Below are 72,089 nucleotides of genomic sequence, written 5' to 3'. Positions count from 1 at the left end.
AAAGAGTAGGGTCCAGGTAGGTTTCCCAGACCCAACTTGGGTTCCCCACAGCCAGGGCCGGCACGCCCATGGAGGCCAGGTAGGTGGTGGCCTCAGGCGCACGGGCTTTGGAGGGGTGCCGGAGGGGGTGTTGGGGGCGGAGGTGCGTGCAGCGAAGCTGGCATGACTGGGATGCAGCTATTGCTGCAGCCAGCCAGCCAGTTCTGTGCTGCTGCCGCCGCTGCCACCACCACACCCCAGCTGGGCGCAGCCTCCGGGCGCCACCCCAGCAGCAGCTCGCAGCTTATGCGCCCAGCTGGGGTGTGTGTCGGTGGCGGCACGGAGCTGGCTGGCTGGCTGCTGCTGCTGCAGCCAGCCACGCCAGCTCCGCTGCACGCTCCTCCGCCCCAGCCGGGCGCAGAAGCCATGAGCTGTTGCCGGGGCGGCGCACAGAGCAGCCTCCGCGTGCCACCCCAGCAGCAGCTTGAAGCTTCTGTGCTCAGGGCTCCGCGAGTTGCCCAGCCCCCCTGCGGCGCATGATGACATCTGCGATGATGTCATCACGCAGTCTGTGGTGTGCGCATGCTCACAGAGCACGCGCACACGCCGTCTCGGGCGCTACAACCTCTGGCACCAGCCCTGCCTACAGCCACATAGCGGCTGTGGAGAATGGCTGTTAAAAAAATAAAGGCCACAGTGGGAAGATAGAGGGACCTGGCAAACCTACTCCCCCCATGCTATTTTGACACAGAGAAATGGCTTGAAGAGGAAAGCAGGAGCCCTTCCTCCCCTGTGGTGGCATTCTGAGGCTTTTGGGGCTCTCTTTTATTTTTAAAAACCTGCATGTCTAGTTTGAGCCTAAGTCGGGCAAGCTGTGTGGAAGACCTGAATGAATCTGTCTGTGGATGTGAAAAAAAGTTTATTCTGTTAGTGAAGGCCTGTGTGGAAAATTACTTGGTGACTGAATCTGTGAAAATTCCTTTAAGAAGATATAACTCTATTAGAAACTGCTAAGCTTAAGAACTATTTTGAAACTGATATGCTTATCAAAACTCTGTAATCATCACACTTATGTACTCACAAATAAATTCTACTTTCGTTTAAGGGGGAAAAAACTTTTTTTTACCTCACAACCACCCTCACATGCTGACTGTTCTGTTAAACAGTTCTGTTAAACTACCATCTACAGCAAGCCTCTTTATATTACAAGTTAAACCAAGGAGGTCTGAGGCAAAAGCCTTCAGTGGCAGCAAAAACCTTTTGAGGGAGTCAGGGAGGCAGCAGCATACAGGTTATACAAACACAAAAGGCTTAGCTTAATGCTTTTACTGTTGATATTAATTATGGACAAGCGGGACATGCACTGAACTGGCAAGTGCTGAAGCCTGGGTAAGCCTGATCTTGTCAGATTTCAGAAGCTAAGCAGGGTTGGCCTTGGTTAATAATTGGATGGGAGAGCTCCAATGAAGACCAAGGTTGCAGAGGCAGGCAATGGCAAACCACCTCTGATAGTCACTTGCTATGAAAACCCCACTAGAGGTCGCCATAAGTCAGCCATGATGACTTGAGAGCAACACACACACACACACACACCAGCTTCAGTAAAGTAGAGAAATCTAAGCTCTATTAGGGTGAAATTAAAAGGGATGTTGGCTGTGACCAGAGCCTTCCTGAGGCATAACTTTAAGGTAATGTAAGTAGGAGCTGTATTTAAGGTCCAAAACCAAAGGTTTTTAAAGGTTAACAACTAATCAAACCATTAAAGGGTGGTAAGAAAACTAAGCAAAACATTACAATATCCTTAGTGATTAGCCAAAATATTGGAAAGAGTTCCTGATCTAAGCTATATAAAAAGAGGAATCAGAGGCCAAGGAGAAAGGTGAACGAACTGAATTGAGGATGAGAGAATATTATAAAATAGAACTGAGGAAGAAGTCATCAGTTCGTGCAAGAAGCACACGTAGCTGACCTGAGAAGAGAACCAAGTTGAGCTAAATGAAATTGTTTTGTCTTAGCATCTACCAGTATAGTGAACAGTATAGTTATGCATGCTGCTTATTTGCTTCAGTTTCCATTGTTGATGCTTTTAATGTTGATATTAATTATGGACCAGTGGGACATGCACTGAACTGGCAGGTGCTGAAGCATCTCTAATCATTAAAATTAATATAATCTTAATCATGATCATCCTAAACTGACCACTTCTCTCAGATTCTTGGCTTCTTTAATTGATTTACTTATTTTATACCATGCCTTTGTCCTCAGTGGGGACCCAAAGTGGCTTACATTGTTCTTGTCTTCTCTATTTTTTCCTCACTACAACCCTGTGAGGAAGTTTAGGATGACAGTGTGTCCAAGGTAGATATGGGCACGAACAGAAAAAAAACCTGAACACCCTGTTCGTCGTTCAGTGCCATCCACGAACAACAAACATGGATGAACATGAACTGTTCCCGGACATGTCCATTGTTCATTGTTCAGGGGTGGCAGAACCCCACCCCACCCTCAACCCCCCCACTTAGCCCCCCTCCCCTCAAACCCACTTACCTGGCCCTTTAAAGATCTCTTTAAACTACCAGCTGGCAGGCAGAGATTCCCCCCTGCCGCCTGCCAGCTGATAGTTTAAAGGGCCCTTTCCTGCCCTTTCCTGCAAGGGACAGGGCCCTTAAAACACCCCACAAACTGACCTTCCCAATGTCCAATAACCACTAAATTTGCAGGGGACAGAGTCCTCACTGTCCTCTGAAGACCCCCCAAGTTTCAGAGAGATTGCACCCTGAGAAAGGCATGATCCACGGGTCTCCCCGTTGGCTGTCATTTTCTCTTCACAGTGGCAAAAACGGGACTCTCTGCTGGAAGTACTTTGAAGGATTAAAGCCAGAAGGAAAGCCAGAAGGAGTTCAGACAGAGTTCAGTCCCTCCTTGCCTCCGGTTGCCAAGGGGATTGATTGCAGCAGGTGCCAGACTGTCTGGCTTGCCAAATGGCTGCCGAAGGCAACAAACGAGGCTTTTAACGACCACCTGTTCGTTTAGGATGGGGCTTCACAAACAGCTTGTTTGAGAACAGCAGATGAGGCTGTTTGTTGGTTTTTTCTGTTCGTAATGCTGTTCGTGCCCATGTCTAGTCCAAGGTGTCTGATTGGTCCAAGGATGACATGTGTGATTGCTTCCATGGCAGTGGAGATTCAGATCTGGGTCTGCCAGATCCTAGACCAATACTTAATACCAAACAATTGCTGAAATCTTCCAACTGTATATTTTCCTTTTGCAAGTGCATGTTTTCCTTGCCAAAGGATTGCACAAAGTTTCCTGTTTTTAATTTGAAGCTGAATGTTCCTTTGTAGTGTCAGTCACAAACTTTTTCCACTACAAAGGAAAGAAGCAGCAGTGAGAAAGGAAAATGCAAACGAATGAAGAGGAGAGCAGCAAGGTGGTCAACAGGCTGCCTTCTCTGAGAAGGAACGCCTGAAGACTTTTTCTGCTGTTTGTGCTAGAAGTCATCTACACCAATCTCTCTTTTCCCTGCTATTCAAGCAGAGAAAGCGAAGAAATAAAATGTGCGGAGGGCAACACAGAGGTAGCTGTCTGGGCCTTTGATTGCCCAACAAAGGGTTTTATCTTAAAAACAGCTGAGCAACTTCTGCTAGTGTTAAATTCAAATGTATTTGTGCAGTCGCTCCTTACCTTTTCAGATGAAATCAAAGAGAAAATGGCCCGAAATACCTGGGTTTTGTTTATGAAAAATCCAGATGACAGAGATTGGTTCCCCTGGAGACAATAACTACTTTGGAGAGTAGATTCTGCAACTTTATACCCTGCTGAGCTCCCTTCTCTGCCCTCAGATCTCCAGGAATTTTTATCAGAGGTGAAAACCCTAAACTTGACTCAGCACCACTTTAGCTATTCGGATTGACCTGACATTCAAGATGGAGACAATAGTAGGGCCTGAACACCCCCTCCCCCTGCCCTTTTTTGGAATATCTAGCCTAATGAAGAGTTTTGGAGAACACAAAATCTTGCATATTGTTTTGTATTATTTTGATTAATCTTAATAAAAGATATTACACAGCTTTTGTTTTAGGATTTTGCTTTGCACCATGGTGGCTATTTGAAACTTCTGTACTCAGAGGACTTGGCTAGTTAAGAACATAAGAACATAAGCAAAGCCATGTTGGATCAGGCCAGTGGCCCATCCAGTCCAACATTCTGTCACACACAGTGGCTAGAAATCCAGTGCCATCTAAGGGACTGTCAGTGAGGCCAGGACACCAGAAGCCCTCCCACTGCCTTCCTTCCAGCACCAAGACAACAGAGCACCACCTCCCCACAAAGAGAATACCATCTATCTCCTGTGGCTAATAGCCACTGATGGACCTCTGCTCCATATATTTGTCCAGTCCCCTCTTGAAGCTGGCAATGCTTGTAGCTGCCACCACCTCCTGTGGCAACGAATTCCATGTGTTTATCACCCTTTGTGTAAAGTAGTATTTTCTTCTATCTGTTCTAACCCGACTGCTCAATAATTTCATAGAGTGCCCACGAGTTCTTGTATTGTGAGAAAGGGAGAAAAACACATCTTTCTCTACCTTCTCTAACCCGTGCATTATCTTGTAAACCTCTATCATGTCTCCCCTCAGTCGTCTTTTCTCCAGGCTAAAGAGCCCCAAGCGCCTCAATCTTTCCTCATAGGGAAAGTGTTCCAACCCTTTAATCATTTTAGTTGCCCTTCTCTGTACTTTTTCCAGTGCTATGATATCTTTTTTAAGGTGTGGCGACCAGAACTGTACACAGTACTCCAAATGAGGCCTCACCATCGATTTATACAGAGGCATTATGATACCGGCTGATTTGTTTTCAATCCCTTTCCTAATAACCCCTAGCATAGCATTAGCTTTTTTTATGGCAGTCGCACACTGTGCTGACGTTTTTAGTGAGTTATCTATCATGACTCCAAGATCTCTCTCTTGGTCAGTCTCCGCCAGTTCAGACCCCATCAACTTGTATTTATATTTTGGATTTTTGGTTCCAATGTGCATTACTTTGCACTTGGCTACATTGAACCTCATTTGCCACATGGATGCCCACTCTTCTAGCCTCGACAGATCCCTTTGGAGTGCCTCACAATCCTCTCTGGCTTTCACCACCCTGAACAATTTCGTGTCATCTGCAAATTTAGCCACTTCACTGCTTAATCCCAATTCCAAATCATTAATAAACAAGTTAAAAAGCATTGGACCCAATACCGACCCCTGTGGCACCCCACTGCTCACCACCCTCCACTGTGAGAAGTGCCCGTTTATACTCACTCTCTGTTTCCTATTAATTAGCCAGTTTTCGATCCACAAGAGGACTTGGCCCTTTATCCCATAGCTACTGAGCTTACTTAGGAGCCTTTGATGAGGAACTTTGTCAAAAGCTTTCTGGAAGTCAAGATAAACAATATCTATCGGGTCTCCCTTGTCCACTTGTTTGTTCACTCCCTCAAAGAACTCTAACAGATTGGTGAGACAAGATCTTCCCTTACAGAACCCATGCTGAGTTTTCCTCATCAGCTTTTGGTCATCAATGTGCCCACTAATTTTATTTTTGATAATAGTTTCCACCAACTTACCTGGTATTGACGTTAGGCTGACTGGCCTGTAATTTCCCGGATCTCCCCTGGAACCTTTTTTAAAGATGGGGACAACATTAGCTACCTTCCAGTCCTCAGGAACAGAGTTTAATGACAGATTACATATTTTTGTGAGGAGATCTACAAGTTCACGCTTGAGTTCTTTCAGAACTCTTGGATGTATGCCATCTGGGCCCGGTGATTTATCAGTTTTTAAATTATCTAGCAGTCGCATAACCTCCTCTCTCGTCACCTCAATGTGACTCAGGTCTTTCAAAACCCCTCCCAAAGTCAGTGCTTCCGGAGTGGGCATGCACTTCTTATCTTCCACAGTGAAGACCGAAGCAAAGAACGCATTCAGCTTCTCGGCCATTTCCCTATCACCCTTTAGTAATCCTTTTACGCCTTGGTCATCCAAGGGCCCCACTGCCTCCCTAGCTGGTTTCCTACTTCTAATATATTTAAAGAATTGTTTATTGTTTTTCTTTATGTTCTTTGCAATATGCTCCTCATATTCCCTTTTTGCCTGTCTGATCACAGACTTGCACTTTTTTTGCCACAGCTTATGCTCCTTTTTATCAACCTCACTCCGACTAGTTTTCCACTGCCTAAAAGAATCCTTTTTACCTTTTACAGCTTCTATTACATTGCTTGTTAACCATGCTGGCCTTTTCCTAAACCTATTTGTGCCTTTCCTAACCAGCGGTATATATTTAATTTGAGCTTCCAGGATTGTAGTTTTAAATAGTCTCCAAGATTCCCCAAGTGTTTTGACCTTTTTTACTTTCCCTTTCAGTTTCTTCTTCACGTACCCCCTCATCTCAGAAAAGTTACCCCTTTTGAAGTTAAACATGGCTGTGTTGGTCTTATTTGGCAATTTCCTATTTATACATATGTTGTACTCAATAACATTATGGTCACTGTTCCCAAGTGGTGCAATCACAGTGGGAGATCTGTGTATCATTATTTTCAAAATGGGGCAAACAGCACTCCCCCAGGGCCATTTTTATAAGTAAATTGATTTTTTTTAAAAAAAACCTTCCCTTGTGCTTGAGTTGGTCCTTCATACACCTGTTGAGTTTTTTAAAAACACTGGGAGCTCCATATATGGAACTCCTAATGTAGGGTGCTATGCAATCCTAAACATAGTTGTATCCTTCTAAGCCCATAGTACTCAATGGACTTAGAAAGGCATAACTTTGTTTAGAACTGCACTGTCAGTTTATTAGCTGGCTATGAATTAGGATGGTATAATATGTAGGGAAACAACTACATCTTAGTGGGAATATATGTTATGAATGATTTTGCCATGGACCATGTTTTTATGCTTTTTTAATGTCTTTTATTTGGTTAGTCTTTTCATACATGTATTACCTACATTGGGTTTTAATAAGTCCATATAACTTATTTCATTTAGACTATAGAACCTATGTTTTTTTACTGGTTAAGCGGTACCCGCTAGGATGATAAAGCACCCTGATCTTCACAGCTGACTCCTGAGGATATTAACTTCATTGTGAATTATTGGGTGATTTCTTGTTTGCAGTCCTTTTGAATGTGTTGCTGTATCCATGCGATAAGGAAGACAAGGTGATGCTGATTTGAGAACAAATTTCATTTGACCAACTGAGAGCAGAGCACACAGTGAGCTTGTGATCTTCAGTTTTCTGCAGGGGCAGGGGGAGCTAAAGAACTAGAGATTCAAAACTCAGCAACAGAAGCCAATAAATGCAACCATCTCATCAGAGAGGTCTCTTTTTCATTTCTTGGAACGGCAAATAAAATGGTAAACTTGAAATGGTGCAAAAGGTCACAAGATTCAAGATTTAAGTCATTGTTTTGTGAAGCTGGTGCAATGAATCTTTTTCATCCTATGGATTCTTCCCTATTAGATAATGAGAAAACAGAATGGAAATGAGGGAATTCTAGAGCTGTTGCTGAGGAAATCCTTGTAACTCCTGCTAAAATTATACATGGCCCCCACTTCAAGTGGTAAGAAGTTCCATTTGCCGCACTTTCTGAGTTGGTCCCTTCTGGAGGAGAGAGCATAACAGCATTTTGCCCAGTGATTTACAAAATAAGGATATGGGGGTGGGGTTTAAATTGGGATCAGTTTAGAGTTAAAGCTTGTCTAATTTGGGTAAAGCGATCCTGTGTATGACCTCTAGCAGAAATGTTTTGCTGGATCAGGCCATTGTCCACATAGTCCAACATTCTTTGCAAGAATGCCAACAAGCAGAATGTTGGTAGATGGCTTATTAAAAATTCTCCACAAATCTACTAGTCAGCCATGATTCAACATCTGGCTACCCCTTTTCTGGGTATGCAATCAGTTTTCCTGTGGCACTGTGAACCAAGAGCATGTTCCAGAACACATTCAACTCTCCCTGTGACTGTATGTTGCAAGGGAATATCAACAGTAGCAGGGAATTTGCTTTTTCAGAGAAGTTTGACTGCCATTGATCTTCTCATTGAGGAATGCAAAGTTCACCAGAATACAGTTTGAAGTTGATTGAGGTAGTTGACTACGAATTCCATAAAACCATACTGATGCATATTTACTTTTAACTGAAGGCTAATTCACAAGCTGGACAACACAGTTCCTTGACCTGACTCATTCTGCTAGGATTAAATCTAGAGGAGTTAGCTGTGTTAGTCTACAGTAGCAAAATAGCAGAGTCCAGTAGCACCTTTAAGACTAACCAACTTTATTGTAGCATAAGCTTTCGAGAACCACAGCTCTCTTCATCAGATCTGACGAAGAGAATTGTGATTTTCGAAAGCTTATGCTACAATAAAGTTGGTTAGTCTTAAAGGTGCTTCTGGACTCTTTGCTATTATGCTAGGATTCTAGCACATAGCATTTCCCCCCATAGCCTTGAGAGTATTCTTGAAAAAGAAATCAAACTGAGTTTTTTAAAAGTCTTATGTTATTGTACATACTGCTGCTAGAAAAAGACAGACACTACAGAGAATCTATGCCAGAGATTGGAAAGGAGATGAGGGCAACAAATCCAACCCTTAACTCAATAGGAGAGTATATATTTTGGTGCATAAATTCCCAGGTTCAATCCTTGATATTTCTGGTTAAAGATTTCTGGAAGTATGGCTGAGATTGTCTAAAGATACAATCCTATGCACAGCTACATGAAGCCAAGCTCCACTGAACTCTAGAATTTTGGAATTAATGGCAATAACTAAAGAAATGAAACGAACTCCCATACACAAGTCTACTGAAAACAGTGAGACTTCTATCCAAGTAAACCCACATAGGACCGAAATCTCGAGAGCTGCTGCCAGAAGACAATACTAGAAGATATGCTTCAATGGATTAACTCTGTCTTTGCAGAGACAATCCTAGACCAAATGGCATCCCACCTGAGGGAGCATCTTTGACAACCCTCCCCTGCTTCTGTTTCTTCTTTATTGCACCTATAACCTGTTTCACCTCCTTGATGCACAATATGAATGCTTGCTTTATCTTTGTTCTATATAAGATGACAAATGAACATTGTGTTAATGTGAATTCAATGCTAATCTCGTGATGTTTCATAATTTTCCCCAGGATCATTTTTTAAAAAAATGAACACAACACTTGTCACAACAGATGTGTTACCAGCTTTACAAGTGAAGACGAACCATTGGCACAATTTCTGTCCACTGTGGAATAGATAGTTGAGTAATCTAGCCTGTTGCAAGTCCCAAGTCAGTGTTCCCAAAGCCTGGCACCACCGGGGAGTCACCAGCTCATAAATCAGTGTAAAGTGACTCCATTTGCTCATCCCTCGAGTTCTGTCTAGTATTTTCAGTACCACTGAATACAAATCCTCCAGAAAATTGTCAGCTTTCCCAGCAAGTGGAGATACTTACATCTGAAATCTCAAACATTTGCAACCATCTACAGCAGGGAGGCAAAATTAGTGGTAAGTAAATGAAACTCTGACAGTTGATCTCGGCAGTGCAGCATTATGCATAAGAATACCCTAGAACTGTTTGTTGTGATTCGTTCAGCGAACTGTTCTGCACTGTCTTATGTTGTTTAAAACAGTGGAATGGTCCATAAAATCAGCAACAGTAGGCACAGCTCAGAACCACTCAAAAAACCTCCAGAGTTTTGATATTTCATGCAGTGCCATGTGGAAATCTGTACCAGGCTGAAGAGTGAGTACAGATATGCAAAACTTTAGACCTTTCCATGTCTGAAATTGCATGTTTGATCAATCATAAAAATCCATAGGGAAGATTGGGGCAATATTATCTTCAGCAATGAAGGAAAATGCAATCAGCAGCATGTGGCCCAAAGCATTTAGATGACAACTCTCTGCCTGCTTAAGTTCTATGGGAGTAAGTTCTATGGAATTTTCTTCTGAGTAGAGCTGCTTAGGACTGCCCCTTTAAAGAGCTGGTGTGGTGCCATGGTTACAGTGCTACACTAGGCCAGAGAGACGTGGGTTCAAATCCTTGATGGTGGAAACTGCTATCAAGTCATAGCTGATTTACGGCCACCCCTTGTAGAGTTTTCCAGGCAAGAGACTAACAGAGATAATTTGCCATTGCCTGCCTCTGCAACCCTGGTCTTTGTTGGAGGTCTCCCATCCAATTACTAACCAACGCCGACCCTGCTTAGCTTCTGAGATCTGAAGAGATTGGACTTCCCTGGGCTATTACCACACCACATAAACTCACTTGTTGACCTTGGACTAGTCAGTACATTTAGCCTAATATATCTCACAAGATTGTTGCAATAATAAAATGTGAGAGGAGAAACTATGTACTGAACTTCCTTTATGTAATGTAATTTATGTTTTAATGTAATTTTTATATAATGGATTTTAATGTGTCTGATTGTCATCTGCTGCTCTGAGCCTGCATGCGGGAAGAGCGGGGTACAAATGCTAAAATAAAATAAAATAAAAGTGGGATTTTAAACAAAATCCTTTTAAGTAGCTGACTTCTGACAAAGCCAGAGCAGAAGTTGAAATCCAGTAAACGCACAGTGCAATTCTATGTAGAGTTACTCAAAAGCTCATACCCTGGAAATCTTGTTGGTCTTCAAGGTGCTGGCCTTGAATCTTGCTGTTCTAGAGAAAATATGAAACATTAAAGGGCATATGGAATGAAAATGACCCCATACATGCATGATTCTGGTCATTAAGCACCACCCTCCTCCTTAAAAAGGAGCTGGGGCTCAAACTTGTTCATAAACCGTCTGTTCTCTATGACTTCTCATGTAGGTGGGTAACTTGAAGCTTATTTGATGGTGAGAGGAAGCACATTCCGTATGTTCAGAGGCACTTGGTAGTCCAGTACTGGGCTTAGCACTCAGCAGTGGCTTACAGACTTAGCAGTTGTGCAACTAGGAAAAATCCAACAGGCATACAACGTGTGCCCTGCTGAGTCACTGTTCTGTTTGCTGCTGGCCAGATACCTGCGGGGAGCTCTGGGGCTTTCTTCCCCATTGTTTGCACCCAGTCTTTAAGGAAACACTGCGCTGCCACCAAACATGTCTCTGTCCGTAGCCATCCGGGCTAACAAACCTCTCTATAAAATTGTCTTATCCTTTGCAAGCCCCCTAGGCTAGGGGTCCTCATCTAATCTTGTGGCAGTGAATTGCGCCAGTGGATCAATCCGCTTGGCTGTGTACTTCCTTTTCACAGTCCCGAACCTCTTGCCAGACAGACAGACGCATGGGGCGAGCAGGAGTCCCAGGAGGGGAGGGGGGGGGGGGAGAAACGCCTGCTTTCCCTGGCTTGCGCGCCTCTAGCTGTGAGAAACGGAAGAAAGGACCTGTTGAGTTTTCCCCCGTCGGCTTCTCCAGTCTTAAAGCGACACAAGCGAGCGCTCCCCCTCCCCTTCTCAGGAGGACGCGCAGCCCGTGCTCTGTCTGCACCCGCCGCAAGTTGCAAGCCGGGCTCCTGCGTCCTTTGCCACCCGCGCCTGCTCTTCGCACGGAAGCAGCAGAACTTCCCTGCAGCCTGCAGCCCTCTCCCCTGGCTCCCGCAGCTCCTCCCTCCGCTGCCTAAAGCGAGAGCTGAGCCCGGGCGACTCACTCGCAGCTCTCCACGCGCCTCTCCACCTGTATCCCTCCCAAGCACCCGCACTCCGCAGCCATTTGACAAAGAGCCTACCGATGCCTACTAGGCACAAAAGGCGTTGCTAAGTGCAATTGGGGGGGGGGGGACTTTCCCCAACCCCCTCCCTCCCGAGTATCCATCCTTGTTCTTCTGATGTGCATCTGGGCTCACTTGCAACGTGTCAGTTGGACTGTTCTTTCCTCTCCGGCTTTGCAAGCAACATTTCTCCCCTCCTTCCTTTCGCTGCCAATGACTTGAAAGCTGGTGCCTTTTAAATATATATATATATATTAATTATTGTCTCTTTTTGGATGCTTCTCCATCATGCCTATGATGACAATCCAGGAGGAAGACGGTGGGGATTAAGCCATCCTTTCCCCCAGGAAAGCAATGACTTAGGGGGGTGGAAAGAAGGATAAAGGAAAACAAAGGCAAAGAGGCAGAGGAAAGATGAGTTTCCACAAGGAGAACGGGATGGGCAGCTTGTGCCACAAGGCTCTGCAGATCATCTCCGAGCTGTGCCTGGGAGGCCAAGTGGAGTTGGAGAAATGTTCAGGCATCTTCCCGGTGGAGACGACCAACCAAGGTATAGCCAGCTCAGGTAGAGTAGCCCCGGCGCGTCCTCCGCTGCCTTTCCGCCTCTCCTCCGTCTCCTTCTCGTGTTTTCTCCCTGAAGTCCGTCTCCTGTCGATCCTTGCCTCTCTGCCTGGCTTCCCGAGAGGGGAGGGAGAGAAGCGTGGGGGGAGATGCTTCCTTCTGCTAACCGCAGCCGCGGCAGCAGCCCTGAGTGGGCGGCTGGAAAGTTGAACTTTTCTCTCTATCTTTCTGCGCTTTCCGAGCCGCGGAGGGAAGCAAAAGAGAAGCGCTTCCAGTTCCAGCAGACTCCAAAGCAGCCGCTCCTAGGCGAAATTTCTCAGATCGGACAATAGGTTTCGCGGTGGCTGTTCGGCTTACGGAGGGGAAACCGACAGGGAGTCCCCGGCGTGGCAAGGGAGATCTCTGTGGGAGAGGGGCGAGAAGTGGCGGGGGGCAACTTCAGGACACGCAGTGGGGTCCCAAGCAGACCTGCTGAGCGCGAGGGAATTTTGCTCCCCTTACTTTCTCCGGTCTCGGGAAAACATTGGGATGGGGGAAAGGGGGCAGGGGGGAGAATCCGTTCAAGCACCGAGCGGTTGGATTTAAAGCTACTAGTAAAAACTCTAGACACTAGAAGAGCAGCATTGGGGTCTGTTAGCAATGTAAAGACGGACTAGATTTCCAGGGTGTGAGTTTTGCAGAATCAAAGCTCCCTTAGGGAATCAAAGCTCATGCCTTGGAGATCTAGCTGGTCTTTAAAGTGCTGCTGGACCCCAGTCTTGCTCTTCTACTGCAGGGCTACCCACCCACAACTATCTAGAGACTAGTACTTTTTTAAAAAAAGCCTTTCGTCTCCACATTTGTTTTTGTAGGACCTTTCCATTGGTTATTTCTCTGGAAGATCCATTTCTATTAAAGAATCGAATCAAAGGGCCTGATATTCCAGTAATGTGGCTAATTTCTTTCCAAAGAAACACCCAGGGCTGGAACCTGTTTAAAATTCCCCTGCTCCATAATGTTTGAGCTAGGCTACTATCATTTTCGTAGTGGCTCTGTCCCTGATGTTAACAGCAGTGCAGCAGGAAGGAATGCAACAGGTGAAGCTTGGAGCTGGAGGATAGTTAAATTTCCGATTGCTGCCTTCCTCTATTGAAGGGTGAGGAGAAGATGCTAAAAGTTAGGTGCTATGATGAGGGAAGCGCATTCTGCATATCCTCAGAAGGCCACTTTAGTACTGCTTTCCTTGTTTTGCAGAACTCAGCCTTGGAAACAAGGCCCACTCTGGGACTGTGTTCTGTCTTAAATGAAGGTTTTCTTCCCCCCCTCCTCCTTAAATGCATATTTTCCAAGATGTTTAAGAATTAAAGACATCCACTATTTACCCTAGTTTCCACCTTTCCAGCAATCCCACATTAATGACCTATAAAAAAAGAATCACTTTAGATTTTGAAAGAGCATCTCTTTGTATTTTCTTCATTGATATTTTTGTTCTTACAGAAGCTAGCAAAAAGTGGAAGTGTGGCAAACTGTTCTTCAGTTGCCTAGAGAAAGGAGGGTTTTTATTATTCTAAAAAAACCTGCATATGTTATCTCAAGCATTGTAAAGTCCAGAATGTATGTAATAATATTATATTTATCTTTTTTTTAAAAGAAAGCATTTGAAAGGTCTTATGTCTCTCTCTGTCTCTGCCCATTGGTTCCAACATCCTTATGAATAGCTGGAACTGACACACAGTTTCCATGCAAGCTTGCAAGAGAGGCAACAGGTGGAAAGAGAACAGCTTCAACTACTTGTTGCTGCAGAAAGGAAAGAAATGTTTCTGTAAAAAGACAAATGGATATGGAAAAGAGGTTCTTTATCCTGTGCATGGGAAAGAGATGGAGGTTGGATAGCTTTTCATAAGGTTTTCTTTGATGGATCATGCATCCAGTAAAGCAGCCTGTAGACCATAGAAGCTTCTGCTAGAATAATATTTTGTTAGTCTTTGGTGTAGCTCTAACTGGGATCCATCTACTGCAGTATTTTGTTTCCCAGAATGTCAATCTGGATGCTTCTGGCATCTCACAAGTAGAGCATGAAGGAGATGGCCTACCCCAATGCTTAGCCTCCAGCAGCTGACATTTCAAGATAGATTGCCTCTGAACATAGAGGTTCCATTTCATGGGGTGGGGGGTGCAAACCAGTTCTATTTAAGGAAGAATTGCGGCAACAGACAAATTAATAAGGGTGTGTAAACAACACTGCAATCCTAAGAACACTTTTCCCGGGAACAAGTTTCAATTAATAATGTATGAATTACTTCTAAGTAGACCCACTTAGGCTCAGTCCCATTGCAACCCATCATCATCTGCTAAGATACTTTTACTATTGATCCATTTGCTGCTCCATTATTAGAAACTTATTGAGACCAGAAATCTTAACCATGAAAAATATTTCTGTATCATATATAAGCTGAGGACTATAGTAGAAGTTGGACTATTGAGCTTGGTTGTGAAGACCATTCCAGCTGTTCATTCTCCATCTCAGACTGCTATTTACTGCTATTATGAAGATATGTAAAAAGTACAATTGCTATAAACTCAAAAGTACTGTATACTAGTATAGATGTGTGGCAGGAGAACTGTTCCCTCTTATGCAAGCCAGTTGCACATATCTTGCCTGTTATATACAGTCTGTCAACCATATACCTGTATATCTGCTTTTGCATCCGTTTTTTTTACAGCTGGAGGCAGGCAAGAGCAACTGAGACTTATAATAATAAAATACCCTAGCCCTTCTAGCACTTTGGGGTATTCAAAGCTCTTTACATACATTATTTAGTTGTGATCCTTACATTAACCCTCTAAGATGTAAGCATTATTGTTCTTGTATTGCGAAGGAGGTGGGGGGTTCAGAAGCTGAGAAAAGTGGCTTGGGGCACCTGGAAAGTTTTAAGGCAAAGTAGGTTTTTTCATGGGGATTTCTGATACATTTATTTGTCTCTCAGTCACCAGACTTCATCACGTTGAGATTATATCATTCCTCACCAATAATTCTTACAAGGCAAAGATGTAGGTCTTACACATGTTAAAGTCCAAATGGGTTCAATTCCTGGCATCCTACAACCCCAAGAGTATAGGGGCAGGGCAGGGCAGCCCTTGTGGGAAGAGATTTACAGTGCAATCCTATGAAGAGTTACTCCAGTCTAAGCCCATTGACTTCAATGGGCTTAGACTGGAGTAACTCTTCATAGGATTGCATTGTTCCTCTATGAATGTTCATCATGACCATACCCACTCCCTTTACTTCTATATATATTTCTCCCATGTACCTAAATCTACTGTCTTAAATAGAAGGGAGAGCAGAGTGGCTGAGGGTCTTGCAGACTGAGTACCCCTGCGTACACAGAAAGTAATGGGGAGCCATAACATGCCCCCATTCTAAACCCCAGTACTCTGTGCCAAGTCAGAAAAATGTATGTTATGCAGGCGAAAAGAAGCCTAAATGGGGGAATGACCCAGTACTCCCATCCCAAATGATCCTTCATGTATCCAGGAAGATTTCCCCTTCACCTGCTCAGGAGTGAATTGACCTGGAAGGATGTGCTTTTTCTGAGCCTAAATACTCTCCTTTACTCATGGATTTTTATAGGTCTAACAAGTTCTACTTTTAAAATTAAAGGAACCTAAATCCTAAGCACTGCTTGGGTGGGAGGTCACTTGGGCCATTTGGAGGTCTTTAGAATAACAGCAGGTGCAAATGTAACTGTTAAATAAAGGTTACCACACTATATAAGGCAAAGGTACTTGTTGCATCTACACCAGGCTTTCTTGCAGGAGACGTTTAAAAGATGCACAATATACAAATGTCTATATGCCTGTTGCATTTTAAAAACATATGTGACCACCACATCTGGGGACTCTGGCCCAGTGCCTCATCTCAGAGGTTGTATGTGTGTTTAAAGATGGATTTCTGTGCTTGTATATCGTCCACGTTTTTGTATTTGTTTCAAGAAGCATTGAAGTAAATACTAGAGTTGATACATTTACTCCATAAAGTACAAAGTTACTATGGTATAGTGATTAGTGTCAAATTAAGATCTTTGAGACCCAGGTTCAGATTGTCACTCTGCCATGAAGCTTGCTGGCTGACTTAAGGCAAGTCACCCTCTCTCCAGTGAACCTCTTTGACAGGACCGTTTTGAGGATAAAATGCAAGGAGAGCTACATATGGCTCTCAAAACTTAGAGGAAGGGCAGCATTAAAAGGTATTAAAGAAATAAATAATTCACCCTGTACTGTCTAACCAAGAGCAGGTCTTCAAATTCTCAGGTTTCTCAATTCCTTTGTTCAGGGCTTTTTTTCACCTGGAAAGTGGTGGAACGGAGTTCCAGAACCTCTTGAAAATGGTCACATGGCTGGTGGCCCCGCCCCCTGATCTCCAGACAGAGGGGAGTTGAGATTGCCCTCCACGCTGTAGCGTGGAGGGCAATCTCAACTCCCCTCTGTCTGGAGATCAGGGGGCGGGGCCACCAGCCATGTGACCATTTTCTCTGAGGGCAACCCACTGAGTTCCACCACTTCTTTTCCCAGAAAAAAAGCCCTGCCTTTGTTTGATATTCTTTTAGCGAGTACACTCAAAGTTTGTGCTCTACCACTAAAGTTGTCTCTCTAGATGGTACATTTCTGCAGGGGCATACACTGGTTTTAATGTGCTCCCTGCAGTCACAAGTCAGCTGAACTGCTTCTTTTAAAAAAGAGAGCGCTCAAACAAGCTCAAAACGGCACCCCAGGGGGAGTGAGTGCTCCTGTCTTCCCTCAAGCCATTTTCCTGAGTGGAAACAGCACGTGGGGGGTTATTTTGCCAACTTTGCAGTTCCATGTGGAGCTGCAAAATCAGTGAAATAACTCCCTTCAAACACGGTTGCCATGCAAGGAAATCACATTTGGGGGAGGACAGGAGCCTTTCCTCCCATAGCGGCACCATTCTGAGCTTGTTTGAGTTTTTCTTTTCAAAAAAGGAGCAATTCCCCTCAGCATGTGTGTGACTGCAGGGCCCACACATGTGTGTGACACACAGGGCCCATATCATCTGGAGAGACCCTAAGACTCTTGTATATAGCCTCCCTGCTTCCTGCATTCTTCAGGCACAGATTCCAGACTTTTTAAAAACAGTGAACACAACCACTGAGAAGACAAACAGCTCCATTTGGTAGAACTACTGATGGACCAAGACACAACGTGGCAGGGGTGGGCGTGGGGCATCTGTGCTGCTGAATGTTCGCTATTATTATTTTTTAAATCCACTACATATACAATTACCAAGAAGGGTTGATGTCTGCCTTTTTCCCTGACTTACTAATTCTTGGTATTTGAGGTAGAACATTCAAACACATACAGTTCACAGTGACACAAACCAAAAATGTGCTTTCTATAGCTACCTAGTCTTTTACATACAAACAGCATGTGTGGTTCTTTCCTCCCAACAACTCTAAGAGAGACTTAGGCTAAGACAAAAATGACTTGCCCAAGCTTCATGGCTGCATGGGATGTTGCATTCGGGTCTTCCAAACCCTAGTTCCAGTCTGTTTAATCTACAGGTCATAAATGGATTCCAGTCTGTTTAATCTACAGGTCATAAACAGGAGATTTTTGCTTGGGTCAACAAATTAGATAACAATTGCATCACAAAAATATGGGCCTGAGAAGCATAACTTCCCTGTTGTTATACTAAGACATTCCACACTTGCTTCTCCTTTCTCAGACCTAGTCCTGGGTTGTCAAGAAGTTGGGATGTCAGCAGCCTTGACAAAGCACAGCTAGGTGTATCTGAAATATCTGACTTTTTTTTTTTTGAATGAGGATACCAAAAGAACCAGACAAAAAGTGGCAGGCAAGGTCATAATCGAGGTCTTGGCAATGGCTGATTCTAAAGTGACAGTTTCTTGGGAAGAGATAGCAGATGGGTAGGAGGGGAAAGAAAACTGTCTTTATGATGACTAGGGAAGAGATATTAGGGAAGAGCAGATGTGGATGAAGAGACAAAAGCTCTTTTGGATGTTACCCTTTTGAATGTTCTGGCATGCCTAATACTGAAAGAGTGTGGTACGTACAATACTCTCAGTACTTATGATTGTCATTTTGTGTGAAACATGTAATGCACATATTTTCTAGCCACAATACATGCAACCCAAAACTTGGATTCTCAAAGGTATGTGATTGTGCCTGATGAAACTGCAGGTATGAATGTTGCCTGTTTCACATAAAATGGTAATTGTCGAAGGCTTTCACGGCTGGAGAACAATGGTTGTTGTGGATTTTCCGGGCTGTATAGCCGTGGTCTTGGCATCGTAGTTCCTGATGTTTCACCAGCAGCTGTGGCTGGCATCTTCAGAGGTGTAGCACCAAAAGACAGAGATCTCTCATCTCTATCTTTTGGTGCTACATCTGAAGATGCCAGTCACAGCTGCTGGCAAAACGTCAGGAACTACAATGCCAAGACCACAGTTATACCGCCCAGAAAATCCACAACAACCAAAATGGTAATTGGTTGTACCGAGTACTGTGGTCCCACAAGGGGACAGTGGGATCTTGTAAGTATTTTCTATGTAGGGTTGCCTACATGGAAAATTTCAAGATGGAGGGGACATGGGGGGCATAATTGGTGTAACATTACCTGGGGAAAACTGGAAATGATGGCAGTCCTCTCTAGAAATCACTGGAAACTCTCTGGTAAAACCATAAAGTTTCTGGTAATTTCTAGAGAGGACTCATGTCATGTTGAGGTTTTTGCTCGAAGTGACATCATGCTGTTACCAATGTCTTTTTTTTTTATTTTTCTCCCACTGACCTGTGAAGTGCTGGCAAACAATGGCCTCTGAGGTCAGGAGATCTCCCACTATCAGCAGGCATATTGCAACCATATTTCCATGGTAGGCAGAAACTCTCCTGAACAGAATGGTGTTCATTAAGGTTCCCTTTATTATCATGAACCAAGTCTAAACAGATGAAAGGGGATTCCTTAACCCACCCTCTTTGCCTCTTTAAAATCTTAGGGGGGTGAACTGTCCCTCTGGCATGTGTCAATTCCCCCAGGCCTGACCAGGTCTGTTTGTCTTAGAGCTCTTCCTCTAGATTCCCCATCCTCCCTTCTCTGCACTGTCTCAACCTTTCTGAGCCAGCTTGCCTTCCTCTCTCTTTTTGTCTCTGTCCCTTTCTCCCTTGACATCTCTCTTTTTATCCCTGGGCATAGCCCAAGCCAGCCAAGCCCAGCACTGCTCCTCCCTTCTCTGAGCCCTGTTCATCTTTTTATCCCTTTCCTGCCTTGCCCCACTCTGGCTGGGTTTGCATAGGGCTAGCCAGAGACCCTTGCTGCCAGCCTTGGGCTGGCAAAACTCCTACCCCTGTTGCTGTGCTAAGAACAGCTGACTGATTGGAGAAGGCTGTCCTAGAGGTGCTGCACCCTCTTCCTGGTGGGGCCAGTGTGCTACTACTGCAGTCCCATGCAGTGCCCCATCCTGTCCTGAAGCAGCTGCCTTTTGCCCAATAGGTTGGGCCTCCTCTGGGCTCTGCTGTTGCCTTATACTCTTCTGGTACCTGTGGTAAGAATGCCAGAAATGTAATGCCTGAAAAGGGTGTAAGAGAGAAGAAGGTGCAAGAAGGCTAGAGGAATCTGGCAAGAAAACAGGAGGTAAGAAAGAAATGAAAATGTGGTAAGATTTATAGAAGCAACTGACTGTAAAATTGTTGCATGCTAAATGCAGAAGTGAATTGTTTGAAGAAGTATCCTTTCATCCAGCTATAATCTACTCCTCTTAAATTCTGGTATTTGGGGAAAGGGGGAAAAATTATCTCTCCACTTTCTCCAACCCATCCTGCAAAACTTTATCAATATATCTAATTCTCAACATGGCCCCATCTGTGGACACTTAAATCCAGAGACTGGAGCCATAGTCAGACAAGACACATTTTACAGGTTTACAGAACAATCAGAAAAAAAATGTTTTTAAAAAAACATATGAAACTTTTAGCATCTTTTTGAAATGGCATGCATTTCTGTAGAAGTAGCCATGCACCTGCAAATCAATGCCAATTAAAGTTCTGCAAGGCTACTATTATTAGTATTTGAAAAGAAGCACATCTCTGTAAACAGTATGCATTCCCCCAAGTATGTGATGCATTGTTCAAGGTATCAAATGTTTCCAGATTCTGAATGTTTACTTGAGTAATGAAACTAATAATAATTGGGGTCACTTTAGCACAACTCTTTCTTGTAAGATGTCCATCATTCTGATATGACCGTCTCCTACATAGTCGATTACATGATGTCATTCATGACACCTCACCATACAGTTTTATCCATCCTGTTGTCCTCTTCTAAAGCTGGACTATTAAATGTCCCTTTCATTGAAAAATTGATTTTTAACCATTCTTGAAGGGGGAAAATTGTATTTATTTACACAAATACATTTTCTCTTCTTCAAGGCAGAGCTTTCCAGTGATAGTTGTCAAGTGTGTTTACACTCAGAGGCATTAAAAGCCAAATCCCGCTAATTAAAACCTGCCTCGCAAAATGGTTTTCAACAGTTAACTGACGTGAAATACGAAATGCAAATATAAAACAGTCAAAGAGATCTCAGTTTCTGAAAGCACTTATATATCCAAAATGCTGAGACGCAAAAGGTATCCTCGGATCTCCTGACTAATGCACATTGAACTGCAGTAATTATAGTGCTTAGTCAGGAGGAGTCGTCCTTAACACCAAAGTACATTTACACTTTTCTTGTCCTGATGATTACACGATTCTTTTCTAAGGGTAAAGGCCTGTCTGTCAGAAGAATGGAACACACAAATGGCCCAGTAAGTTCAACGTTAGTACTAAATACGCTAAAAAGCTCACTCTAAAACTTCTGTTCTTTTAAAATAGTGTAAATACTGATGAATTATATTAACATTTCTTTCAGTTTGTGAAGGAAAAATACAGATTCTCTTTTTGCTCCATTTTTAATTATTATATTGTTACCTCCTACCATTATAGCACCTTGACCTGGATAGCCCAGGTGTGCCTGATCTTGTCAGATCTCAGAAGCTAAGCAGGGTTGGCCTTGGTTAGTAATTGGATGGAAGACATCCAACAAAGACCAGGGCTGCAGAGGCAGGCAATGGCAAACCACCTCTGTTAGTCTCTTGCCATGAAAACCTCACCAGGGATCGCCATAAGTCAACTCTGACTTGAGGGAACTCTTCCACTACCACCCCTATAGCAGCAGCCATTGATTTTTACTTCTCCATTTTCCTTTCCCAGTGACCCTGTGAGGTAGGGAAGGCTGAGAGAGGATGACCAGTTCAGAATTACCCAGTGCTTTAGGCTGTTCCTGCCTTTGGCAGGGGGTTGGACTAGATGGTCTGTTTCAACTCTTACAGTTCTATGATTCTACGAATGAACTTTGGGCCTGAGTAGAGGAGTGAGCCTGGGTCTTTCCAGTGCTAGTTTTGCATTCCAACTATTATGTCTTGACAAATACTGATTTATTAAAGGCATTGCTATCTCTCTTAATATTTAAGGAAGTTTACAATATGCAAAGTCATAGAAGCGCAAAAAAATACATCATATAAGAACATAACCCTCCCAAAAGATTCAGTACCATATTATATTTATAAACCATACAACAAACATTGCCCAAGCCACACTTGTACTATTTTTAAAAAGCCCCAGGAAAGAGCTTTTCTTATGCAGCTTTGTAAAATGTAAAAACAAAGGAGCCCTCTGCACTTCTTCATACAAGCTGCTTCAAAGAGTTGGACCAACAACCAAGAGTGCTTGTGCGCTCGCAGTGTTGGACTGAACAAGTCAGTGGGGAATGATATTGAGAGGGCACTGACCCAGTGGCTGAAATTTCACTTTAATTCACTATTTTGGCTAATTGAACAACATCTCACTGGCTTCTAGACAACATAGACGACTTCCACATGGGGATTGCCTCCCGCCACAGCATGTTCTTGATTTATTTTCAAGTGTGGCTCGTGGAGCTCCCAGAGTTTTCCTTGTTGAGCCAAAGCAAAGAAAAACTTCCATTGCTCCAACTTAAAAGGGAAATTGGTGTGTTGGCTGCAGGCAGAGCCTCCCTGTGAAATCCAGGGTGGGGGAACTTAACACCACTTTCAAAATCCTGATGATAAGCTCTGACATCCCCCACTCAACTCTTTTACAGGGCTTGGGGGGGGCGGGGAGGTTAACAACTGAGAGCCAAGCTACAAGTGATGCCGGACACAGGTTGGACACTTGTCAGCTTCCCTCAAGTTTTGATGGGAAATGTAGGTGTCCTGGTCTTGCAGCTTGGCACTCCAACTGCTGTCCAATGGATCTTTCAACTGTCGCTTGTCCAACATTCCGCCAAGCTGCCTACATTTCCCATCAAAACTTGAGGGAAGCTGACAAGTGTCCAACCTGTGTCAGGCGTCACTTGTAACTTGGCTCTGAGCTGCAACTCAGCTGTGAGCCATGGCTCAACTTTGGGGGCAAGGAGGGATTGATTGGCCATGGGGAGGGAGGCTGTCAAGATTCTCATCAGGTTGCCACTTCTACAGCAATGTGAAAAGGAGGCAGGAGATGGGGGAGAGAGTACTAACAGTGAGTGGTGCTGGGACAGAAAGTATGGATGCCATCCCCACTTACCTTGATCTCACCCACCACTGCTTGCTCAAGGGAGCCAGTTGTCAAGGGATGCTGACTGGACATACGCAAAATGTGCAAAGAGGCTTTGTGGGGTGGGGAAGAGAAAGGGATTCATGCACCAGTCCAGTGCATCGAATCCTTACATGCTGGGTAAAGTATCTACACAAAGTACATAAATTCTCTAGAGTCCAAAGAGCAGCCTAAAGAAAACAAGGCATGGGGGGAGGGGGCTGTCCATATAAAAGAAAGATATGAAAAATCTTGGACAGTGGAGTAGTTCTCTGGGCAGACTGATTCCTCCATTCCTGGTTTTGCACGAAACCACCAAACAGGCAATAGTTACAAAATAGTAGAAGAAGTAGGTTTGTGATGTGGTCCTAGGAAAGAGATTGTGAGTCAGTGGTAAAGCACATGCTTTGCATGTGCAGCATCCTAAGTTCAGTCCCTTCTACCTGTAGATCAAAAAGAGAACAAGTACTGGGGAATAACTGTTTCTGCCACATCAGAGAAGACAGCACTGAACTAATTGGCCAATGGTCTGACTTGGCATAAGGCCACTTCGTATGGTGTGTCCTCCAGATATAACTTGGGACTGTGGTGCACAAGAAAGGTTACGTAATAATGGTAACAAAGCAATTATCAAATGGAACTCGCTTCTTAAAATGACTGCTATAATTCCTTATGAAACTTCTGTTTGAAAAGCCATGATGCTTGAGGCCACCATCCATCACCACTCCCTTTCCTAAGAGCTGGAGCAGTTAATTCTCTTTCTATCCTCATTCCTCACATAGCTTCCACATTTTGGGAAGGCTTTACTGAGCGTATGTGACTTGCCACACTGTGATTAAAGAGGTCTAGGGATCAAGGAGGAAAGAATGGGTTGTTAGGCAATCTGGGACCTGAATGGAGAGTGAGGGGTAAGGGAGAGAGGGCAAGGTAATGGCTGCCATGGCTACTCCCCCCCCCCCAAACATGCCACCAGATTCCACTGCCTCACCATGTTTCATTATAGAACCAGTCATGAGTAGACATGGGCACTAACAGAAAAAAACCCGAACATGGTGTTTGTTGTTCATTGCCATCAATGAACAACGAACACTGACAAACATGATCCTGTCACGAACATGTTCGTTGTTCATTGTTCGTGGGGGCCAGCAGGTTCTCCTCCAGCCATCAAGATCCCTACCGCTCCACTCCCAGAAACCCTACCTGAGCAGGCAGCAGAAATTTACCAATAATAACTAATAGCTTGGCCCCAGAGCCTGGCAGCAGCCCTGGAACTTGAAGGGGTAGATCCCTACTGCCTCACTCCCAGAAACTCTACTTGAGCAGGCAGCAGGAAAGGTACCAATAGTAAATAATAGCTTGGCCCCAGAGCCTGGCAGCAGCCCTAGAACCCTATCCCACCACACAAAGAACATTCAAGCTGCAATGCACTCACCCTGTGTCTCTAACAGCAGCTGTCTCTCCCTGAAAGCCAGAGCTGGGAGCCCCCTCCACACTTGGAAGGAAGAGCTGCCTATCAAGCTAAATTGGGCTTAGATTGGGGTTTCCAGGGCAACAGCAGGAGTTCAGACAGAGTTAAGACAATCCCTGCCTGAGTTGCCGTGGGAATTGATTGCAGGTACCAGACTGTCTGGCTTGATGAACAGCAACAAACAGCAACGAACGAGGCTTGCAACAACCACCTGTTCATTTAGAATGGGGCCTCATGAACAGCTTGTTCGCGAACAGCAGATTGGGTTGTTTGTGGGGTTTTTTAGTTCATATTGCTGTTCGTGCCCATCTCTAGTCATGAGCACAGGTGACTTGATAGCCCTTCTAAAAGATAATGGTTCTGTGGAATATTTTCTTGAGGACTGCAATATTGTACAGAGGTAAATAAAGGAACTGTGGGCGGCTATATTTACATGGGAGCTGCTACCTGGTGGGCTGAAATTGGCCCATTTTTTAAAAAATGTCAGCCATAAGCAACTTGAGTGCACATTGCTAAAACCATTGTACTGTGGTCCACCAAGTCCTTACAAAAGAATGAGGAATTAAGCTGTGATTTTGCAATGAGCTGAGTGATGTGATCAGAAATAAAAGTCAACCTGACCCAATCTGGCTAGTTATTTGTAAGCCCCTAAACATAGGAATAAACAAATGCTTCAGCTGGGCAAACAATGAAAAGCATAATTTACAAGAATAAGCATAGAAGGGAATCAAGTGGAAGAACAGTCAGTCCCTCCAAATTAAGGGGACTAGAGTGAGGGAAAGTCAGCAAATTATGAGATTTCAGCTGCAGGAATGACTAATATTACATTGGCTTGGATCCTATGAGAACTGAGAATGGAGAGAAGCTCCTAGAACAGGACTTTCCTTCCTCCCAATCCCAGTGTAGACATAGAAACATAGAGCTGGAAGGTACACCAAGGATCATCTAGTCCAGCCCCCTGAACAGCACAGGAAATTGACAGCTATCCCCCTCCCACCTTCCTCAGTGACCCCTGCTTGATTCATGCTGTATGCCCGGAGGAAGGCAAAAAACCTCCAGAATCTGGCCTGAAGGAGAATTCTTTCCTGACCCCAAAGAGGTGACTGGCATTACCCTGCACCTATAAGATAGGGCCACAAGAGCCATGCACTGGCTCATCCTTTCATACATCCCTGAACACATTCAAAATTGTTTCTGGGCATGAAGTAAACCTCATGAACAGCACAGCGGGCAAAGTGGTGGTCTACAATTGGAGGGAAAATCAGCGGAAATCATTTCCTTTCCACCAATGGAAGTAACTTTCCATTGGAAATGGACCATAAGATCCCAGGCACTGTGTTTTGCTTAGGAGTGCGTAGCATTAGACCCACTTAGACACTAAAAAGAAAACAAAGAAAGTAGTTCTGAAGACTATGCCATCTGACTCCACTGCCAAAAACACCATACACTGTATACAAGGCACAGATTTATTCATTGTGCACCATTCAAGTTATAGGCCACATGGCAGAGAAAAGAAAGACTGAATACAGGTTAATAGTGATTATGGGCCGTTTTCACACAGCCGTTAATTCTGCCAGTTTAGCGCCATGAATCATTTCCTGTGATACCGCAATCAGAACGGATTCTCCCAGCTTGTAAGGGCTCATTGCACTTCCACAAGTTCACATTTCATAGGTAGAAGCCAAGAGGGGGCAGTTGAAGTGCTCGTGTCACTGCACATGAAAGCACATTCCCACCCAATTTTTGTTTAATTTTTGCACACTTTTGTACTATATCACACTTTCCTAATACCAAATTTTTGTGCGCCCACCCCCAATGCTCCTTGTGATAGGCAGCAGAGTTTTCCTGCCCATGAACTGCTGAAAACATTGGTCGAACCAAATTTTTGCCAAATTTGAACACCTTTAAATAACCTTGGGGCTTCCAAAATTGCCTTGTCTGATGAGATCCTCCTCTCCTAAGAATCAATCATGGCCCTACAAAGAGTGTTGTTGCTTCTGTTGGTGCAGCTGGTTGGATATCTGGTGCAGAGCTCACTGGCACGCTCCACGAAATCTTAACCCCGGTTTTGTTCCCATGCAAAAAAGTAATGGTCTGCAATTAAGATTTGCGCTATTGCGATATGTTAAAAAATAATTTTTAAAAAATTTATCAGACAACGCTGTGCAGCATAGAATCAACGGCTAAATGAGAAGATATTTTTCACATAAAAACATATCTGTATGTATGGCAGGATACTTCGGTGGAGTGGATGGTTCTTGACTGACAGTATATCGTAATTGCGCAATAAAGCTTCCCTTTTTAAAAGAAAAATTATTCGGCTTTCTGGTGGAGCGCACATTGGCTTGTAGGAGTCTTGGGTGGGAAAATCTCTTCTAAATGAACTGAAAATTTAAAAGGGAGGATGGGTAACTTGGGAAGTAGCTGGTTTTGTGTAGCAAATCGTTCATACCCGTTCGAGGCCATTCACATGGAAGCCATTACAAATCACAAAGTGGAATTGAAGGAGAATGGACAAAACGTGACAAAACCAGAATGAGGTGAGAAATCTGCAGGAGGAAGCACTAATTGAGTGCTAAATTTATGGCTGCGTGAAAACGACCATGGTCAGAAAAAGATACTTATGAGAGTCAAACAACCTTAGGAAATGTTAAAGCAAAATTTCTGGGGAGAGGGGAACAATTCAGTTGACTTGGAACAAACTTCTTTCCCAGTTCACAGAATATAGTTAAGCAATTTATCTGTGGAGCTTCAGCCCTAAAGCAAATGTCACCATTCCCACTGGACAGTAAGGTAGATGGGCCACATGGCAGATGCGGTAACTTAGAATGATGTATGTCTGATTAGGATTCCTGATTGTCAGTAAGTGCCCCACCTTGATGACCAGAGTGCTAGATTGATACTCTGTCATGGGTGGAATGAGTGAGGTGTCAGTCTTTGTCTTGACAACTGCAGAGCTGAGATATTGCTGAGTTTAAAACATAAATCCTGGGCTCACTGTTCAGAATTCAAACCTTGGAAGACAAGGTTGAGTGTAGTATTCCCAGGCTCCATGGAGTTCATAGGAAAGAACGTCCTATGTTGTTGTTTGTTTGTTTATTATTTATTTCAAATTTCTATTCCACCCTCCTTGCAAGCGGGCTCAGGGTGGATAACAACATATTAAAATATAATAAAAATTCATCTACATTAAAACATCATTAAAACAGCAGTGTATTTCTATTAATACACACTTAAAACAGGATGGTGGACAGCCTTCACAGGGAGGGTTATGATTCTATACACCCCTTTTTTCAGGCCGGCAGAGGCCCAGCCTCAGCCATATGCCTGGCGGAACAACTCTGTCTTGCAGGCCCAGCGGAAGGATAGTAGGTCCTGCCGGGCTTTTTAATTCACCTTTTTGATTTCCTGAATTTTTATTGTTTCCAAACTTCTAGACTATTTCAAGCAAAAATGTTCATAATTATTTAGCCAGCCTTATGTAGCCAGATTCCTCTTTCACATAATATTCTGTATGAACAGGTTATGAGCCATTGAATGGATCAAATAAATCATGTCGAGGCATGCTACAAGTGTGGTAGAAGGGGGATTCAAGCATCTTGGGTCACAGAGATGGAGTAAAAGAGGACAAAGACAACTACTGTGTGACCAGAACCAAGAATTTGGGAACGTAATCACAACTGTAGTACACAGTTGCTGTGTGCTGAGGTTATAGAATGCATCTTCTTGTTCTTTATCCAGGAACCTGTCTCGGTAATAGAGTTTGTGAGTGGAGTGTAATATCTTTGAGGAAATAGTTTGGGAACTCAACAAAGAATTGGCGCCACTGCAAGGACTGAACCAGGTTTTGAAAGATGCTGAACAAGATGGTGGTTCAGATGGTGGTGCGCAGATGGTGGTGTGCATGTTATCACTCATGTGCACACTCTCTACCAGGGAGAGGGAGAAGATTGAGCCTCTTGAGCCCTCAACCCTATTGGTGGTAGCAGGGCTAAAACTAACAAGAAAAACCCAAGTTCTGCTACTTCCCACCCCAGAAAATGGGAGACAGGTCCAGAACCTCAAGTAAAGTTGCCTGGAGAGAGAAGGCTGATGGCGAATGCCTGTCGCCTACTGCTGTAAGTCAGGGGTTGGTTGTGAAGGGCTCTGAGGATGGCAGCCCTTGATACTAGCCCTGTTCATTACAGTGTCTTAATTACTTGTTCCATTTTTTGTTCTGCAGCAGACTACAACAACCATGAAAGAATCCCAGCCTCCAAAAATGTTATTCACAATACATGTTCACCTAGGAAACTGAATCTATTTCTTTCCCTAACAGAAATCTCCCTGCTGGGTATTTGGAGATATTTCAGAATATCTCTTGATATTTTCTACCATCAAATCAAACTTTTCTGAAGGAAAGACATCAAAGTTGACATTTCCAAGCTGAATGCATAAAGAATCAGGAATCTCAGTTTTCGTACTGCTTTACAAAAGGACCCAGATTATTGCAATCTCTGTATTGCTGTTAGTAACTGACAGTCAGAAATAGGGAAATAACATCATGCTCTTTCAGTACACATTTCATGAATCTCTCCATGATATCAGTCTTTACAAAGACCACTGTAATATTGCAATGGAGTTGTGTTTCTGGATCACACTTAGGACAAATCTTGACACAACTGTTTCTGCATTTTCTATTTGACATGCTAGAAGCAAGTGCTAATTGACCGTTCATGAACCATATCGACAGGAGGAAGGGGGGCAAAGAGATGTTACCAACGAGGAAAAAAATTAAGCAAGGGTCAAAAGTGAATTTGTGGCTAAATTCCAGATTAAACTGCCAAAAAGAGCATTGTAAGAACATATTTAAGAGCACTTTTTTATACATAGCAGCCAGAGATATGGATGCCCTTGAATAGTAGTCTAAATGGGGTGGGGGCTTCTAAATTGTACCCTTGCACTTGGCTGTCGTGTCCCATAGTGCAATCCCAGAGCAAGCAGCCATCCTACATCTGGCAGAGGAAGAAAGAAAAGCTGCTTCTGTTAGCCTGTCTGGGACCAGCTGCTAATTGGCCTCCTTTTTTCTGAGCACAAACCATTTGTGACAAGACCGGCTTGTAGCCGAGTGATCCTTAGTGTAGCGTTCACGGACAGCATATTACACAGCAATAGGTTTCTTGGGTTCCATTGTACTTGCTTTCCAAAGCATCTCCTCCCCAAGGCAAAAAGGCAATCCTGGTTGTCCTCCACCTCTTTGGATGTTTCAGAGGAATGCAGGAAGAACCACCTTTGTGTCTGGGGGAAGAGCTCATTCAGAAATAACTGCATCAATAATAGGATAGTTTCAGGTGGGTTGCTGTATTGGTCTACAGCTGAAGAGCAAGATTCAAGCCCAGTAGGAATGCCTACTTGTATCTGACAAAGGGAGCTTTGATCCTCAAAAGCTTATACTCTGACAATACTGTTGGTCTTTAAGGTGCTACTGGACTCAAATCTTGTTCAATTAAAGGAGGATACAGAGCCTGCAGCGTGATTGACCCCAGCATCCCACAGCATCCATTTCGTAGTTGTACCCCCTATCTGTTCTCAAACTTCTAATTTATCCATATGCACAACAAGCTTGAGGACCCCTGCTGTACCTGGATAGAAGAGAACGAGAGGGAGGGCTTTTCTGTTAGTCTACTCAACAAAGATCTCTCTAACGGGTACTGGAAATACATTTTCATACTCGTCATGCTCCTAGTCACCTTGGGGTGTTCTTTGGAGAATGAAAGGCAGAACATAAATATTCAAAATGCATAATTCAACACATTATTAAGGATGGGTGGAAAACTGGAATATTAAGTCTGCAGTAAAAAAATATTAGTGTCAAATACCATCTGAAGCAGCCCAGGGAAAAGAAATGAAAAATGTGAAAGTGATCTTTTTTCACCAGCCCAGTTTTGCATGAATAGGAAGAGTCTTACCTAAATGGATATGCTAACCTGATGTTTAGTGGGAAGGATAATCAACAAGGTAAATTCATATGCTGTGGTATACAGGAAAACAGGCATTGAATGGGGTTTTTAATTCTCCAAAGTTGGTTTACATCCTGTTTTGTGGGGGGAAGCGCACACACAAACACAGGAAGCTGCCTTACTGAATTGGTCTTTCAAGGTCAGTCTTGTAGACACAGACTGGCAGCAGATTTCCAGGGTTTCAGGCAAGGGTCTTTTACATCACTTCCTGTCTGAACCTTTTAACTGGAGATGCTGGGAATTAAACTTGGGACCTTCTGCATGCAATAGAAATGCTCTACCAATCAGCTATAGCCCCTTCCCAAGTATGGCAATTGATTTTCTATACTTGAGTACCACACACTGGGTAACTGGTAGTTGAATGCATGAACTGTCTCAATTGAAAAGCATTTTTATCTTTGAGGCATAAGAGGAGATACAAAAGTTCCATTTGTGGTTGTGCATACAGATATGCAAGTTAAATTACATTCATCAGATGAAAAATACACAGGATTCAATCAGGCTTTGGAGATGTGACCATGAAGATTTAATTTATCATTTATATCTCCATCTCTCACCTCATCATGTCCTGTTATATGGACTAGAGATATTCTTTCAAAAACATATCTGATTTGTTATACATTTATAACATCAGATATTGTGCAACATTCTACATGAAAACATGCCCTGGTAACATCTAGATTAGATTACTGCAGTGCCCTCTGTGTGGGGCTGCCCTTGAAGAATGTCTGGAAGCTGCAATTGGTACAGAATGCTGTAGCAAGAGTATTGATTGGAGTGGGTTGTAAGGACCATATCACTCCATTACTCTTCCATCTACACTGGCTGCCAGTTTGCTTCTGGGCCTAATTCAAGGTGCTGATGCTGACTTTTAAAGCCCTATAGGGCTTGGGATCAGCATAACTTAACAATTGCCTTCTCCCATATGAACCTACCAATGCACTATGGTCATCTTCAGAGGCCTTACTTTGGATGCTACCACCATTTGAGACTAGACAGCTGGCAACCCAGGGGGCTATTTTGGAACTCCTTCCTCAGGAAGACTTGCCTGTCTCCCTCTGTCATTATCTTCTTCCAGTGGATGAAGACTTTTTTGTTTGGTTTGGTATACACCCAGTAAACTCTTTTTGGCCCTTCTCTCTGGTTGTGTGTCTCTGAGTATTTATATGTCTATACATTTTGTTGTGTATATATTTTAAATGTTATTTTAATGTTTAAAATATTTTAGTATCTGTTGTTTGTTGCCTTGGGGAACCTGTTCAGGTGTAACGGCAGCATATCAGTGTTTTGAATAAATAAAAAAAATCATTGGCTTATTAAATTTAAATAACACTAAATGTTACCGAAACATTGGAGGTGTTCTATTCTCCAAGACACTGAATCTTAAAAGCTTGCAGTTTAGTAAACAAAAGCTACCATTTTTAGCAGGAAAGGCCATAATGAAGCTGCACTCTATTGAGTCACATGATCAATGGGTCATTCCAACTCATTGTGGTCTTCTTCGGCCAGCACCAGCTCTCTAAGATCTCAGGCAGAAAAAAAATCCTCTTTCCAGACTTCTGCTCTCTGAGATCCTTTAACTGGAGATGCTATGAATTAAACCCAGAACATTCTCCATGCAAATATTTGCTCTACTGCCAAGCCATAGCCTTTCCTCTCTTGAATGTTATTCTATTCACTCTTTATTACAGTAACATACCAGAATCAAAATAGTTCAAACAATTAACACACATTTATTTGTTTGTTTATGTCATTTATAGTCTGCTTTTCTCACTGAGACTCAAGGCTGATTACACAGTGTGAAGTTAGTACAGTCAATATCAAGCACATTTCCATAAACAATGCCATAGGGTAAATAGATACAAGTTCACAAAGACATAGCATTAGCGGGAATCCAACACAACATAGTGGTGAAATCGATAGCGGTGAAGCCTATGGTTCTTAAGCCATTAGCGGAGCATCTGAGACCCCCTCCCTACAATACAAAAGCCTTTTTGAATCATTGGGTTTTGCATCATTTGCAGAAAGCCCGGAGAGTGGGGGCTCTCCTGACCCCCTCAGGCAGGCCATTCCATTCCACAGAGAAAGCCCATGTATGGGCTGCTGTTGATTTTACCCATGTGCAGGGTGGCACTTGCAGGAGACCCTGGTCGAGAAAGCGAAGCTGCTATGGACGAGCATGGGGAGGGAGGCGGTCACGTAGGTATGCCGGACCAAGGTGTGAAGAGCTTTGTAAGTGATAACCAATATCTTGAACTGAGCATGGTAACTAATAGGTAGTCAATGGAGTGGTCACAGGATGGGATCCTGTGATCACTCCTGCTTGCTCCTGATGCCCTTAATGTGCTGTTCTGCTGGGTCACATCGCTCCCCAACCAAGTTGCATCTATCCATATTCCCATATTCATAAACAGGTATAGGGATAGAACTGTAAATTGATTAATCTACTGATCACCCCAATTGCAGCTTGTATTAATCCACCAATTAAATCAATTACAGCTATCTTGATGATCCCCTTTGCCTTCTTATTGTTTGCAGACATCTCCGTCAGCCTGCTAGCAGTTGTCGTCAGCTTCTGTGGGCTCGCCTTGCTGTTGGTCTCACTGTTTGTCTTCTGGAAGTTGTGTTGGCCATGCTGGAGGAGCAAGCCAATGACTTCAAATCCCACGAGCATCCCTCAAAGCACTTCCAGTGCTCCCCCAGAAGTTTTGGAAACTAACGAGAAAAAGGAAATGATTAAAGAAAACGGCAAGCCTTCAACAAAGATTGTGGAGGCGCCCATGAAAATTAGCCACACGTCACCAGATATTCCAGCCGAAGTTCAGAATGCACTGAAAGAGCATCTAATAAAACATGCCCGTATGCAAAGGCAGATCACAGAGCCCACATCCTCATCAAGGTAAGAGGGAACATAAGCCTAAGGCTGATGATTCAGTTGAGAATTTAAAAATGAAAATGGATGAGCAACATCTGCAGATTCTTAGCATGGTATCAAATGAGAGAATCAGTATAGGAAGAATAAACGTATTATTTGAAGATTTCAGCAAATCAGTATGCATGCATGTATATGAAAGAGAGAGAGCTCAACAGCTGCCCATACAAGTGCATTCTTTATGGTGGCTCCCATCTTATGTAGCGACCTATATGAAGAGGTCAGGAAAGCTCCCACTCTCCTGGCTTTCCGCAAGCTTTGCAAAACTGAACTACTCAACAGCTTAGATGGAAGGGCTGTATATCTCTCATCTACTCAAGGAGATGTATTGGTAAGGGGATGGTGACTTAGACTTTACTGCTGTGTACTGTCTGTTGCTGTAGTTTCTGTAGGTAGGGACTATAGACTTTAATTCTATGTACCGTCTGTTGCTGTTAGTATGATCCTACTAGGTAGTTTCTGTGTTGTTTAATCTGTCTGGCTGAGAAATGCTTGTGCTCTGTTTCAGTATATCTTTGGCTCTGTATTGGATTTCTGCTGTTTTTAAATCTTTGCAAATCTGCAGTTAAATATCCTATTACATAAACAATTGAAATACCTTTGAAATTGACTGTGCTGACTTACACTGTGTAATCTGCCTTGAGTCTCAATGAGAAAGACAGACTATACATAACATAAATAGTTGTTTGCTAGACCCATTGTTACATTTTAAACAAAATGTCTCCCCCCAACATACATCTTGTACAGTATATGTGCTCATTGTTATCAATAAAGGAGAGTTAGCCTTAGATATAGCTTTGAAGTGGCTCTTACAAGCATAGAGGGGGGAAATTTTTCACTCTGATTCCCAACTCCACAGTTTGCATAGACCACAGTTGATTTGCCCGGTGTTGTGGGCACAGATCAGGATTTGCCCAGAAGTAATAATTGCAAGCATTTGTGGTCCTGTTAAATTGTAAGGAAATTTCACTAAATTTCTGGTTCAGAAATCTAGGGAAGTAAGAGAGAGTCAGAAACTCACAAAGGCTCTCAGAATCTCATGAAACCTGGTCAGTCACAATTTGAACTGACCAGCCTGCATGTTAGCCCAGTGGCCCAGCAGCCAATCTCTGGCTGTTGGGATTGGGGCAGCCTCTGCCTCCCCCAGAAGGAAGAGTCAGTGGTAAGAAAGGCATTAAGTCATGCTTTCTATCCCTTTTCAATTTTAAAACTTTAAATAAGTCATAGGGGATTGGATTTCATTTTAACTTCCAGATTAGGGATTTTCTCCAGGGCATGCTTTCCAGGTGTCAAAATTCCTGAACCTGAAAAAAGTGCCTGAAAATCATTGATAAAAAACACACACATACAGAATTCTAACATAACAAAAAGAATGCCCTGTAGAAAACTGGAACCCAAAATTAAAATGGATTTTTTTTCAGTGCACACCCCTAATACAGAGCTCCAATGGACCCAAACTGAGAGTGGAAGACATATTTGCACCCCTTCAACATCTTTCCATCCCTCTCTTTTACCTGCCCCCATTAGACCTTGGAACAAGCCAGGTAACTTGCTGCCACCAACCTGTTCAGCGGATTTTCAAATAATTTGGAAAAGGTCTAGGTTGCCCCCCCCCTTCCCTTCTACTTCCTTGGACAGGACCTCCTTGAACAAAGGGGATGCTGCCTAGATATGCCATGAAGTCTCAAATGTGAAAACCCCAGTAGAGGTTTTTAAAAGATCTATTAAATGATTGTATTAAATAGAAAAGCAAAAAAAGTGCAAAAAGTTAACAGCTTGCAGTTTTTCTAAAAAAAAAAGGAATAGTTTGTCTGTGCTTTGGTGACAGAGAAATATCTCCCTTTGTTAATGGAGTAAAGGGAAACTAGGCAAGAAACTAACATTTCCCTAGTGCCTTGAACTGTCTGTCTGTCTGTCTAAAATATTTATCCCCCCACATTTCTCCCAGGTAGACATGGGCACAAACCAAAATGTGAACCAAAGTTTGTCACAAACCAGGCCAGTTCATGGTTCGCAAACTGGTGGTTTGTCAGAGCCTATTTCTGATGAACTGCGGTGAACTTTAGACCAGTTCCTTTGGTTCGTTTTTTAGTTCATCTCTGCAGACAGCCTGGTGCTGATCAATCAGTTTCCTAGGCAACTGGGGATGGGATTTCTGCAGTAGAGGTATGCACCCTGCTGCTTTTCAGCTGATGAGAGGGGATCTTCCATCAGCTGAAAAAAACTGACAGCATTTGAAAGCAGCAACACTTTTCTTGTCCGCTGCTTTTTTCAGCTGAGGGGAGGGGGAGGTACTCCATCCTCCCCCCTCCCCTCAGCTGAAAAAGCTGCCTCATTTGCAATTCACATCACACTTTTTAAAAAAATCTCTGAGCAGGTGTACTAACGTTGCACTGTTGGAACATATCTCCTCCCCCCCATGTTTGCTGATTGGGCTATTCCCTGCTTACTGGTGAGGCAATTGGTGGTTGAGTTCTGGGAGGAAACATGTACTTTTCATGCTTGTTCCACTCATTTATTTTTTTAAACCCAAGCCAGGAAAGGGTTAAAATGTTGGTGCTTCATCTCCTCCTGGCAGCTTCCCTACCACTTTGTTTCCAAAGGGCTGTGCAAAACGCTTGGTTTTTTTCTTCTTTGGCAAAGCCTGAAACATGTCTGGGAGAGCAGGAAAAGCAGCCATTTAATCCTTTCCTGGCTTTTAAAGCCAGGAGGAATGTGTAGTAATGTTACAATGTTTCAATGTCACAATGCATTCTTGCCTTTTAAAAAAAAAGTGTGTGCATACCCCAGAGGAGGAAAGGAAAAGCAACCATTTAACCTTTCCTGGCTTTTAAAGCCAGGAGGAAAGTGCAGTGACATTGTGATGTTACAATGTTGCTATGTTACAACGTTGCAACCCATTCTTGCCTTTGAGAAAAAAGAGAGAGTATGTGCATACCCCAAAGGAGGAAGTGAAAAGCAATAATTTTATCCTTTCCTGGCTTTTAAAGCCAGCAGGGAATAAGAAAACTCCGGCAAATATGGGAAGCAGAACAGATACTGAAATGCTTTAAAGTCCCAGTGCAAAAAGGACCTCAGCTGATGGGAGGGGGATGCCATTCCCCTCAGTTAAAAAAGTGGCAGGTGTTTGAAAGCAGCAACACTTTTCTTACCGTGCAAGAAAGTGGTGCTGCTTTCAAAGCTGGCAGCTTTTTTCAGCTGATGGAGGAATCCCCTTCCCATCAGCTGAAAAGTGGCCAGCGTTTGAAAGGGGGAAACTGGAAGTGCACACCCCTATTCTGCAGACCTTCTGCTACCCCAGAAGTGATGTTTTCAAGAACCAAACAAACCGGTTCAAGGGCATGTTCTGGGGCAAGTTCGTGAAAGTTCATGGTTCGTGAAATGAGACGAACCACAAACCTCACGGTTCAGACTTTTCCCGGTCTGTGCCCATCTCTACTCAGGCATTCAAGGAACCACACTGTAACATTATTACATTGTAACAATAATGTAAGAACAAAACAATTTAATAACATAAACATTAAAATCAAAACTAAAAACAGTCCCAACCAGCTGGATATTCTCCCTTGGTCCAGATGGAGATCATTCCCAAGCGCAATTGAAACCATCTCGGTCGCAAATCCATGCCTGAACTGGTTCTGAGTTCTCCTGTTCTTCTTGGTCCAGACTCTTGATCAAACCAAACAAGCCATGCTTCCCTGTGTGAAGAAAGTTTTCCTACTCTCAGCAACTACCTGGCTGAGAAATTCCAGGAAATGCACACTGCGCTCTGGAGAAAGAGGTTTTTAAAAACTTTCCTCATATCTCTGCTCCCTTACCCAGGGGTAGTTACAGTTTTTCTTTCAGAATGGGCATGAACCAATTGTGAGTCCTGAATTTGCTCCAGGAGTTCTAAGTAGGACAAGATGACTATCTTCCCCACAGTAAAAAATATCTCCATTAGAAGCAAGGCCAGGGCATCCAAATGACAAAGAGATTTGAGTCCAGTAGCACTTTAAATACCAACAAGATTTTGAAGGTTTAAGCTTTTGTGAGTTAAAGTCCCTTCATTAGATACCAAATGACAAAGAGATTGCCCTAAATGCTGAGGAAGGCCACAGGGGCCAGAATCTGGGTGAAATAAGGAAAATCATAATGAAAGCATGGCTTCTAAGCCCACAGTTCATTACAAACGCATACTCAGAACTAATTCCAACTATGCTCAATGGGCAATGGGGTTTACTCCCAGGATGTGCACACCAGGTTTCAACCGCAGTGAAGCAGTTTTAATAAAACACTCAAAGCTATCCCTTAATTAAAATAGTCTTTCATGGAGAATTTAAGGTAGGCATATTTTCTATTATACTGTTACGAGTTTGCTATATGATTACTATGAATATTGCTATCAGTATGGTTTTACCATAATACAAAGATTAATCAAAGTCCAATATTTCAGAGAAAACCCCTTTTGAATCTTGATATAAGTGCTTAAAATCACAGTTGGAATGAAGTGAGAGGCAGCTGAAGGTGAAGTACCTCTGGGGTTCGGGATCTCTTTTAGAAGGTCTGCTGCCTTGCTGAAGTGCCTGCTTGCCTCTATTTATGTGCTGCTTATATTTTTGTAAATAAATGTTATGAAGCCACCATACATTTCCATTGCTGTTGCTGCCAAGTCCTAATGGGCCAGAATCCTCGAGAAAGTTCAGGATGGACTCATCTAGCACCTGCAGGAAAGGACAGTCCACCTCATAGGGGGACAAACCTACAATACAACACACAGAGACTTTTATTTAAAACATTTGTAGGTTGCCTTTCAATTCAAAACAGGGTCCCCAAGGCAGCAAACATTAAAACTCCAACAAAAAATAAAACCATTCAATAAATACAGCCACGCAAACACGCAATGCAAAGAAAAGAAAGGCGGGACAATAACCGTTGTTGGGGGCATGCCAGACAAAATGAAAAGCTGTCACCTGCACAAAGCTGCAGGCCCTTCAGCACAAAGGACAACTAAAGAGGACAGTCTTACTACAACCAGTTCCAGAGCCTAAGTTCCTATGTACGTCCTACTATCTTTCCTAGTCCCCCTCCCTCCCGCAAACATGTCTTAATATCTATTCCAGGCTCCATCGGACTCTTTGAAGAGTGGCGCTCTTAAAAGGGTATCCTCCTTGCCCAGAGATTTACACTCCTTTATGATTTAGTGTTTCTAGACAAGTTTATTGACATTTATAGCAAGAAGACGCAACCAACCCTGAGACTTTCAGAGAGAATGTGGGGAATTCTTGTTTGCATGAGGGGTCCAGTCTTAGGAGGTTCTGCATTGGAGCTCACCCAAAGGATCTCAAGTCTTGGTTCCTGGACCACTATCCATGAGTTCCATGCCTGCCCCCACAGTCCATGTTGCAGGATGAGATCCCCTCCTCTTCTAAGTCAGTCATAGTCACTGTTTGAGCCCAGGGTCATGGTACTCTCGTCCAAAGGAGACTAAACCCTGTAGGATTGCCCCTGGAACTTCTTGTTACTAGGGAGCAGGGCTTTTTTTCTGGGAAAAGAGGTGGTGGAACAATCTAAACCCCCGATGGTTGTTGTGGGTTTTCCGGGCTGTATTGCCGTGGTCTTGGCATTGTAGTTCCTGACGTTTCGCCAGCAGCTGTGGCTGGCATCTTCAGAGGTGTAGCACCAAAAGACATCTCTGTCTTTTGGTGCTACACCTCTGAAGATGCCAGCCACAGCTGCTGGCGAAACGTCAGGAACTACAATGCCAAGACCACGGCAATACAGCCCGGAAAACCCACAACAACCATCGTTCTCCGGCCGTGAAAGCCTTCGACAATAAATCTAAACCCCCCTCTGTCTGGAGATCAGGGGGCAGGGCCACCAGCCATGTCACCATTTTCAAGAGGTTCCAGAACTCCGTTCCACCACATTCCAGCTGAAAAAAAGCCCTGCTAGGGAGTACCTAACAAAAAACAAACGTTGTTAATGTTAATAATCAATGAGTCGCAAAATATGTAGCTTGAGGCATTATATTGGAACAAGTTTGAATTTAACAGCAGTCAGCTAGCAAAGTATATTTGAAAAACAGCAGCTCAACAGTTCCCTCCCCAATTGAGACTTCAGATTGCAATAAGACGTAACTAAGAACAATATAAAGGCACTTAGCGCTACCTGTAGCATCAATCAAGAGGGGATTTTATGAACAGAATGACAGAAGCATCTAATTTTAAAGCGTAAGGAGCATTAAGGAGTGAAATATACACACCCTCTTCTGCATTTGAAAGAAGTAACGCCTTTTAAGACACAGCAAGAGAAAAATGATAAATAGAAAGTCACAAGGTCCCAACTGATGGGGCATACAGAATATCAGAAATGCTAAGACAGGTGAAGTTCTGCATTTCTGTTTAGCAAATAGTTTTCATTGCTGTTTTTGATATTATTGATTTCTTTATTGATATGCAGGGCACTTTACAGAGTATAGGACGATGGATCCCTTCTCCCAGGAACTTTCAATGTAAAATTTGGCATAAGAGAAGTGTGGAGAGGGAGTCAAGGCAGGATACACATGTACAAATTTTGTCCTTTTACACAGGCACTAGAATGCACCAGTACAAATGAACATTAAAAAATAGAACCATAGATCTTAGGGCAATTTGATGCTCACATTCCATAGATATACTACATATGCAGATGAAGTCCCTTTAATCACAAGTAGTTTGTCCATTATAAGTGTATCCAGAGGAAATAAAGTGTAGGGGACAAAACTTGGGCACAGGAAAACATTTAGTTTGTCTTCTACCTTTGTAACCTACGTTCTGCCCTATTGTATGTCATGCCTTAGAGCTAAGCTACACGAGGAGGAGCACGTGAAAGGAGTCGCAATGTTAGCCAGGAAGCTGAGTTTTAAAAGAGACCGGAAGGCTTTGTCAATTTCCCCTCTCTACAGAGCCAGGGAGATCTGCTCAGAGGGTTTGTTAATTTCCTCTTCACCTCTTAGAAGGGGAGATGAAACTGACAGAGCCTTCAGGAGGCAAAGAGGAAATTAACAAACCCTCTGAGCAGCCATCTCCCTGGCTTTGTAAAGAGGGGAAATTGACAAAGCCTTCCGATCTCTTTTAAAACTCAGCTTCCCAGCTAACATTATGACTCCCTTCATGTGCTCGTCCTCATGTAATTCATCTCTTGTAGCTTGGCTCTTAATCAAAGGTTTTCTTGTTTTCCAGTTTTGTAGTGCTTGTCCTACTGCATTGTCTATTGGATGTCTTATGATGTCTGATTGAATTTGAGAGTCAAAGCTCCCCATTCTTCAGATACAGATCCTATCACGAAGGCAGAGGAGCACTGATCTGTTTTCAAATAAAAAAATGTATGGAGGACTAAACTTTGCACCCTTCTGTGCCTTATCTCATGATGACATGTTGTTTTCAGTGTTTTTATACCAAGCTACCTCACTTCAGAACCAGATTCGGGGGGGGGGGGGGGTGAAAGCAACAGAAAATAGTAAGGCACAGGAGGGACAGAGATCTGTTCCCCTTACCTGTAGTCTACTTTCCTTTTAAAATATCCCCTCAGCCCCATACACTTTACATGTGAACAGGTGAATTCATATAATTAGTATACATTGTTGTACCCACCACCAAATTGTCAAGCATATCCCTGTGCCTACATTGAAACAGAGAATTTATTCATTTAAGACATTTATTAGCTGCCTTTCCACCAAGAGGAGCTCAAGGCGGCTTACAACATAAAACAATAAAACATATATAATTGCCTATATATGAGGATGCTTTTTCTTCTCTTCCTGAAATTTGGCAGGGAAGGTCCCTTGGGTAAAGGACACTTGAGACCAGTGTCCCCACTGGAACAATATGGGGAAAGTTACAGATGGAATGGATAAAAGTGTTACACTTCTAGTCTTCTGATGTGCAAAGATAGGCTTATACATGAACATGAAGTGTCTAGCGAAATCTTCAAACTCAGAGTGGACGCCCTGCAGAATTTTCCATTTTTAGAGAATGAGACATCAGGATTTTGGACTGTGTAAATTATACAAAATAAGCCACTAGATGCAAACTTCATTCCTGTGCAAGATTCAGGTCCAGTAGTGCCTTAAAGACCAACTAGATATCCAGGGTATGAGCTTTTGAGGGTCAGAGGGAGGGCGCTCTTACTCTTGAAAGCTCATAATCTGGAAATCTAGTTGGTCTTTAAGGTGCTACTGAACCTAAATCTTGCTCTTCTGCTACAGACCAACATGGCTACTCACTTGACCCAAAACTGACCCAAGTCACAGATTCAGTTTGCCTTGAGTTACCCTCATCTATTTTGAAACAAGGGAAGGGAAGGGAAGGGAAGGGGGAGGGGGAGAGGGGGGGAGAGGGGAGGAGGAGGGGGAGGGGAGGGGAGGGGAGGGGGAGGGAGGGAGCAATTCTGTTCATATATGTAAAGGATCTTGGGGTAGTGACAGTAAGAAATGTAAATGTAAGCAAGGAATATTTCTTTCTCTAGTTTCTTTAATGAGTCTGGCTTTTCTTAATCTGCACTGGGTTCTGCTGAAGTAGCAAATAAAGAGTAGAAAAGCAACACCCCCCTTTTGTTGTCTCGCTTGTTTTATGTAGATCTTTCCCACCACTTGCTGTCTCAAACTCTTTGCCTCGAGATTCCAGGACGCTGGTGCTCTGGCACTTACTTAGCCTCCCCAAACCATAATTCCATCCAGTTCCCTTTAGCAAGGATTTCCTCTGTTCTGGATATAACTTTCCTTCTAGCTGGTCTCTCACATTAACAAATGAAGCTGCTTTATATTGAGTGTGGCCATTGGTCTATCGAGGCCAGCATTATCTTCTGCAACTGGTGGGAGTCTCTTTCACATTGCCTACAACTTGATTCTTTTTTAAAATTGAAGGTGCTGGGAATTGAAACTAGGACCTTCTGCAAGCAGAACAGACGCTCTGCCTCTGTGCCTCAGCCCTGCCCCTGCCAGCTACAACCTCTTCAGCCAAATTCTACCTTTTAAATTCTTTCAGTGTACAGACATGGCAGCATCATTTTGGTACTGGCATTTCCAGTCTCCACTGCATCCTAGAGAATATAATTACGTCACTCCCTTGTGTCAGCTGCTTTGTTTATTCCCCTCCTTTCCTGCCCAAAGCAAAAAAGTATCTTGAGAAGCTGAAGTCTTGCCCGGCATCCTGCTTAAATGTGCTGTGTGCAGACCAGACCTGAGCAATAAAACTGCAATATGCAACGGCTTGGGAGCTACTCGCCAGCCTATAACTTCTTCCCTGCAAATCAGCCAGGTTCTTACAGTTTATACCCTCTGGTGTCCACGTACCTGGAAGAAAGTGGTATCTTTTGCCTCTTAATTTAGTAACAAACCTGTGTGATGCTAAGGAACAGGAACAGAAAAGTGGCTAAGAAATCTCTGATCGTGGTTTCCAGATTCATCTTTCAATATGGAAGGCTCATTGGTGTGGAGGGAAATGAATACGAGCCATCTTAATTGGAATGTTTTATATGCTCTTTTTATTTTGCATGATTACGAAAGAGCCCAGCTTATGAAACAGAGTCATTTCTCAAGCCCCTTGATCCCAAACAAACTATAACTGACACCAGAATAAGGATTTCAGCATCACTGATGTACACCTTCAGAGTGTAATTTGGCTTCAGTGGAGAATGTATGCCAAGAAAAGAATATCCCTATTGATGGGCGGGATCAGAGAATAAGAAACATTTATGACTGAAAAGGGCTTTTGGTGCCATCTGGTTCAGTCCACTGCATCAAAGCAAGACCTTCCTTGTAATTGTTGGTTATTCCTTCTTTCTGAAGCAGTCTAATTAGATTTGCTTACAAACTGTCTTCCTGTTGAATTGACTGATCCATAAAGTGTGTACTGGGTTCTCTCTTATATTATAGGGCCAGTCTGAACAACTTGAAAGTGGGCTAAAATGTGGGTTGCAAGTATGTGGGCCAGGTGTGATCCTGCACTGAAGTCCAGCCAGCAGAACTGTGTCTCCATTGCCTGGCCAACAGAGCAGTGTCTCCATTGCCTGGCCAGCAGAACTATGTCTCCATTGCCTGGCCAACAGAGCAGTGTCTCCATTGCCTGGCCAACAGAGCAGTGTCTCCATTGCCTGGCCAGCAGAACTATGTCTCCATTGCCTGGCCAACAGAGCAGTGTCTCCATTGCCTGGCCAACAGAGCAGTGTCTCCATTGCCTGGCCAACAGAGCAGTGTCTCCATTGCCTGGCCAACAGAGCAGTGTCTCCATTGCCTGGCCAGCAGAACTATGTCTCCATTGCCTGGCCAACAGAGCAGTGTCTCCATTGTCTGGCCAACAGAGCAGTGTCTCCATTGCCTGGCCAACAGAGCAGTGTCTCCATTGTCTGACCAACAGAGCAGTGTCTCTTTTGCCTGGCCAACAGAGCAGTGTCTCTTTTGCCTGGCCAACAGAGCAGTGTCTCCATTGTCTGACCAACAGAGCAGTGTCTCCATTGCCTGGCCAACAGAGCAGTATCTCCATTGCCTGGCCAACAGAGCAGTGTCTCCATTGCCTGGCCAACAGAGCAGTGTCTCCATTGCCTGGCCAACAGAGCAGTGTCTCCTTTGCCTGGCCAACAGAGCAGTGTCTCTTTTGCCTGGCCAACAGAGCAGTGTCTCCATTGTCTGACCAACAGAGCAGTGTCTCCATTGCCTGGCCAACAGAGCAGTATCTCCATTGCCTGGCCAACAGAGCAGTGTCGCCATTGCCTAGCCAACAGAGCAATGTATTTTGCTTTTTGTATTTTGACTCTTGCTGCTGACCGCTAGAACCCTCTAGGACTCTGCCACCTTGTGACCCCTGCCTGCTCCTTATAAAAGACAGATTTCCTGATCTGGTTGCTTAGTTGACGCACTAGATTTTTTAAAAATCTAAAATAAATCTTCAGGCATTGTGATAAAAACGGGGGAAATTGCAGTCTTAATTAATGGCAGATTGGCTGAACTTCATGCTCCTTTTTTCTAAATAGATATTAAAAAATCGAATGGATAGCAAGCAATAAATACAAAACCAAGATTAAAAATAAATGATACAAACAATGCAAGTTCTCAGGGGAAGAAGGGTATTTGCCAAAGGGCTCAGCAATCTAAACTGAATGTGTTCTGCTTATTACAGCCAATCAAAGTGATTGCATCAGAACTCCCAGTTAGAAAATTTACAGTTTCCATAGATAATTTTTTTTAAAAAACCTCACATATTTTGTTTATTTTACAGATAGGGAAGTGACCTGGAGGGTTGAGAAGAGGCCTCCCAGTTCAGCATATCAATTAAGCCTTTGTTCACATTTATCAGTTGTTCAAGTATTTCTGCATGCGCTGACATTCTCTTTCTAAATAGAAATCTCCATAAACTATGGGCTAGTTCAGACAAGCATGTTCATCAGTTGATTTTGGTTACTTAACCCTTGGTGACTTGCAGCTGAACTTATGAATTGGCTCTGCTGGGAAGCATCATATTTGAGATAAGAAAATTTTATCATTGGCAATTTATCTACGATGGCTCATACACATAAGCAAACCTTGACCTAATGCTTTGTTTTTCAAGGGATAAGCGTGGGTGTGTGAATTATAAAATACTTAATTCCTTGCTGAAACATCTCAAATTGAGTGACGGCCATTCTAAATAAGCGAGTGATTTGAGCATACTGTTCCCATCATGTTTGGGACAACTGGCAGTTCAGATGGAGCAAAGAAAAAGCACTCCTAGTCATAGCAGCTGCCTGAGATTCTAGAGCAATGAAGGATCAAGAAGGACTCTCAACAGATGAATGAATCCCAAGTGAACTGAAATGTCACCCATCACTGACATATCTGAGAACCCTTTATTTATTTATTATTTTATTTATGTCATTTATGGTCTACCTTTCTCACTGAGACTCAAGGCAGATTACACAGTGTAAGAATAGTACAGTCAGTTTCAAGGACATTTCCATAAACAATGCCATAGGGTAAATAAACACAATTTTGCAAAGGCATAGGGAGTGGTGCAGAGTGGTAAGCTGCAGTACACTTTGCTTGAAATCCTTAGAAATCCTTAGAAGTCCCTTTAAATAGATTTGAGTAGGTTTCTGAGTAGACCTGCTTTGGATCGCTCTCCTTTGGAACTAAAATGGCAGGCCTAAGTAGGTCTACTTCGACGGGATGATCTTCATCAGAGACTTCATGTGAATGCTGAAAAACATTCAGAACAAATTGGACACCCATTACTATGCCCCAAGGAAGTTCTCCAGATGGTGAAGAAACACTGACCAGCTCTACTCTCTGATAATGATCACGGAGAAATTAGTGGAATCATTACTGAGGTGTACATTGAGAAAGAGGCAAGAGAGTAAGTTTGCAGTTGTCAAAGAGCTTACACAATTTTCCACAAAGGTGATAAAATGAGAAGACTGCATAGCCATCTGTCATAAGATCAGAATAGGCAGTCTAAGCAATAGACTAGTGGACTCGTGCTCTCTTTTAGATGGTTGGATACATATTTTTTCCTCTAACAGAAGGCACTTCCAGAAGCAGAACAGAAATTTTCTGGCTACTCCTCTTGCTGCAGCCCAAAATGCTTCCTGTGGGGGACAGGGGACATTCTGGAAAAGCATGAGTGGCAAATTTGGGGGTTGCAGTGGGAGGAGAATTCAGTGGAAATCGTTCTCCCATGAGTAAACGGAAAGTTTAATCTGGAACCAACTCATTGGGAACTTGAGTTGAGACTCAAGTGTTCTGTTTTGGGCTGGAGTGATGGCTCCCTTGCCCATCTCCACCCATGCTGTTACACAAAATATTGTCTTCCTAGATGTGTGAGGCAGAGGAGCAGGAAAGGAGTTGATGTGCTGTACATGAGCTCAGTTTGCAGGCCAGACTGAAGAAATAAGAGCAGTTCCATCCACTGAGGTCAATGGCCTCACGGCCCAGTAAATGTAGTATAGCACTCCAGCTACTGAAATGACACCTAGTTCTCCCATTCTGCTCCTTTAAAAGAGGTCTGACTGCATGCTGCATCACACTGCAACCTTTACTGCTTTACCAATTGTCAGGATATTTTTGTACTGCAAGTTCTAATGCTGGCAAGACATGCAATTGTTACTTCACCCAAGGATCCATCAGAATGAAAGCAAGCCCTAGGCAATATAGCAAATCAGAGTGCAGAGACACAGCAATATTGTGCTGCAGGTGTGAACCATTAACTGTGCAGCATCCCTGCAATCTAATTGGTTGAGCTCCTGGTACTTTGGTAAGGCAATCATCCTAATCCCATTGTTCTTGCAAACTAGAAAAGCATGCCTGTGTTGCTATGGGAACTATAGAGCACATTTAAATAACAAATCAATTAGCTGTCCAGCTGAAATGTTGTGTGACTCAGAAACTAGGCACACTAGCATGTCATTAGGGCACTGGCTTAGTAGAGCAAAAGTGACACTGTTTGTGTCAGTTCCCTCTGGGAGAAACCTCTTAATGGCTTGGCTTCTTCCTTAGTGGTTATACTCATGGGAGGAAATGGCACAGCTAACGATACGGAGCAAGAGGGAAATAAGCTAGTGATTATATTATGTATCTGAAATATGTGCTTTAAATTTTAAACTGGAACGTGGCAAAGAATCCCCCCTTTAAGGCCAGATTTCCTCCAACTTGAGGGTCAAGCTACAAGTGACGAATGACACTTGCCTGGCAAGTGAACAGACTCACGTGTATTCCTCCCTGTTCACTTGCCATTCATTTGCACTCCACTTGATCACATTGTAGCTTGGCCCTGAGTCTGTTCACTAGCCAGGCAAGTGTCATTCATCACTTGGACCCATAGTTTCAGAGTAAAATGATTGCAATGGATCATAAAGTACACATTTATAAAGACAAGAAATCAGACAATTTTGCAAGGGGAAGAGCCCAGATAGGGCTCAGCTAGAAGCAGCTTGAAAACCCACTAGATCCAGTTCTATACATTGTTGATTATTAGAAAGTTATGCAAGACTAAGCATTTCAGAAGGGGGCATGGCTAATGTTTTTGATATAGCTTTTAATTTCTTGGATCATTTTTAATATGATGGGAGCAAACCATGCTGTTTTTAAATGTTGCTCTGAGTTGCTCTGAGTCCTTTCAAGACAGACATGTCCCTAAAATTCTATAAATAAATAATAACAGAATGAGATGGGGATGAGGTGACAGAGTCACATCAACTTACAGGTGACAAATGGTGTATTTTAAATGAAAAATGCCCTACAAGTAGGAAACTATACCCCAATGCCTCTCATTTGATGGTTCTATGATAGCTAGAGCAAATAAAATTATTAAACGATACACAAAGGACAAAATATTACAAATAACGGTAACAGAAAAATCGGTATGCAAAACAAAAAAAAGTCCAAAATAAAAAAAGACACTGTTGTATAATCAGCAGGCAGGGGTCTACGACATTTTACAATTAAAAAACTAAATTATATCAAACTTCTGAGCAAACTATCAACGAAGAGCCAATATAAGAAAGTCCATTTGCATAAGTGGAAATGTACAGCCTTGCTTCCTCATTGTGAGGAACGTGTGGCCAAGACTTTATTATTGCACCATTGTCTGTTTCCTTACACCATATCATTCTCATCAAAACGTGTATTTTTCAGGGGTATTCAAGTATCCATTGGGCACTTGACTAGGCCTGGGTACATGTTAGGAAGTTGGATATTATAGTACATCTGTTAGAGCACGGAGGGTATGTTTGACTATTTAGGTATTGCCCTCCTGATACAATTGCTAAAATATTTTTATTATTTGACAGTACCAAAGCTTAGAAGAGCTTCTATTCCGGCAAGAATGAATGCTCTTCTCTTGGCAGTTTTGGAGAGTAGATACAAGAAAGTACCATATTCTAACAGAACATGCAGATGCCCATATGATAAAGCTGAAACCATTGAACACATGATTATAGAGTGTCTTATTTAACAAGCTGAGGGCTAGTTTAATTACTCCTCTGTTAAAAAAAAAATGATACTACCTGTACTGTTCCAGAAGCAAGCTGAATAAGAGAAGTGCATCTTGGGAGTTGTAGTGAATTACCCCACAGGTTCATTCCAATTTCAGAGCCTGCCAAAACTTGTTAGGGCCATTTCCTCCTCTGTTCATTCGCACCTCAGCAGGGAGAGGAGCGAGTCGTCTCTTTTTTTCCACCACATTCACTGGGTCTACCAAGCTCCACCAAGCACCTTTATGCATGAAAGAGGCCCTCTCTCCTTTTGTTGTTTAGAAGAACTGTGAGTAGCGATTCCTTGCATGTATGAAAAAGTTGAATAAAAACCATTTAAGTTTGTAACCCGTGCGTGTGCATTGACACTTGACGACAAAGGGTTGGGATTCTCGCGTCGGAACACTACCTAATATGAGAGCCCAGGTGACGTAGTTATTGTCAGATATAAATGATTCTGTTACTCTTTCCATGGCAAAATATATATGGGCAGTAATTAAATATCAGAGAAATAACATTAAGTAAGGTTTTCCCATTTTAATTTCTGCTTAAGGCAATAGCTATGTGAGCAGTACCAGACAGACAGACAGACAGACTAGGCCTGAGGAGACCCTGGTTGAAATCCCAACTTGCCATAAAACTCACTGGGTCACATGTGGCCAGGTGCTGATGTATAAAGGTGTGTTTGTATAAAGGGAAGAACATAGCATAAAAGTAAGAAATGAATCATCGTTGTTTATCGATCTAGAGGATTCAAAATATGGCACCTCTCCAGAAAACTGCTTGAGGCGGTTCACATAAAATAATTAAAACTTAAGACTTGGACCCTACACTGTGCCATTAGTGCTGAGCTACACAACTGGCACCTTTCTCGCCTTCCTGTTCCACTGCAGTATTCTTAACTACCTAAAACTGTGCCCCCATGGATCAGTGGATCCCCCAGAACATTAGAAAGTGGGGGAGATGCAATGAGGGGGAAATGGGGGGGAAATACTCCCCTCCCCCCTTTCTGTGTCTTTCTGTGAGGAAAGCAGAAGTCTAGGACCCAGGCCAAAGTTAAGACAACAAATCCAATAAAAACTAACAGCTATTAAAAATAGCAGCCCGAAAAATAATGAGAGCAACAAGAATTAAAAGGACTGAAACCAATGGCATGGGTGACAGATGGAATTGAAAAGGAACAAAAACCTGGCGCATGTGTGAGTGTGCACACATACTTTCAGATATCACACTTAGATCAGTCTAGCATTCCTCTTCGTCAAAAAAGAAGAAAACTCAAAGGTTTTCCATTTAGCAGACACTTGAGGTGTAAATAGAAACCAGGCTCTTCATGAAGTAAAATGCAATCGTTTCCACATGGACAATTTGTACTCCCAGTATGAAAGAGCTAAGGTTGCAGCTGAGACCCCTTTGTCTATCAGCCGACTCTTGAATGGAATTGAGAAGTATGGCACATGTTCTCATGCCTCTCTGAAGCATGAAAAAACAGAGGACAGCCAAGCAACTCAACTTATCTTTAGCAGCATTACTTTATGTATGCACTGACAAAAACTGGTAAAGAATTTCTTTAAAATATTCTTTATGAACACAAGGAAAGTGCCATTGTGGGAATGAAATGTGTAGAAATCACTTGCCCTGGTCAGGCCTAGGAAGGTATACGGAACATTGGAAATAAAATTGTTCCCATAAGTGTGACCGGGTAATGCATACTGGCTATGAATGGAGGGTTAGGATTTATATCAACTCAGTTCATAACCACACATTGCATTTTGTATTCATTCTGCACCTAGTCAGGTTAATTTCACTTTATAAACAAATAAACAATTGTAAGGAGGATTTGCCAGCTACCTAGAGGGAAAAAATGCCCTGTCTCATTAACAGAGGCTTAATGTTTTGTAATGGGCAGCTGAAGATTTTCGTGCATGGAGGTAAATAATATCCCATTAAACCTCTGTGAAAGGGACAGAACATTTTTCTTCAGGCTTGTTAGCAACCGAGCAACATTCTTTTGGGAGCCACGTTTCTTGAGATAAGTTCACCCCAAAAGATGGGATATCAATCTTTAAATAAATTGTCCCACATTTTAGCTTTTGCTAAGTAATGGCTAGGTATATGGGAGGGGGGAGATTAGATTGACCCTCCCAGATTGGATTGATCCCCTGAGTCTAGAAGTCTCTTGACAGTCCTGCAATGTCCAATTTCTGTTCTTTGTTGGCCATATTAATTGTGAAAATTGTCTAGGCAATTCTGGCTCACAAAAGAGCATTTGCTTTGCATGAAAAAGATCCAAGGTTGAATACCTGGCATGGCCAGTTTATAGTATCACATCATAGGTGATATGAAAGACCTCTGCCTGCGACCCTGAAGAGCTGCTAGTCAGAGTAGACAACACGGGCCTTGATAAATCAGTGGTGTGACTCAGCAGAAGGCAACTTTGTGGGTTTGTGGACATTCTCTGTCTAATTTCTTTCATGCAGGTTGAATACATCCATTTGCCTCAGCCAGTCTCTACAGTAAACCTTTTATAATTTTTGTAGCACTTCTTCTGGATTGTAACTCCTCCTTGAATGGAACTGTTTAGTTATCTTGAATGATTACCTAGTTCTTTCTCTCTCCAGAGAGTTATAATGGAAACTTCTTAAATATGAACTGTAATTTCATTCCCACCCACCCCCGCCATTTTAGCCATATTTTTCCCTTTGAGCTAATCCGAGTTCATTTCTTTGTGTATTATGCAGGCACAATTCTTTCCGGAGACACTTGCCAAGGCAAATGCAGGTGTCCAGCGTTGATTTTAACATGGGGACAGATCCCATTTTACAGAGGGGGGAAACAACCACCAGCATTGGGAGGATAAAACCTGAACTCTACAAACAAAAGTCTGTGGATTCAGAAGGCAAGAAAGAAGATGTGAAAGTCTGTGGGAAACTTAATTTCACCCTTAAGTATGATTACGAAAATGAACTGCTCGTAGTTACCATTGTCAAAGCCTTGGATCTACCTGCTAAAGACTTTACAGGTACATCAGATCCCTATGTGAAAATCTACCTTCTTCCAGACAGGAAAAAGAAGTTTCAGACACGAGTGCACAGAAAGACTTTGAATCCTGTCTTTGATGAAACCTTTCAGTTTCCTGTAGCGTACGATCAGCTTTGCAACAGGAAACTACATTTCAGTGTATATGATTTTGACAGATTTTCTAGGCACGATATGATTGGGGAAGTTATTCTGGATAATTTTTTTGAAGTCTCTGATCTCTCCAGAGAAGCCACAGTATGGAAAGACATCCACTGTGCCACTACAGTAAGTAGTACTGTGTCTCAAATATGTCACATTATTATATTTCCATGTCTCTGTAGTGCTTGGTGGGGCCACCACTACATTGGGTAGTACAGTGATTAGAGACAGTGTCAGAATGGGGGAGACTGATTTGAATCCCCAGCCAACCATGGAAGATTTCTGGGTGATCTTTGGCTTGTCGATCTTTCTCAGACTAACCTACCTCACAGGGTTGTTTTGTGGATAAAATGGAAGAAGAGAAATGGTGTTGTAAGCTGCTTTGGGTTCCTATTGAGGATAAAATCAGGGTATAAATATCTAAATAAATAAACATGTATGCAATTCATCAGCATACTCATAACTACAGATTTTACTTTTTACGACAATGTCCCTATGGAAAAATGAGGTATATATTGAACTTTATGATGGATGGTAATCAATCATACTTTTTCCACCTCACCCCGGGCCCAGATCTTTTATTGACATGTGAAAATGTACTCTTCCTAATACACATCCTTGTAGCTCTCTCTTCTTCACTGAGAAATGGTCCATTTATTCCCACTTTTGGTTTCCCATCTTTCCCACCTAAGAATGACCTGTTATTTATCTCTTGGCTGTCCAGGAGCATGGTGTGAAGGACATTATCAAAGGAGGTTAGGTGGGTGTGGAATTACAGGACTACATGCACAAGAAGTTCAGGGGAAAAAATTAAGCATTCTTACTATAGTGGCAGGTGGTTTAGAAATAATCTCCTTCAGAAAATATTAATAGAGGTAAAGCCTGAAATGGGAAGTATATATCAATGGTTTTTAATATACCCAGTAACTCTTAGAATGCTTGGAGAATAACTAATGTTATGTGCCTATCTTCAAGAAAAGAAATTAAAGTCACACAGGGATCAGCAATATAAGAGGCAATTTCAAAGAATAAACATTCAAGGAAAGAACAATTGTATTAAAGAACACACCAAACAGAGTAATCCTTAGATCTGAAGGTGGTTGATGCTAGAACTCGGTTACCACCAGATTCCTGTGAAAGGTAGGTTAGAGGCAGGAGTAAATCTCCTGCTCTCAAGGAAGAGAGACGGCCAAGGGGCTCAAATATGACTTTTTCTGTTCTTTCAATAAAGAACCCCTTTGCCTCCTTGAGTTTTTCTTACAGAAACTACTTCTGCCTAGCCATGTTTTCAAATGTTCCTCGGGACTCCAAGATCAGACGTAAGGCTTTTTAGAAGAATGCTTAAGTGGAAAGGGGTTTCAGAAGAGAAAACTCAGGCAGGGGGAAGATTTCAGCCCTCAGTTTCATCTATTGTCCATGGAATGTCTTTCTTTCTTTCTTTCTCTCTCACCTGTTCCTTCTGTAGAGTTATGTCACCTGACTTTGCATTGACCTAACTCTGACTTTACCTAACTCTAATGTTTGGCTGCATTATGAATTCCTCCAAATGTTCTTTTCAAGCTAGGAATGTAAACTCAGTGACTCCTGGGCACTCTACAATAGCAGTATCACAGGAACGTGGGAAATAAAATGTTCTGGAGTGCCTGAGTCCTTTCATGGGCATGCTCTGGAAACTACAGGTCCCAGGCCTTTTTGCACTGGTATGAGGGATTTGGAGATATGTAATTTTCAAGGCATCTAATTCAATATTATGGGCCTTGAAATGGAGGGAATAATGGAAACCTCAGAGGCAGGGATGCACAGTGATTGGGAAAGGTATTCAGACCCTGACTGTACTTCTGATTATGCCATTGGGAGCACCACAAGATCTGGATTCTAGAACTGGGCTCAGAAAAACGCAAGAGATTTTCTGCTTTCTTTAAGCAAGGAGGAAATAACTTGATTTTCTGAGCTCCATCAGAAGGCAAGGAATTTGCCCATCTCCACTTTGCACTTTAAGTTGTCTCCTTATAAGAAATAGTGGGGGGGAGTCATAGCTCAGCAGCAGAGCACCTGCATGGTAAACAGAAGGTCCGAGACTGAATCCCCAGCACCTCCATTCAAGTGTGATACGAAAGACCTCTGCCTGAGATGCCAGATGGTGAGGAACACTGATAAGTGATGATGACCAAGACTAATGATCAGATTTACTATAAGGCAGCTTCAGGTGAAGTCAGCACAATCCAGATTCTGTGATCAAGTGTAGATAAGAGTTTAAGGCTGCAGTGAGCTAATCTCACCATAAGGCTCTTACAGAGGATCTGATTCAGTTAAATCTAAATCCAGAGGAGTTAGCCATGTTAGTCTGTACCGGCAAAATAATGAAGCTTATTGTAGCATAAGTTTTTGAGAACCACAGCTCCGACAAAGAGAGCTGTGGTTCTCGAAAGCTTATGCTACAGTAAAGTTGGTTCGTCTTAAAGGTTCTACTCTTTACTAGTTAAATCTAGGTAATCCCATCTTCCCAAGTTCTGACAGGTCTCTGGTGGCCTTTGGTACTTATAAATAATTCCAAGTCAGAGACAGTGAAGTTCATGGTGAGCTAAGGTTGCCAACCTCCAGGTGGCGTTTAGAGATTGCCCAGAATTACAGCTGGTCTCCAGATATGGAGATAATGGCTGCTTTGGAGGGCGGACTTTATAGCACTAGACACCACTGAGGTCCCTCCCCTCCTGAAACCTTGCCTTCCCCAGGGTCCACCCCCAAATCTCCAGGAATTTCCCAATACAGTCAACAAAATACATATCTGGTCTTTGTCTGCTATCCAAACAATAGAGTGATAATGAAGATGCTGGCCAGAGGAGAGGCCCTGGGTCAGTGGTGGAGCATCTGCTTTGCATGCAGAAGATTCAAAGCCTGGCTCAATCACCAGCATCTCCAGCTGAAATTAACAGGTATTAGGTGATGGTAATGCCTGGCCTGGATAGCCCAGGTGAGCCTGATCTTGTCAGATCTCAGAAGCTAAGCAGGGTTGGTCTTGGTTAGTAATTGGATGGGAGACCTCCAACAAAGACCAGGGTTGCAGAGACAAGCAATGGCTAACCTCCTCTGTTAGTCTCTTGCCATGAAAAGCCCGCCAGGGGTCGCCATAAGTCAACTCTGACTTGAGGGCACTCTCCACTCCAGGTGACAGAAAGACCTCTACTTGAGAGCCCAGAAGGGTGCTGCTAGTGTAAAGCAGCTTCATTAGCTCATGTATATATCCATATTCTACACAATATTTTTTAAGCATTTTATAGTGTGCTATACTTAAACTGCCCTTACCTAGATAACCTAGGCAAGCCTGATCTCGTCAGATCTCAGAAGCAGGGTGAGACTTGGTTAGTAACTGGATGGGAGACCTCCAATGAAGGCCAGGGTTGCAGAGGCAGGCAATGGCAAACCACCTCTGTTACTCTCTTGCCTTGAAAGCCCCTCTAGGGAGCACCATAAGTCAGCTATGGCTGATTCCGCACATGTTGGACAATGCACTTCCAGTCCTCTTTATAGATCATTTGGAATGGATTTTTTCGTGTGCGGAACAAAAAATCCACCTCAAACGATCGATAAAGTGCATCCAACGTGTGCGGAATCAGCCTATGACTTGACATTCTCCATCACCACCTTAGTTAAACCATGTCTGAAAAAATATGAGTTTGGAACATTTTCAAAACATGTTAACTTGTGAATAAACATAAGGGCATGCAAGCCAGTGTGACACCCAGTGGTTCTTAAAATATGAAGGCCCACCAGCATGCTGATAGGGGAGGATACAGAATGGCCAGAGAATCTCATGGTAGCCTCACAGGATGGCCAGCACTTCCCCTTGAGTAAGAATCTGATCCAATAGGATGTCCTTGTCCAAGTCTTGCCAATCTGCATGCAACCCAATATTATTGTTCTTAAACTGCTGACATTAGTGCAAGTCCCTTCAGCTCTCTGAGACATGCAAAGCCAATTACGGTGTGTGGCTTATTGTGGCAGTATCTTGATTCAGTGTTAATGAACTGCTCTTTTAGAATTTTAAAACCTAACCCTGCCACTTTATTTTTTTAATAAAACACAGACTGGAGAGTTCAAACCATTCAGCTGGAGAAGCTCTGCATGCAGTAAGCACAGCTACAACAGTAGCTTTGATTCTTTTGCATCAGACATCTCCGTGCATTGGTTGCTCTGGGATTTTGGCATGTTCAGTAGGTCCCTTTAACTTGGAAGCACTGAGCATTTTCCCTCACAGGCTCATTTCAGGCATCATACAAAGCCATGGTTTAATTAAATGAACTAAATTAAGTGACTGTCTGAATGCAGGCAGCTCCAATAACTATGGCTCATTAGGACCTGTCAAACCAGGATCTGAAACCGTGGTTTGAAGTTAGTTTATCAACCACATTTACTCTTAACTGTGCATGATGAATGAACATGGACATCCTGGCTTATTCCCCGCTACACATTCTCCAATGGGGCAGGGGCATGGCTCAGAGAAGGAGCACCTGCTTTGCCTTACAGAAGCTCTCAGGTTCAATCCCCAGCCTAGGGTTGCCAGTTTGGGGGAGTGTGGTGGGGCACAGTGTTGTGGGTACTCACCCCTTCTGTTTTTGCATGCATACCCCAGTGCATGCACGCTCCTGCATGGAGCTCGATGATGTCCCTTTTGATCCAACCGGAAGTGACATCATCACTCCAGGGACGGTATCTTAAGAATCTGCCCCAGACTTAGTATTTTCACTGTGTTTCCTTAAGAATCGGCCCTGGCACAATGTCGATGCTTCCAGTCTCACCAGAAGCAACATCATTGCTCGCTGCATGGGAATGCAAGCATGGCCATTTGCCCAGGCTGCTGCAATTGCCAGGCAGACAGGCAAATTGCCAGGAGTTTGCCAACCACTAACCTATGATAGGATGAGGTAGTAGGTGAAATGAAAGACCTCTGGCTGAGACTGGCTGATGCCAATCAAAGTGGACACTAGGGCAGCATTATGTGTGTTAATATGTTCAGTGCAGGCAGAATATAAACTGGGTCTCTGCAGGGTAAGCAAAGAGAAGAGCAGAACTGATAATGCCCGCGCATTATGAGGCAAACCAGGATTTGAATGATTGTCTGAGAACCAAATCTTGGTTTCACAAACTAACCACACTTAATAAATTATGGTTTTGTAGTGTGTTTGTACTGAACCAGTGCCCCCACGTTTGGTGCTCTATGAAAAGAACAACTGTGAAGGCAATGAAATCTTTGCTAGAAATGGCACCCTAGACAATGTCAAGTCCTGCTATGCTTTAGCCAACCTTGCTTTCCTAGGTGGCAAACGTTTTAGGCCAACAGGGCCACCCAGGGACTTGTGAGGCCGTCAAAGCAGCAGTTAGTTCCATGCTTTGCTATAGACTGTGATTGTGCTTCTGTGCCCATTCCTACAACCATGATGCACATTCTGTGGATGCCAGTTTCTTCTGTCACTGCTTCTTCCAGAGCAGCATGGGTAAGCTAAAGCTGGTTCCTATTGGTAGTCTAAGAGGCCTAACTACATGTAACACTTTCTCCAGATCCTTCCCAGGTCCCCACAATCAAACTTATATTGCAAGGTCCATGCTGGAAACTTAATCCCAGACACATGCAGGCCTGATTTGGTTCAGTACCATGGTGTGTGAGGAGAGGGGATCTCCTCCCATGCCATTTTTCTGACTTGAAATGGCCCCGGGGATGCCATTACAAAAAAATTTCTCCCATTTTCTCCTCTCGATCCTGCCCCATGCACAGACACCTGCGGTTTACCTGATCTCAGTCTTGGAAACCTTTTCAGTATTAAGAAAATGCAGCTCCCATAATAAAAAGAGTACCTCTGAGCATGTACAAGTGTGCATTTTCCTTTCCAACATGCAACTATTGCCACTCCTATACACTTCGGCTTCCACATCAATGGTAAAATGTATAGACATAAGCCTGGAGTCTCTCAAGATCATTTCCCATGTTATCCAACAACATACTTGGGTTTACTACAAACTGTTCACACTGTGCAGGGCCCTGCATTCAATATCCTGATGATTGCATGCTTTTTAAACTTGTGTTTGAGCATTTTAAGGTGCACCCTTTAAAAATCATAATGGTACCCAAAGCATCCTAAGAGATGAAGATGCCCTTAGGGATTTCTCTCTATGCAGGGCTTTTTTCCAGGGGAAACGCAGTGGAACGGAGTTCCAGCACCTCTTGAAAATACTCAGCAATAGTGCTTGAAAATAATATTATTTCAAAGAATCCCTTGTGTTTCCTCCTCATTTCCCTCTTGAGAGTTCCGCCACCTCTTTTCCCAGAAAAAAACCCTGTCTCTATGTATACAGCACATCAGATGTTTGTATTTATTTATTTCGTGGTGGAGAGTGCCCTCAAGTCATAGCTGACTTATGGTGACCCCTGGCAGAGTTTTCAGGGCAAGAGACTAACAGAGGTGGTTTGCCATGGCCTGCCTCTGCAATCATGGTCTTCACTGGAAGTCTCCCGTCCAATTACTAACCAAGGCTGACCCTGCTTAGTTTCTGAGATCTGACAAGATCAGCTCACCTGGACTATCCAAGTCAGGACATATCTATTTATACCCTACTTTTCTCCCCAATGTAGACCCAAAGTGGCTTACAACATTCTCCACTTCTTCATTTTATCCTCACAACAATCCTGTGAAGTAGGTTAGGCTGACAGTGTGTGACTGTCCAAAGGTCACCCAGCAGGCTTCCTTGGCATAGATTGGCACCTGGATCTCCCTGCTCCCAGCCCAACACATAACAATATCTATGTATAAAGACAGTGCATCTGTGTACACTAGGGTTCCCACCCCCCTGCTCGGGGTGGGGGAATCTCCCGATCCCACCCTCCCTCCCCCACACCCGCTTACCTGGCCGGCAGGGGGGGCGCGCTCCCTGGGGCGCCCCCTCCCCGGGTGGCATGGCACACCCTTGGGTGCGGGCACGCTCCCGCACCACAAGAGCAGGCAGCGGCAGAGAGAAAGCAGGTGGCGGTTGCAAGAGCACGCCACTCTCACTGCCGCTGCCGCAGCCAGCTCTCTCACCACGGCCGCAGCCATCCCTCTGCAGCCAGCACCGGCAGGGACAAGGGGCGCGGCAGCCATGGCCTGCTCTCTCGCCGCTGCCGCCACTGCGCCCCTTGTCCCTGCCGGCTCAGGCAGCACAGGGGCAGCTGCGGCCGCGGCAAGAGAGCAGGCCGTGGCTACCCCAGCTCGTTCTCTCGCCGTGGCTGCCGCTGCCCCTGTGCTGCCCACGCCGGCAGGGACAAGGGGCACGGCAGTGGCGGCGGCAAGAGAGACAGAGAGAGCTGCCCGCTCTCTCTGCCCTCCCGGGCGCACGCGATGCGTCATCACGCACAACGGGACACAAGAAAAGCCCTGATGAGGTAGGAGCCAGCGTCCCAGTCTCCCACTGGGAGACTTTAGGGACCTGGCAACCCTAGTGTACACAACACAATAGTGTATAACATTATCTATGTATAGCAGGATATGAGACCAGTGGCACTTTAGAGACCAACAAGGTTTCCAAGGCAAGAGCTTTCAAGAGTCAGAGCTCTCTGAAAACCTTGTTGGTCTCTAAGGTGGTTGTCAAACCAGGCCTGGCAACTCTAGCACTAATTCACTTTCATCACAGAGAGTAAAGTTAGACATGCAGGGGGGGGCGGTTCTGCTCCACATGGAGTATTCTGTGCACATGGAGCAGTAAACATGGCGGGGGGGGGGGGGACTCCCTCATGCTATTTTGACTCAGGTAAATGAGAGGGGAGGGAGGATCCCCTCTCCTCCTTTCCCCCCCCCCACCCTCCCACGGAGGCATTCTGAGGCCCTTTGGGCTCTCCTTTATTTTTAACAGCATTCCCCAAAGCTGCTGTGTGGTTGCAGGGAACTTGCCGGTATAGCTTGACCCTGAGTGTGTGAACTGGCACAGCACATCTGGAGAAAGAATTATTTTCAGAATTAGTTGCTACATCTTAAATCTCCCTGCTGCTGATTTAGCTAGCTTTACTGTTCCTCACTTATACATTCCTCACCATTCCCTTCCGATAGAGGCTGAGGACTTGATCCATGTTCCTTTGATTTATTAGGGATTTATTAGGCACAAAGAAAGGCCTTTTCTGTCCAAATGCCCGTGGGCATGCTTTCCATCTGGCTGCTTACTCCATTGATCTCTTTCTGCTATTAAACTTTTTTATTTAGAAGAAGTTCCCTGACCACCAAATCGATGGAAACATTACTGGCACTGCAATGCTTGAGACATAAAACAAAATGAAGTAATGCTCAAAACTTAATACAAATCAAAGTAATATTCAATAAATAGTACAAATCAATAAGGAGCCAGTATAAAAAAAATTAATCAAATAATAAATAATACAATAATGTGGTTAAAAACAATAGCAGTGTAGTTCTCAATATTGGTACCAGACCATTGTATATAAAAGTGAAGAATTTCCAAATACGCAGGTGTATTTGGTGTACAGTTATCACCATATGCACAGAACCAAACGTGTTTTTATACCAGTTTCTTATTGATTTATACTACCTTTTGAGCATTACTTCATTTTTGTCTCAACTTCTTCAGTTACCCTTCTTTTTAGAGATGTTTTTCCCCTATCTCTTTTTTTCCTTTCCTTTTCTGCAATGCCCGTTTTAAATCAGCTGCTGTTGTGTATTAGATTTTAACATGTATGTGTGATTTGTTTATTGTCTTAGTGGTTAATTTATCTGTTTAATGATGGTTGTTTTAATCATGCCTCTTATGAATTATATGAAGTACCATCACCCGATGGCAGAGACTGCAGGTGAAGCAACATCATCTCGATAAAAAGTATTTGATGCCAAACCTACATTTGCTTAGAAAATGTAGATTGAGGGCAGGGGCAGGGAGGTACTTGTGAAAATAATCAGGTCAGAGGAAGAATTCCTAACGTGTTCAGAGGGGGGAGCCACTGTTTGGGCAGAAATGTGCTATGATGTCCCCTCATCCTTAAACAACAAAAATGGCCTCAAAAGTGTTTTTAAAATTAAAAAATAACTAACTATAGTTTATTTATTTTAGAGAGGAAAGGTCAGGTGAAATTGGGGTTGAAAATTTCTGAGCCAGTTCAACATATATATATGTTGGTCAGGTGAAATCAGGGGTTGAAAATTACTTTATGGATTTAATTCAAATCTGAGTTTGAGGATCTTTTGTATATCTTCGTGTATTTTTATCCAGTATTTTTGTGATTCTATACAAGTCCACCACATATGGTAAAATGTTGCATCCATATTCTGACCCTTCCAGCAGTATCCACTGTAACCCCTTACTGATCCTTGCAATAACTTTGGGAGTAACGTATCATCTAAAAAACATTTTATACCAATTTTCTCTCAGTAGCTGGCAATGTGACAAGTATCCAGATATTAATAGTGTATATTGTGTTTTTGCTCTCAGCCTGCCACCTTCTTTATGAGTTTGATCCTTCAGTCTTGATACTATTTGGTGATAAGTCACACAAGGAATGTTTTTGCCTTGTTCCTGGATTTCTTGTCAAGGTTTTGTATTTCCTTCTTTGTCTATCATTGGTTCATAGCTGGGTTGATCAATTCTATTTCTAACTGCTGCATCATAATAGGCGTTAATTGGCAACATCAATGGGGGAAATGATGGACTCAATCTGTTTCTGCATTGGAACCAAGTTTTAAGCAGTCCATCCCTTACAATATAGGTCCCATCTTGTTTATGAATAGATTTGCATGATAAATAATTATGGATACCTTCTTTAGTATCTGCTGTTTCCAGTTTAATATTTCTGCTGCTTGGATTCATAATCCAACCTGTTATCCAAACTAACGCCGCTACTTGATGATACAATTTGATGTTTGGTACAGCCAAGCCTCCTCGGGTTTTGTCGTCTTGCAATACTTTGAGTCTTATCCTTGGTTTCTTTCCTTTCCATATAAAGTCATTTATTGCTTTCTGCCATCTATTGAAAATCTTTTGTTCGATGAAAATTGGGATCATTTGAAATAGGAAATCCAATTTAGGTAATATATTCATTTTAACAGTGGATTGCACTGTTAGTTCTGGGGAACACTATAGACTGTCAAGTGATGACACTGTTATGCAAGGAAGCAGCAGAAGTGAAAGATGAATCCATCGAAGTACGCTCTTGTTTTTCTTTTGTTTGTTTTGAAAGTGTGGCAATATTTCAGAACAAAATTTTAAAGCAAGACTTTTAAAAAGAAAATTGAACAGTAGTTCAATTAAGTGGAGAAAACAGCTCATTTCAGCCAGCAGTAGGAAAACTGGCTTTCAGGAAGCCAGTAATTTTTCAGACAAAAATATTTTCCCTTCTTGAAACTTTTGTTTAAATAAGGATGGTTCCAGGTGCAATCCTGCTCCACTAAACTGTCTCCCATTTTTTGCTTTTCAGGAAAGCATAGATTTGGGAGAGATCATGTTCTCTCTTTGCTATTTGCCTACTGCAGGAAGAATGACCCTCACAGTCATCAAATGTAGAAATCTCAAAGCCATGGACATCACTGGTTCATCGGGTAAGGCTATGCTTTTTCACCTAGTGGGCAGATTTTATATCTATGGGGAACTATTCTATATCCAGGAATTCAAGGCACTTGAGGTTAAGTTCAGAGACAGCTAGGATAGCAAATCATTAGTTGCCTTATTGCCTCTGAATAACATTTTTACAGAGAAGTGCCACCTAGTGGGTATAGTCCATAGGGTCAAGCTAGATGTATGGGTCTCTTAAGAGTTGAGTCCTGGTACCCCGCCCCAACTTGGGTTCCCACAGCCACACAGCTGTGGGGAATGGCTATTAAAAATAAAGGAGAATGCCACCATGGTGGGAGGAAGGGCTCCTGCCTCTCGCTCCAAGCCTTTTTCCAAAACAGGAAGCAGGGAGGGGGGCTCTGCTTTTGCTGCCCCATATGGAGTATTCTGTGCACGTAGAACAGTAACAGGGAAATACTCTCTCCTTGTGTGGCTGTGGGAAATCTGAATTGGGTCTGGGGAACCAGGACCCTACTCCAGCAGCGTAGCATGGGTTCCAGGCACCCAGGGCAACTCCTGGCCAGTGGCGCCCCTGTCACCCCACATGAGTGTGTGCATCACACGCACTCCCAGGAACACGTGATGATGTCACTTCCCAGAAGTGACATCATCGTACAGGAAGCCCCCCCCCAGAGTGCTCCCACGATTTGGGCTGCTCACCTCCCCACCCATTTCCTGGCAGCATGCTCCCAGCCAGCAGCTGCTGCAGGAGCCGGAGGGCCAGCTTGGTGCCCAGTGAGCCAGCCGCCCCATCTGCACAGCAGGCGGCCAGGGCAGCACGGGCGGCCTCCCAGCCCTCCTGAGCAGCAGCCTGTGCTGCTGCTGCCAGCTCCATGCACTCCCAGCCAGCAGCCATGCCCACTGCCCTCTCTTTGGCAGTGCCTGGGGAAAGTGCCCCACCTCTCCCCCCCTTAAATACAGCCCTGCTCTACTGTTTAAAAAGTTGCACATCTAGCTTGACCCTGACTTATCATTCTGAACTATTAGCAGATTAATGGAAGTAACTGTTTTGTCTTAGTATCCAATGGCAAATTAGGACCCAAAATCTTTTAGGAGGCCACATGATCCAGCAACCTTGCTGAAGTTCAGCAGGCCTCTGTCCGGGGCATGGTAGACCACTTTTTAGACCCCAAGTGCCAAACAAATGCAACATCAGCCATTTTCACAGGTATTTACTCTTGCACAAAATCGCGCAAAACTCACAGAATGAGAGCATCTTCATGGCGCAATTTCTCACCATGAAATGGAATGATGATAGGGTGATGTCAGAAATTGCGCCATGAAGATGCCCTCATTCCATGAGTTTGCATGATTTTGCATGAGGGTAAAGACGTGTGAAAACAGCCATCTATCTGTGAAGATGATGGCATGCTGGCAAACAAAATTTTGGAGAGACAAGAGTTGTACTTGACCAAACACACTTGGAGCAAGCAAGGAACCAGGGACACTACCAGCATCTTGGGGGTTCAATCACCTGGGACTTGGGTGGTATCTGTACAAGTCCAGGAGACAATGAAAGGCATAAGCCATGCCTGTTACCTTACGGCACACTGCTGACACCAAAAGTGCTGCCAGTACCTTGGTTGTCTGGGAGCAGATCTGGCCCAGGTGCCAAATAAAGTCATTTGGCATGCAACTGTTGGCGCATATGCCAGAGATTGCTTACCCTTGTCTGTTCAGTACCTGCATGGAAGACCTCCTGGGAGTTCTGTATGCACCACCTTGTTCCATAATAGAAGAAACATGGGATATAAATAAAGAAACATAATGCTTATACTCAATGGATTCAACAAGACTCATTTTCCTCTGTAAACAACCTTGTGGGGTTGTAAGATTTTGAGTTAGGCTCAGACCCACCCCAGCCAGTTTGCAGAAGGGAGCGCTGACATCATGTCTGAAAGAGAACAGACCTCCCCACACACAGTTTGACTAGCCCCGCCCCCCACAGCCCTGAAGAAGCTGATCATTCCTGCTTTAGGTTACCCCTTTCTCACTTGCTCAGAGTCATCATGGACTGATGGAAGAAGGTGGAGAAAGCTATTTTTTCCCTTCTGCAGAGCAGGCTCCCCAACTCACATAGTCTCATGCAAGTTCCTTCCACTAGTTGATCCAACCCTGTGGAGACAACAAATAAGAGTCTATTTGTTGCTCGTAGTTAGAATTTATTGTTTCATTGACTGTGTTCTACTTGCCTGCCATGCAATCAGCAACTGCCAAGTAGGAAAGAGAGGGATCAAGATCAGGGCTTTTTTTTCGGCTGGAACGCAGTGGAACGGAGTTCCGGCACCTCTTGAAAACAATCACATGACTGGTGGCCCCGCCCCCTGATCTCCAGCCAGAGGGGAGTTTAGATTGCCCTCCGTGCCGCTGAGTGGCACGGAAGGCAATCTAAACTCCCCTCTGGCTGGAGATCAGGGGACAGGGCCACCAGCCATGTGACCATTTTCGCCGAGGGCGACTTAAAAACTCCCCCTTGTTCCAGCTGACCCAAAATGACATCATTGGTCCTGGGAGCATGCACGCACTTTGCACACACACATATGGTACCAGGGACAGCACCTCCCGCCAAGAATTGCCCCCTGTACTGGCGACCCACTAAGTTCCACCACCTCTTTTCCCAGAAAAAAGCCCTGATCAAGATCATAGTGAACTAAGTACAAAGGAAGGTTCCTTATATCAGATCTCTTGGCTCTCCAGTATCCTGGGTTTTTCCCAGTGTTGGCTCCTAGAGATCTTTTCACTGGAGATTCCAGGAACTGCACTTTCTGCATGTACTCTGCCATCAAGTCACAGCCTTTCCCCAACAGCCTCTGTTTTATTGTTCCTGCTGCAGCCTGGCAATTTCAATGGCTAGTAAATTTCCATTCCCTAACATTATTGTAACATGTAGGGGCCAAAGGGCTCGGATGCTTCAGGCAATTCTTGGCCCCTCCTTCTGCTGCAGCTGTTAATGTGGCACAAAACAAAGATGGTTAATGGAAGGCAGTTCTTTAGAAAAAGAATGGACTAGAGGCAAACAAGATGTGTAAGTGACATCAAATTATTTGCGTGGGAGGCATAAGTGGATTGGGCAGTGAAATGCTTCGTGTTTTGCAACCTAGGTGAATGGGCAGCAAAATGGGAAAGGAACTTAAATGACAACGCAAAAATGGCACAAAATTCCAAACTGCAAAGATGTGCTGATGTGGACCAAACTGGCTGTGACCATTTTAAAAGAGATTTTTTTTTTAAACTGTAGTGGATAGTTCAAAGAAATGTCAACCTGTTGGTGAAAGATCTTGATCGTAATCTTTTTGAGGGGCATTAGTATAATTGCTTGATGCAGTCTTGATTTTGTTAACCACCTGAAGCTTTATAGCAGAAAGGAGGATAGCTGATAAAGGCCCCTGCCTATTTCCTCAGATCCATACGTTAAAGTATCCCTGATGTGTGATGGCCGGCGATTGAAAAAGAGGAAAACAACAACAAAGAAGAACACTCTCAATCCAGTATACAGTGAGGCCATCATCTTTGACATCCCTCCAGAGAATGTGGACCAGGTCAGCCTCTCCATTGCCGTTATGGACTATGACCGGTACGAAACATTTTACTTTTTCTTAAGATTACATTTTGGCAAGGTTTTTTTCTCATTTGGACATTGGCATTTATGGATACTTTTAACCATGCACCAGGATGGACCCAGAGATCCACAAGTGATGGATTATTCACAGTCTTTGCCCCTTTATCCTTATACTATGAGTCCCTGTTTTCCCCCACTCCTACTGCCATTAAAAACCTGGTGCTGAGAGATACGGAACCCTCAGGAATTATGTGAGATGTGGAACAGGGGGCTCCTTATGGAAAGAAAGCAGGAACGGCCCATCTCTCAGGAGAGGCAACTAAAGTGGGAAGGGTAAGGTGGCAATCATCCATTCTCTTGATCCCATCCAGAGTTTAGAAGTTAATACCATGATACATAAATAAAGCACTTCAATTAAACTAAGAATTAAAGTAACGTTCTGGTATCTAAAGCTGTTTTATATTTGAGTTTCCAAAAATGGCCATTTGGGGCCCCTTTTGAGCCCAGATCAGAGCCAAAACAGCCTGGACCAGGTCAGTGCCAGGCAGGGGAGGGTTCCCCCACTCAGCACCAACCTGATCCCAGCCGTTCCGGCCCCAATCCCAGTGGAAATGAGCTGAAAATGGCCATTTTGGGCTTGTTTGGGCCCGGATTGGGGCCGAAATGGCTGGGACTGAGTTGGTGGTGGGTGGGGGAGGCTTCCCTCGCACAGCATTGACCTGATCCTGGCTGTTTCAGCCCAGATCCTAGCAGAAAATGGCCCAAAATGGCCAAAGGTTGCCATTTTGGGCCCAGATCCGGGCCAAAATGGCCTGGATTGGGTCGGTGCCAGGCAGGGAAAACCTCCTCTGCCTGGCACCAACCCAATCCTAGCTGTTTCAACCCCGATCCTGGTGAAAATGGGCCCAAAATGGCTGAAAACAGCCATTTTGGAGTCCAAATGGCCTGGATCGGGTCGGTGCCAGGCACTGACCTGATCTGGGCCATTTTGGCCCTGATCCAGGCTGTTTTGGCCCCAATCGAGCCCTAAATGGCCCAAAAGGTCCCAAAGTCAGGTGGGTGGGGCATGACTGTAGTGGGAACTGCCGGAACGGCGTTCCAGTGCGTTCCCCCTGGAAATGAGTCCTGTCTAGAACTATATATCTAGTGCATTTTTTAACTTCACACTTCCCCAAAGGAGATCAGGATAGCGTAGACTGGTCTTACCTCCATTTCATCCTAACAGTAAAGCTGTGGTGTAGGTTAGTCTGAGAGGAAGTGAGTATCTGGCCCAGGTCACCCGGTTTCATAGTAGAGCAGGCATTAGAACTTGAATCTCCCAGAATCTCCCAGATCTTAGTCCAACGTACTAACCAGTATCCCACACTGACTCTGCATTTCAGGATTTTTGTTTTTAAATGCAAGAGCACACCTGAAAGTGTTGGAAATATTTAATTCGTTTAAAGAGAATTATACACACTGTACTGCTGCCAATTTGCCTTCATAATATAACTGACAGACAGAAATGTGTGTGTGTGTTGAAACAGAAAAAAAGCACAAAATATGGTAGCAGTTGCAAAATTTGGCTAGAAGATTTCTGTGTCCTATATAATTCCCCCTTCTGATTAGCAAAATCAAACTACATCATGTGAACTAAAAGAAATGATGCAAATTTGATGAATTTTCAATGCAAGAGCATTGCATTGCATTTCATAATATAACTGACAGACAGAAATGTGTGTGTGTGTGTTGAAACAGAAAAAAAGCACAAAATATGGTAGCAGTTGCAAAATTTGGCTAGAAGATTTCTGTGTCCTATATAATTCCCCCTTCTGATTAGCAAAATCAAACTACATCATGTGAACTAAAAGAAATAATGCAAATTTGATGAATTTTCAAAAGCCATACAGGCCGCACAATCCAGCTACCCTTTGGTCACAGAATCTGTCTTGTTACAGGGCGCACATGGCCCTTTGTGTAATGTGATGGATTTTGACTTTCCTTTCTCTTTCTCCAATCCTAGAGTAGGACACAATGAGGTGATTGGGGTCTGTAGGACCGGACTCGATGCAGAAGGACTTGGAAGAGACCATTGGAATGAAATGCTGGCATATCCCCGCAAACCAATAACCCACTGGCACCCTTTAGTTGAGGTAAGAGGGTTGCAATACCTCTGCAGCCTGCTGCTCATCTTTACTAGCCTGCAGTACTGAAAATTCCTTCTCCCCAAATAGGTCACTGTGTTTCATAGAGCATTTTTGTAAGACAAACATTAGAAAATGAAAGAAGTAAACTACGCTATTGAAAGTCAATGGGAATGAAGAGCCTAAACTCTGGTGGTGACCCCCCCACCCACGCACCCCACCTCCAAAACAAAACTTCACAACTGAGTTTTGCATTTCCTAATGCAAAAGCTATGACTATTGAGTCCTTTTTAAAAGCGCTTTCTATTCCACCTGTTAACCACAATTGCCTTACAATTCCACAAAGGTTTCATTCTACAAAGCACAGGAGCTATCAGGCTTATTTATAATTTATTTACTCATGATAATAATAATAATATAAATTTATATACTGCCCTTCAGGACAACTTAATGCCCACTCAGAGCAATTTACAAAGTATATTATTATCCCCACAACAAAATACCTTGTGAGGTGGGTGGGGCTGAGCGAGCTCCTAGAAGCTGTGACTGACCTAAGGTCACCCAGCTGGCTTCAAGTGGAGGAGTGGGGAATCAAACCCGGCTCTCCAGATTAGAGTCCCATGCTCTTAACCACTACACCAAACTGCAATTCTAAGGTATGTTACACCCTTTTAACTCCATATAAATCAATGGGATTAAAAGGGTGTAATTCTGCTTAAGAATGCCCTGTTCTATACCATTCATCCTTTTGGCATCTCAGAGTAGAATGCACGGGTCTTGCAGTTTGCCCATCTAGACATTCACCACGGCTAAGACCTACTTAGTTTTAACAAAAAACAGCATTGTGTGCTTCAGGCAATATGCTACCAACAGTGTTATATTTTAATTTCAATCAAGAAAAATACACATAAGAGGAATGCTGTCTTAAATATACTTTGGATTGCAAAATGAGATTTCCATCCTCAAATCACAAGAGTGATTGCCACGTCTTTATTTAAAATATTTACCATCTGCACTCTTCATTTTAAAAAATTCCTCCATAGGCAGCTCACAACATTTTTTCAAGCATATACCAGTAAAATAGATTTTTAAAAACAAAGAAAATGGGGTGGGGGGTGTATGTCAATGAGCATCACTGGGGAGGAAAGACTAAAGAGTATAGATCAAGGACTTTGAGCCATGTGCCATTTTTATCTGAAAAACTGAACCTAGGAATTTCTGAGGTTGATTCAATGTGGAATTACAATGGGGAAGTAAAAAAAAAAAATCATTTAAACCCTCTCTGGTTTCTACCAAGGGGAGAAACCAGAGAGCCCATCTGTGGGGAGGGCGGGGCATAAATCGAATAAAATAAATAAATAAATAAAAGAATTGGAAAGGGGAATTAGAACATTAGATTCAAATGGTATCAGTGATGAACCGTTACAGTCTTATAAAAAAAGACAATTTGGATAGCAAGAAATACGCATCTTGTAGGGCTCACCCATCACCTCCCCCTGTGCCACCTCTGGGACCAAGCAGGCTGAGACTTGGCCACTGGCAGCACAGGAGGCGGCAATGAGTATGCGTCAACGCCCATGGCTGCCACTGCTAGTTTGGCCAGAGCTGAGCAACCCCCACAGCACTGCCAGGCCCAGTGGGGCTCAATTTCTCCTACCCGCTAGTGGTCTTCCCAGGCAACAGCCCGCTGAGAATTTCCCCTGTAAATTCCCAGTGCCATCCTAAGCACATTGATTAAATTGATTTAGAAGGGTGTCATCTGCTTAGGATGACACTGTTAAGGGCCAATCGACCTCTGAACCCAAACCAAGGTGGTGAAGGAAAAATCTTTAATTTTCAAAAATAGAGGTACTGTCAAATGGATAGTGGACTGTATTCTGTGTGGTGGGTCACAGGCTGTAGAAGCCTCCTGTGGGGAGGCTACACTTGGAACTGGGTTGGATTTGGTGGGCAGAGACATCTTGGGAGGTTTGAGCCCCACTGCCTTCTTTGGGGTTTGGGGTAAGACTTTGGCTTGGGGTAAAATCTTGAATCAAGACAGTACATTTCTCAGGAAAGAATCTCCCAGACCACTAACAGACACTGAGATCTACCAGTTCCCTCTATCAGCTGCTGCCGCTGAATGGTACTTGCACAGCCCAAATATACAAGCACTTAAGTTTCACAGGCTGTTCCCCTCAGGCAAAAAAATGGAAGGTGATTAATTTAACTTCTCTAATCCACTGACTGGATAGGCTACATTGCAAATAGCTTTCCATGTTAATGAGGGTATAAAGTTTTTCCACATGGCAGTGAATGAATCGTATGTCTCTCATATGAAACAAATACGTGGGAATATCATTTGTGAAAAGATATCATTCATTCCAGTTGCCAGGCCGAGCAACCAGTTTTGACAGTCAAGGATCTTGTTCATCACCAAAACCACCACTTACGCCCTAGACTGAACAATGGGTTCCTGATGTCCAGCGTAAGGAGCTCTTCATACTTATATCATGGCTGAAGGTTTGGCTCCAACCGATGAACGGTGTCCATACTTCTGCATTGCAACATGTTGTATCTCTACTATATCATTCCATTGTTTCAAATCTTTAACGTCCCATTGACTTTCACTTGAGTACATAGATGTGGATGTCATGAAAAGCAGAGGTTAGTTATCATTTGTTCTTGGTCCAAAAAAGGTCTTGGAACCAATATGACCTTGCAGTAGCATTCCTTTCATGACAGCACAGATTGTGTCATTTTCTTTCATGTTCAATCAAACTTTTTAAATACATTATGTACAGAATGAATAATCAGTAGGGAACTACAGCCAGTTATGGCTCCTTGATGTGAGTTCCAGTATGATGCATGTTTGTGAAATGTCTCATTCATACTTTACATTTTAGGAGTACACCTGTATTTCTCAAAATTGTCTGGTTGCACACAACCAATTTCTGAATGTTCTCTGGTTTCTGGGCCTCCAATATAGGGTGGGATTCAAAGAGCAGCACATGGAACTGCATCTCACGTGCTAAGACTTCCAAGAACCTTCCTCCCCTCTGCATCTCCTTGGGCCCAGCCAGAAGCTGCTCCAAGAAGCTGGGAAAGCTGCTGCCTCTGAATAGGTCACTACTGTTTGCATTGACGTGGAGTTTGGGGGCTGAGGACAGGCAGCCACACAGAGTAGAGACAGCAGCAAGGGAAGGTTGGATATGGATGTCTTGTCCTCTCCTTGTTGCTACCCAGCTGCAAAAGCTGATTGGCTCCGCTCTGGCCAATCATTGAAGTAAAATTGCAACTGTTCAGGTACTGAGGGCCCAGCTGGCAATCCTTCATGCCCTAGGAGGGCCTCTCACATTTCTCCCATGGTGAGGCTTACTATAGGTTACATATAAATGTATTAAGTACAACTACAAAAGTAATGTGTGAAAAAGTTTTTGTCAGCTGGGTACCTAAGCATCTAAAGCCTTTAAAACATGTAAGTCCTGCTTTGCTGTGTCAAAAGGAGAAACTTTACCAAGTTTTAGTCTAATTTCATTTCTCTGATTTTTGTGGAAGACGCATCATTAAATGATTAGATAAACTGACTTGCACATTCTACAGGATGTATTGCCAAGACTGGGCACATGGAATTGCAGAGTTCATAGATGTGGTTGCCAAGTAATTTTTAGCAACTGGAACTTTGATGGCTGTCAGGGAGCACCTTCAGTGTACTCCAGCACTGGAGTCATACAACTTTAATTATCTGCCAGCGATGCAAGAAGACAGGAGGACCTCTTTCAGCATGGCAGCAGGCTTCATCTTGTTCTGGAAGGCAGCAACAGTGTCATGGCTGGAGGGTAAGAGTTACTCCCACACACAAACCTGTTGTTCCTCCTTACTAAACAGCAGGTCAAAAAGGACACATTTACCATGGTTCTGTGAAACAGAAGTGTGAAATCATGTCACATAGAGAACTAGAAACAAGGGCTGGCTACCATATCCAGCCCAACTTTGTGGTCCACTGCATTGGTGGGGGACCATCCCAAAGGTTGTTTTGATACTTGCATTAATCATGTGATTGTGTCTACCCGAGAGAAGCAATGATTGCAGTAGCTATGTGGAAAGATTAAGGATCCTTCGTCATCTGGTGGACTGCTCCAAATGGCATGGGCCAGCGTCACAGGATCCAAGTTCAGCATTCGATCATCTTTGCAGGAGAAATCTCCCTGAAATTTGTACTTGTGACAAAGTATACTGTCAGAGCAGACACTTCAGGTGTGATGCCGTGAATGAATATTGTCTTCACACAGAGAAAATTTCACTGAGGAGGTGGCCTTTATTCAGATATAGCTCTGCCATGATGTAGGAAGAGAGCCCTTAATGAAAACCCCAGAGCTTTGTAATGCTTTGAGGATTTCTGTTTTATTTCTC

At 43.4% G+C, this 72,089-nt stretch overlaps 1 protein-coding gene across 1 annotated transcript; it reads left to right on the top strand.

Annotated features, from left to right (window-relative positions):
* The first annotated feature begins 12,114 nt into the window (after positions 1-12,114).
* Positions 12,115-70,136, top strand: SYT10 (synaptotagmin 10). Its single transcript, XM_054988994.1, has 7 exons — positions 12,115-12,265; positions 32,909-33,269; positions 51,002-51,566; positions 61,882-62,002; positions 65,418-65,589; positions 67,577-67,706; positions 70,065-70,136. Exons 1-7 carry the CDS (start codon positions 12,115-12,117, stop codon positions 70,134-70,136), a joined length of 1,572 nt encoding a protein of 523 aa, XP_054844969.1.
* Positions 70,137-72,089: the final 1,953 nt, after the last annotated feature.

This window comes from Eublepharis macularius, chromosome 9 (assembly GCF_028583425.1).
Source record: "Eublepharis macularius isolate TG4126 chromosome 9, MPM_Emac_v1.0, whole genome shotgun sequence".
Classification (NCBI taxonomy): Eukaryota; Metazoa; Chordata; class Lepidosauria; order Squamata; family Eublepharidae; genus Eublepharis; species Eublepharis macularius.
Note: the sequence above shows the minus strand (reverse complement) of the source record. Positions and strands in the feature narration are given on the sequence as shown.

What these genes read in the sequence shown, in the direction of transcription:
- SYT10 (XM_054988994.1), top strand. Translation starts at nt 12,115, where the DNA reads ATGAGTTTCCACAAGGAGAACGGGATGGGCAGCTTGTGCCACAAGGCT. An exon ending in CCAAGGTATAGCCAGCTCAG is followed by an intron (nt 12,266 to 32,908) that starts GTAGAGTAGCCC and finishes TATTGTTTGCAG; the next exon opens with ACATCTCCGTCAGCCTGCTA. An exon ending in GCCGTTATGGACTATGACCG is followed by an intron (nt 65,590 to 67,576) that starts GTACGAAACATT and finishes CTCCAATCCTAG; the next exon opens with AGTAGGACACAATGAGGTGA.